Below are 60948 nucleotides of genomic sequence, written 5' to 3' on the forward strand. Positions count from 1 at the left end.
ATTATACTTATAATATACCAATACTTTATATCCGGGGTACTTGCCAGCAGCAGAGCATGGCATCCTAGTGAGTATACCTATTAGTCAGCTACACCATATCCACATAGTCATTAGTTTTCAAAAAGGTCAAAATTTTCTTTTATATAGCTAATCTTAAAAGCTATCTTCTAAGTACAATAGTAGAATTGTTGCAAAATGACTATGTTGACAAATGGTGACTGGATTTGCAAGAGTCCCACATGTCATAAACACAGGAGTTATCAACATGGCCATTCTGCCTATTTTGATGTCTCTGCTCACAGTACTACTCATCCTGCTCATATTTCCTCCCAGTGTTTAGTCTATAGGGCTGTTGGGGGGGGGGGGATTTCTCCTCCTCCACCTAAAACTGAGTAACTAATGGTTTACTATACTGTATACAGTACTTGTTTTCAAATTGTGCATGCATTGCAGCTATAAATAAAAATACATGTCTCGGGTAAAAGTGACGTCGAACAATGAAGAAATCAAGCCCATATCTTTAACCAGTCAAGTTATGCTACATCAGGCAGTCACCTTGTATAAAATTCAAGTTAAACAAAAAAAATGTAAAATTTAGCTAATATAAACTTGTTGGGATGGTTTGGGGTTGCTCTGAAGGCATTTTTAGTCCTAACCAATACTACCTAGTTGGCATGAAGAAAAAAGTGAAGCTAGTGCTATTTTTGGAATTAAACCCCAAACGTCCATCATCTGCACTGTACAGCACTACCATACCATATGAATATTAAAATTTCACCAGTAAAATATCCAGGTTTGTCAGTCAGATAGTTAGTTCAATCAGTTACTAAATAGAGACTACTTCTGTTAAACATACGTATTTTTACTTTGTTGAAAGTGTTATGGGTCACTATGCATAGGGGATTGATTAATTATACCCATACAGCCAACGCTGTCAAGTAATTATGAAAAGGCACATTAGTTTTTGTTGGCAGGAAACACAACAATACCATTAATTGATCCCTAATATTCAGTACAACTGTACATATTAATAATAAACTTAGGCTTTATCTTGTTACATAAAATCCTCCATAAGTTTGTATGTCAAAATGTGCATGTCACTATACACACTATCCTTCTAAAACTAGTAGTTGATCAACCGTAACTTCTTCTATGAGCTTTAATACCAATATGAGCCACCTTGGCATCAACAAGCAACTCCTTTGCACAAGGTGAGATTGTCTTACATAATTTCAGTGTTGACATCAGTGTTGGAAATATACTCTCCAATATAATGTGATACCTGTGCCAGAACCATTAGGTATATTGACATCATTATATATTCTTTGAGGTGTTCATTTATCACATCACGGTACTTCTGTACAACCGAATAACTTTGGTATGATTTAATCTTTTTGCTTGCTTGGTCACATAGTGCAATCATTTCAGAAAGGGACAACAGGTATTGAACCTTAAGGACAGTTGTGGACATCTGTTCAAAACTTATAGATAATTTAATGATGTCTTCCCAATTCTTAGCAACTTTTTCGGTATCTTCTGATTATTTCTGCCACATCAAGTACATATCAAGATCTGTTGAAGTGTCTAAACACCCACAAATAAATCGTAGAATGCTATTGTTGTCTCAATAGCTAAAAGGGCCAAGTGATGATGGCAATAGTAAATAAAATATATACACATATGACATTAATTGTTTCATGTGTGGTTTAGACAAGTAGAAATAGACTAATTTGTTGTTAACCTACAGGGTAAAACACTTATGTATGGTTTTGAAAATTTGCACGTGCATGGATGGTCTAACAAACCATCTCAGTATGGTTTGAAAGATATTGCGGTGTCATGTAGTTGAGACAGGAATATGATTAAGATTCATAAACCATTATAATTTTGTTGTCTAACCTCTCAAGGTAATATGCTAATTAAGTTTTTGTGGTTGCACATGAATTGGACAAACACTGATTGAGTTATAACACAAAAACCGAGCATGTATTTTAACAAATATGATCCAATAAAACAGTTGGAAGAAAAAGTCACACAATCTGATTTATTGTTGCTTGTCAATTCGTTGTAACAACAACGAATTTACAAGCAACAATAAATCAAATGGGTGCCTCTGCTGAAAAGTAATGTGGCATTCTGCTTTGTTTCAACTCTGTTTGGACGTTACAGACAATTCTCATGATACAATATAAGCCACTGACAAATCCACACCTAGTGCTTGTTAGTGGATAATTATAAACAAGACACAAACGTAAGTCCATAAAAGAAACAGTGATGACCTTGCCCAGAAATTCATGGATACGTTGCAGCTGTTGCGGTTAGTGAAAAGGGAAGAAGCAATATTGCAAAGTGAAGAAATCAAGGCAAATCAACCCCTCACACATCATAGATGGGATACAAAGCAAGACAAAGTAAGTCATGTATTGTATGTACTGTGTTGCAGTATGCTGAATAAGGCACTTGTCGAGCTGGAGGGACATCCAACAGGAAAATAGCTTGTAGCCTTAGCTGTTTTCAAGTTAAGCTTGTCTGAAGGAATCTACATAAGTTAATCAGTTGAAAATCACTGAATATATGTATATATTTAAATTTGCAGCCAGTAAATGGAAATATCTTATAGGCAGATATGATCTGTTGTTTGAGTGGATAATTTATGCCCATATCTTCAGTTTTTATGTGCTTTTGCATGTTGTCACAATTTATTTTTTGAAGCCAAAAGACTATAGATGAACACTGTGCCATACTGCGATGTATAGAGTCACAGTATGTGTTTTAATGCCTGTTTGTGGTAGACCTGACAATTAAGTTGTGTGAACTGTCAGGTCTGCAGTGTTATAATTATAAGGGCTTCCTCTACTGATTATAAATACTAGTAGATGCAACCGATGCGTCAGTTCAGAGTGTGTTTCAGTACTACATAGCAGTGTGGTTTTTAAGAGCATTGTTTATTGAAAGTGTTCACAGGTGCAGACATGACTGGAATGGCTTACTCTGGATCAGGAACCAATCAGGAGATCGATGATCAAAGTTCTCTCCTTCCAGGATATATCCCTTACCTATGCTTGGTGTTCAGACTGGTTGCTGCTGTTGTCTACCTTCTTATGGCCAGTCTGGTAGTCTTCACTATCAAAACAACAAGAAGTTTACACAAGCCTCATAATATATATCTAGCTAACATAGTGATATCTAAAATGATATTTACAATATCAGGCACTTTTATTGCTGGCATCATGATGATCAGTTACCAGTTAGGATTGGAGTCTCCCATTCCTTGCTACCTCTTAAGCCATCAAGTGCTACCCTTTTATGTTAGCATCTTGTCATTTGTGATAATAGCGACTGACAAAGTTATAGTTGTGACTTCTCCTTTCAGACTTATTTAAAGGGGAGTTCCACTCTGGAATAGGCATGGTAATTGCAAATTCAGTCTAGTTACTTAGTAGTAATGTTTCATAGCAAATAACCACTCTCTAGCAATGTCTCACTGTATATCTTGTCATTAGCCATTTAGAAGAGAAGTCTTTATAAGAAACTGCAATAGCTTTAAAACTATCAAAACGATAGAGGTGACTATTTTGTATAAAGATTCTGAGATGACAAATCAAGTGATTTTGCAGTGAAGGAAGGTAAAATTAGTGTTCGTCACTAATAGTGCTTTGAAATGAGTACTTATTTAACTGATAAACTGATTTTAATGTACTGAACAGAGAGAAACTTGGCAGTAGCTATATATCTAATCCAAAACAGCCAAGCTGTAAAAAAGTGTGCGGCCCTCAAAAAGGCTATGGTGAAAAAAGATGTGAAATCCAAGGTGGCGGCCAAGAAATGGCTGTGATGGTAGTTTAATGGTAAAAAATTTAATAATGACAATTCAGGTGAATTTTGTGCCAATTGACCAAGCGGCACCAAATTCACCTGAATTGTCATTATTAAAATTTTTACCATTAACCTACCATCACAGCCATTTCTTGGCCGCCACCTTGGATTTCACATCTTTTTTCACCATAGCCTTTTTGAGGGCCGCACACTTTTTTACAGCTTGGCTGTTTTGGATTAGATTTCACTTCTTTTTGTATTTGTATACCCCAAAGCCGGCCTATGGCCTGCTTTTATTTTTGTATAATTACTGCATTGATCGGGTATGCAGGCTGTGCCTTTACCCGTATTTAATCATAATCATAATCATAATGGTGGTTTCTTTGTAACTGAACACTCTTCAAGGTACCTTCTTCTAGCTGTTCTCTCTACAGGGTGATTTATTTGTAGCTGGATTCTGTACAGGTGATTTTTTTGGTGCTGTGCTCTTTACAGAATGGTTTCTTTGTAGCTGAACTCTCTACAAGGTAACTTCTTCTAACTAATCTCTCTACAGGGAGATTTGTTTGTAGCTGAACTCTCTACAGGTGATTTGTTTGCAGCTGAACTATCTAGACGATGGTTTCTTTGTAGCTGAACTCTCTACAAGGTAATTTCTTCTAGCTGAACTCTCTACATGGTGGTTTCTTTGTAGCTGAACTCTCTACAAGATAACTTCTTCTAACTGATCTTTCTACAGGGCAATTTGTTTGTGGCAGAATTTTCTACAGGGTGATTTCTTTGCAGCTGAACTCTCTATATGGTGGTTTCTTTTTACTGTAGCTGAACTCTCTACAAGGTAATTTCTTCTAGCTGATCTCTCTACGGGGTGATTTGTTTGTAGCTGAATTCTATACAGGTGATTTGTTTGCAGCTGAGCTCTTTACAGAATGGTTTCTTTGTAGCTGAACTCTCTACAAGGTAACTTCTTCTAACTGAACTCTCTACAGGGAGATTTGTTTGTAGTGGAATCCTGTACAGGTGATTTTTTTTGCAGCTGAGCTCTTTACAGAGTGATTTCTTTGTAGCTGAACTCTTTACAAGGTAACTTCTTCTAGCTGATGTCTCTACAGGGTCACTATAGTTTGTAAATAAATTCTCTACATGGTGGTTTCTTTGTAACTGAACACTCTTCAAGGTAACTACTTCTAGCTGTTCTCTCTACAGGGTGATTTATTTGTAGCTGGATTCTGTACAGGTGATTTTTTTGGTGCTGTGCTCTTTACAGAATGGTTTCTTTGTAGCTGAACTCTCTACAAGGTAACTTCTTCTAACTGATCTCTCTACAGGGAGATTTGTTTGTAGCTGGATTCTGTACAGGTGATTTTTTTGGTGCTGTGCTCTTTACAGAATGGTTTCTTTGTAGCTGAACTCTCTACAAGGTAACTTCTTCTAGCTGAACTCCCTACATGGTGGTTTCTTTGTAGCTGAACTCTCTACAGGGTGACTTCTTCTAGCTGAACTCCCTACATGGTGGTTTCTTTGTAGCTGAACTTTCTACAAGGTGACTTCTTCTAGCTGATCTATCTACAGGGTGATTTGTTTGTAGCTGATTTTTCTACAGGGTGATTTGTTTGCAGCTGAATTCTCTATATGGTGGTTTCTTTGTAGCTGAACTCTTTACAAGGTAACTTCTTCTAGCTGATGTCTCTACAGGGTCACTATAGTTTGTAAATAAATTCTCTACATGGTGGTTTCTTTGTAACTGAACACTCTTCAAGGTAACTACTTCTAGCTGTTCTCTCTACAGGGTGATTTATTTGTAGCTGGATTCTGTACAGGTGATTTTTTTGGTGCTGTGCTCTTTACAGAATGGTTTCTTTGTAGCTGAACTCTCTACAAGGTAACTTCTTCTAACTAATCTCTCTACAGGGAGATTTGTTTGTAGCTGGATTCTGTACAGGTGATTTTTTTGGTGCTGTGCTCTTTACAGAATGGTTTCTTTGTAGCTGAACTCTCTACAAGGTAACTTCTTCTAGCTGAACTCCCTACATGGTGGTTTCTTTGTAGCTGAACTCTCTACAGGGTGACTTCTTCTAGCTGAACTCCCTACATGGTGGTTTCTTTGTAGCTGAACTTTCTACAAGGTGACTTCTTCTAGCTGATCTATCTACAGGGTGATTTGTTTGTAGCTGATTTTTCTACAGGGTGATTTGTTTGCAGCTGAATTCTCTATATGGTGGTTTCTTTGTAGCTGAACTCTTTACAAGGTAACTTCTTCTAGCTGAACTCCCTACATTGTGGTTTCTTTGTAGCTGAACTCTCTACAGGTGATTTGTTTGCAGCTGAACTCTCCACATGATGGTTTCTTTAAATTTGTAGCTGAACTCTCTACAAGGTAACTTCTTCTAGCTGATCTCTCTACAGGGTGATTTGTTTGTAGCTGAACTCTCTTCATGATGGTTTCTTTGTAGCTGAACTCTCTACAAGGTAACTTCTTCTAGCTGAACTCCCTACATGGTGGTTTCTTTGTAGCTGAACTCTCTACAGGTGATTTGTTTGCAGCTGAACTCTCCACATGATGGTTTCTTTAAATTTGTAGCTGAACTCTCTACAAGGTAACTTCTTCTAGCTGATCTCTCTACAGGGTAATTTGTTTGTAGCTGAACTATCTACAAGATAATTTCTTCTAGCTAATCTCTCCACAGGGTGATTTGTTTGTAGCTGAATTCTGTACAGGTGATTTGTTTGCAGCTGAGCTCTTTACAGAATGCTTTCTTTGTAGATGAACTCTCTACAAGGTAACTTCTTCTAACTAAACTCTCTACAGGGAGATTTGTTTGCAGCTGAACTCTCTTCATGATGGTTTCTTTGTAGCTGAACTCTCTACAAGGTAACTTCTTCTAGCTGAACTCCCTACATGGTGGTTTCTTTGTAGCTGAACTGTCTACAAGGTGACTTCTTCTAGCTGATCTTTCTACAGGGTGATTTGTTTGTAGCTGAACTCTCTACAGGTGATTTGTTTGCAGCTGAACTCTCTTCATGATGCTTTCTTTGTAGCTGAACTCTCTACAAGGTAACTTCTTCTAACTAAACTCTCTACAGGGGGACTTGCTTCTAGCTGAACTCTCTACAGGTGATTTGTTTGCAGCTGAACTCTCCACATGATGGTTTCTTTGTAGCTGAACTCTCTACAAGGCAACTTCTTCTAGCTGATCTCTCTACAGGGTGATTTGTTTGTAGCTGAATTCTGTACAGGTGATTTGTTTGCAGCTGAACTCTTTACAGAATGGTTTCTATGTAGCTGAACTCTTTACAAGGTAATTTCTTCTAACTGATGTCTCTACAGGGTCACTAGTTTGTAAATGAATTCTCTACATGGTGGTTTCTTTGTAACTGAACTCTCTACGAGGTAACTTCTTCTAGCTGATCTTTCTATAGGGTGATTTGTTTGTAGTGGAATTCTGTACAGGTGATTTTTTTTGCAGCTGAGCTCTTTACAGAATGGTTTCTTTGTAGCTGAACTCTTTACAAGGTAATTTCTTCTAGCTGATGTCTCTACAGGGTCACTAGTTTGTAAACGAATTCTCTACATGGTGGTTTCTTTGTAACTGAACTCTCTACAAGGAAACTTCTCCTAGCTGATCTCTCTACAGGGAGATTTGTTTGTAGCTGAACTCTCTACAGGTGATTTGTTTGCAGCTGAACTCTCCACATGATGGTTTCTTTGTAGCTGAACTCTGTACAAGGTAACTTCTTCTAGCTGATCTCTCTGCAGGGTGATTTGCTTGTAGTTGAACTATCAACAAGGTAACTTCTTCTAGCTGATCTCTCTACAGCTAGGGTGATTTGTTTGTAGCTGAATTCTGTACAGGTGATTTGTTTGCAGCTGAGCTCTTTACAGAATGGTTTCTATGTAACTGAACTCTTTACAAGGTAATTTCTTCTAGCTGATGTCTCTACAGGGTCACTAGTTTGTAAATGAATTCTCTACATGGTGGTTTCTTTGTAACTGAACTCTCTACGAGGTAACTTCTTCTAGCTGATCTTTCTATAGGGTGATTTGTTTGTAGTGGAATTCTGTACAGGTGATTTTTTTGCAGCTGAGATCTTTACAGAATGGTTTCTTTGTAGCTGAACTCTTTACAAGGTAACTTCTTCTAGCTGATGTCTCTACAGGGTTACTAGTTTGTAAACGAATTCTCTACATGGTGGTTTCTTTGTAACTGAACTCTCTACAAGGAAACTTCTCCTAGCTGATCTCTCTACAGGGAGATTTGTTTGTAGCTGAACTCTCTACAGGTGATTTGTTTGCAGCTGAACTCTCTACATGATGGTTTCTTTGTAGCTGAACTCTCTACAAGTTAACTTCTTCTAGCTGATCTCTCTACAGGGTGATTTGTTTGTAGCTGAACTCTCTACATTGTGGTTTCTTTGTAGCTGAACTCTACAAGGTGATTTCTTCTAGCTGAATTATCTCTTTCTATAGTTGCATGAATCCCTACAAGATAACTTCTTCTAGCTGATCTCTCTACAGGGTGAATTGTTTGTAGCTGATCTCTATACAGGTTACTTGTTTCTAGCTGATCTCTTCAATTCTCTTCGGGTGACTGCTCTATTAGGATGACTGCTCTATTAGAATGACTGCTCTATTAGAGTATCTCGATCTCGCACTTGCTACACCAAGTTGGATTTCGTGTTATAACTCCGTGGCTTTAAGTCTGATTCTTCTACACCATTGAACAGCCTTTCTAAGATGATAACTCCATCTGTACAGCGATTTTCAAAGCATTACCCCAAGAAGCGGTTTATCTGGTAGGCGTGGCAAGCAGTCGTTTTTTATTAGCTAATCTCGATTGCGTAATTGTTACACACTGTTGGATTTTTCGTTGTATCTTCCTGTTTTTTAGCTAGATTTCTTTCAAACCACAAAAAGTTTGAGGTTCAATAGTTAACCTATTCACCCACCGATTTTCAGCTTCGTCCCATACGCGGTTTACCCTGTAGGCGTGACAACATATCGGTGTTATTTTTCGTGAATAATCGTTCATAACTCTTTGGCTGTGTATCGTATTCCAGCCAAAGTTGGTACAGAGATGCGCCTTTGTACCCCCCTTCTGTGTGCCAAATTTCAAGGCGATCGGATATGTCGTTCGCGTTTTATAGCAGTTTTTGTAAGTGTGCGAAAAGAGGAAGAAAAATAAGAAGAAAAAAAACGAAGAAACTAAGCCAATTTTTGAAGTCGCATATCTCGGGAACGCTTGAAGCGATTTCGCTCAAATTTGGAATGTGGAGTGCTGAAGGTGGATGGAGTGTCCAAAGCAAAAATCGTCTTGTTTCATCAAGGCAGCACAGAGCTACGGAGGTGCGAAAATTGCGTTTTCTTTCTTCCTGTCAATATACTTACGGGTGTTACGCGCCGGCTTCTTGGGCCGCACGACACACTACCGTGTGTCTTGATAGGTACTATCTGCTGTGAGGAGTCATATACATTTACAATATAAGGTCAGATACAAATATGAGCTATTGCTGTATATATTTTTAACAGTTAGCTATAATACAGAGGGATATGACAAAAATATACACATAAGTACCCACAGGACACTCACGCATATATTTTGTTATATTATTAAATGCTATCCCACTAGGGACCTGGGAGAAGGCTAAAACCTGTGAATACAGGGGGTCATAAACATGTGTATAACTGAAATGTTGAAGAATGCAGAAAAAAGTCCTAGACCCAGTATTGATCCCCCACACATATCCTGAGTAATTGTGTTATAATTGTTCATATTCTACACCCCAGTAGATGAAATGATTATAGATAGCAATGTATAGTGAAACAGCACCTGTTGAAGATCGAAATTAGTAGAAACCCTTGATGGATCAGACTTTTTATACTCTTTAGCAGTGCCACGTTCATCTACTCGCAATTAGTGAGTTATGCATGAGTTATCCATGAAGGAGACAAAAGCTCATGGAAAATTCTTCTTGCTCAGGTGGGTATTTCTTGGCTGATTTAAGTGCTTGTTGTTAGAGACTTGTTTACAGGTTAGATAGGGATTTTGCGGAATGTGTGAAGTTACACCATATAATATTATGGTAAGTGTAGCTATAAAGCATGGTATGCCACAGTTTGCCGTGGTATATATACCACAGTGCAGTGCTTTTGATCTCAACCACAGGTGTGCACATGGTATATAATAGTTTTGGAAAGGAATAAGGATCAATAACCACTCAATTTGTGCAATATTATAAAACTATTCACATACTTGTCAGCTGAACATCTAGATGTTTGGCTAGCAATACTTTTTTGATATTGTATAAATTCTTTCAAATATTTACTCATGTAAAAATTGCTACCAATTTTGTGCAAGTAAATATTTGAAAGAATTCTACATGAATGTTTTATCTAGCTAGCTAGCAAACTATATTAAAATAATGCCACCATGATTTACTTGGTTAAACACCACATGCAGCATTTAGCTATCATCATAACTTAGTTCTAAAAATTGATGGGGTGACTATTCAAATTTGATCTAGCACCATTCAAATTTGATCCAGCACCATTCAATGCTTGAAATGATGTTGAAGTTCAATTATTGCAGCTAGGGAATTGAAAGAGTGGAAATGGAAACTGGAAACAAATGGAAAATGAAAATGGTCAAAATTATTATATAATATTATACAAGTATTCTAGAGTAAAACTTAGTGGCCGTCCCACCTTTAACAATGACCACCCCTGTACAAAGAATAAGTTCCAAACATGCATGTATCTCATGGGAGTTGATATGTCATCTCCCATGCACACTTAACTCAAGTCATCTATCCATATAAATATAGAATGTGTCATACAAAAATAGTCCATGCAAGTGAAGTGTATATATAGCTACATAGCTAGTACTATACACTGTTACCGTATCATTATGAGGTCTCACACTGTGAAAAAAGTGGGATATAATATGGTATTTCCAGTGGCTTATTGAATACAAATAAGCCTTAATATAAACCCTGTATTATACTCATGTTATACTTTAGTATAATGCATACTATACTATTACATATATGGTTTCAGTTTATTTACCACATTACCTAAAATAGCTTATATCAAATATAATGCACACACTATACCATCACATATATGGTTTCAGTATGTTTAACACATTAACTAAAGCCTTACATGTGATTGTTAGTATACTACAGGTTATATCAAGCTTTTTTGTATTCAATAAGCCACTGGAAATACCATCTTATATCCCTCATTTTTCACAGTGTCAGTATGATTATGATTAAGGTACAGTCCAGAGTATAGGCACAGCCTATATACCGGATCAATTACATAATTACAGCAATAACAGTATCTAAACAAAAATAAATCTAGAATCAATAAGAAAATTGTCAGAGATTTAAAGCTATTTATAGATCTAGCATTTACAACATCTGAGCTATAGGGTAAACTGTTCCAATCATTATTAATCCTGTTGAAGTACAAATCTGTCATAAGGAGATGATGACCTTTAGAGCCTAACCTTTTTAGCTTACCAAACTGTTTAGGAAAAGTCATAAAATGTATAGATTTTTGGAACCTATAGCTATCATTGCAATGTGAATAATGGTGGCCTTTGTAAAGAGCTAGAGAAAAACTATCATTATTTGATGTAAAAAACATGAACAATATACTTAACGGATAAATATTTTATTTTATTTATTTTATTTTAACTGCTTTTTAATGCAGGCAAGGCCTGCATTAATGGTCTGTGGGCAACTGGTGTCCACAGCCAGAAAAAGTATACGTACAACTTACAATTACAATTGAATGTATAAAATTACAATCAAATTAAGTTAGCTGGCTAAGGTTATTACATACATTTACATTTGGTATATAGTTGAACTATCCTATAATTTTAAAACTTACATGTGTATTTAATAATAAACTTACTTATATAGCTAAGTACTTATTTTAAGAGAGAGCAAGAAGAAGAAGAAAAAAAAAAAAAGATTAATTACTGCTGAAGTTTGGTGGGCGAGGAGACTTGGAGCAGGTACTACAAGGGCAAACAAAGTGCATACTGTGGGGATTGCACTACATACTACCACTGATGTACACCTACATGTAATGTGATGTGTCCTTGGACTGCAGAAGCAGTGGCGGATCCAGATGGGTTTCTGGGGTTTCGACAGAAACCCCCTTTTAAATTTAGCTTAGTGGCATTCTCATTCCATGAACATTGTTGTATTGACAATTTGTTATAGCAAACAACTGTATACCAGTAGCATGCATGCAGTTGCACTTAACTAACACCATTTATAGCTATTAAACCATCAGCAACACTTCATTTTTCATCTCCCACTGCATTAAAAACGATCGAGATACTCTAATAGAGCAGTCAAGTAACTACTCTAATAGAGCAATCAAAGCCACAGCTTGTACTCACCATATATTTGCCCTACAGTTAGCTATATAATTATTTACAGTGAGTTTATTGCGAACAAAAAAAATAGCCTAAAATCCGATCTCAGAGCTTCTAAAATCTCAGATGCCTTATTTAGCTATACCAATTTTCAGAAACCCCCTTTTAAAATCCTAGATCCGCCACTGAGAAGGTGGTCTTTATAAAAGCAGACAATAAAGTGGTCTTATTAATAGGGGTCATTAAGTATGCATGCCTTTATAGTCTAGTCTCGACCGCTCTGTCTCCGTCACGGCGCTTATCGATTAGAGATTATAAGCGCCTACTCCGAAAAAGGCGCTTATAATCTCTAATCGATAAGCCATGATAAGCCATGATCCTGAGGCATTAGCCATGATCCTGAGGCATAAGCCATGATCCTGAAGCCATGATCTTGAGGCATTAAGCCATGATCCTGAGGCATAAGCCATGATCCTGAGGCATTATGGCTTAGCTATGCCCAGAAGATGGCATAGACTTGTTAAACTAAGTTATTAATTAAGGTTTTTTTGTAGTTAAGGTAGCTAGTTTTTTAGTTAAAGTACTTAGTTTGGTAGTTAAGCTAGTTAGAATTTTGTATAGGATATATGCAGCAGGGGCGGATCCAGGAGCTGGCTAGGGGAGGGGCACAAACAGGGTAAGTTGTAGGTGGTTGCATGCATGGGGAGAACCATATTCTCTATAGTTCAGTGCTGCTTTTTTAAAGCAGCAAATAATCACCTCTTAGTGGTGTCTCACTGTTGATATTTGCCATTTTGGCCTTTTCAGATGGTTGTGAAGTCTTAAAACTGTTTAAAAGGCTCTGAATGTCTTAAATAACAGCAACACGATAATTATTTTTTAGAGGCGCTTAGTACGCACGAAGGTGCTGGGTGACTATTTTACAGTTAGTTTGACTTCCGTTTCGCTTTGGTCTCAGATGAATTTGTAATAAATGCTAGTAAAATGTGCATATTTTTGTAAGTTTTAAACTAATCTTGGTTGGCCTGACATAAAATTTACTAGCTGTTTTAATCAGAAGCTCTGTGATTCTTCGTGTCGCTCGCCTTGTTTGGACTGGTCTTACTTTGTTTTGGTCTTCTAAGGTGTCTAAGAAATCCCGAGGACGCTACCTGGAGTCTACCCTGGGGCTAGTTGGCTGCCCATCGCCCTGACTTGGAGTTCACACGTTTACGCTGTGGTACCGTGGCCAAACTCATTTAACGGTACAAGTAAAGGTCAGACAATTCGTTCTGTTCGTTTTGTCTGTTCTCGTTTTGCTCCTACCAGAATACTGAAGAGCACGAGTTACCATGACAACCACTACTCCTCAGCCACGCTCCAAAAGGAAAAGGCCACTGCAGAGCTCACCTGGTGAAACCTCAATAATATGCCCAGTCTGTTTGGACTGCATAATAGACGCCACTGAAGATTCAGATGGTCAGGAAGCAATTTTCTGTGAAAGTATTTGTAACTCCTGGATCCACCGGCAATGTGCTGGATTATCTCAAGCTCTATTCAAAATACTAGAGGAAAGTGAAGAACCTTTTTACTGTCCCCATTGCCGCCTGATCACACAAGACAAACAGCTGCGGGAGTTGAAGACCATGGTGGAGGACCTATCTAAAGAAGTGGTCTCACTTAAAGCTTCAGTATCTGATCATCAACCAGTTCGATCTTCAACTTCTCAACAGCAACCTCAAAAGGAAATACAAATGGCTTCTAACAATGCTACCTCTACTACAAGCAAACAAACCCAACCACCTACTACCACCAATTTGACCAACAGACCCAGTGATGGAGACCGTAAGTTCAATGTGGTAATATATGGCATAGATGAATGTAGTAAGGGAACACCTAGGCGTGAGCGACTTGATCATGATTTAGATAAAGTTATCACCATAGTCACTGAAGCTGAAAGCAGTATAAACCCACTATCCATACGAGATCTTATAAGACTGGGTAAATATCGCGAGCAATCCAAGAAACCTCGGCCTATACTTATTAGATTTAACCGAGCTATTGACACATCTTATTATTATCCAAAGCCAGTAAGTTACCTAAAGATATAAGGGTCAAACCAGATATGTCTCATGAAGAAAGACATATCGAATCACTTCTCTTAAAAGAAAGATGGCACTTAATTCAAAAGGGAACAGATCGTAAAACCATCAAATTACGTAGCAATAAACTTTTTGTTCAGAATAAGTTGTTTGGAGAAGTCACTAATTCAATATTTGTTCCATCTCAATCGCCACAAGCTAGAGCTGATATGGATACCTCCAACAATTGACTACTTTCCCAATCACCAGATTGCACACACAGTGATCCTTCAACTATTTCTAATGATTATACAACCCTTGGCCTACATGTCTGTCTTTTGAATACCAGAAGTCTGGTACATAAACTATCAAAATTCCAAGGATTTGTCTATTCCTCTACTTACAGTATTCTATGTATCACTGAAACTTGGTTATCTAGTGACATTTTTGATAATGAGATTCTTCCTAATTGTTATAGTATCTATCGTAATGACAGAGATTCTAGAGGTGGGGGTGTTCTCATAGCAATTAAAGATAACATTACTAGCAATAAATTGCCATCACCACCTGATGTAGAAGTTGTCACAGTTTTCATTTCCTCTCACAACCCATTTATCATTTGTGTAGTCTACATTCCACCAAACTCAAATGACACCTATCATGAATTACTATACAACTACCTTACAGACTTGATAAACAACAACACAAACCCAATAATTCTGTTAGGAGATTTCAATTTCCCTGATGTTGATTGGACCACCCTCAGTGGCTCTTCCTCGAGATCCAACAAATTCTGTGACCTGCTGTTTCAACTTAATCTCACCCAGACAGTAAATGAACCCACACATAACCTTGGAAACATACTTGACTTGATAATTACCAACAATGAAGATATCATCGATAATTTGAATGTTCACCCTCAACATTACAAACCTATTCCAACTGACCATTTTGTCATTTCATTCACTATTATGTTTCCAATGGAACATATCAACTTTTCTAACACTTCACAAGTCATTTTTGATTACTCCAAAGCTAATTACCCTGGACTTATTAACTTTTTGTCACACATTGATTTCTCTATTTGTGAACACTTACCAGACATTGATTCCATATGGCATTTTATTAAGAACAGTATCATTAGAGGAATGCATATATTTGTGCCGAAATTCAAATTAAAGTCCTCACAATCTCCTAAATGGTTTACATCCAACATACGGCACCAGATTAAGTGTCTTCGCACTTTAAGAAAGAAGTACAAGTCTCGTCCTACTGAACACAATCTGCTCCGTATCAAAACAGCTGAAGAAACCCTACAGGCTAGCATCCAACAAGCTAAGGCCAACTTTGAAGCAAAACTGGTGAGCAATTTTGCTTTCAGCAATGACTCTAAAATATTCCAGTATGTGAGAAACCTTACCAAATCTGCTTCCATCCCTTCCACAATATTTTATGACAATACTTCTGCCTCTCAAGACCTTGACAAAGCTAATTTATTTAACAAATACTTCTACTCAGTGTTCTCTCGAAGTACTTATTCCCTTCCTAATTTTGAAAATATGCCCCGAGCAAGTGTGTCCCTCGACTCAATTTACATCTCTGAAGAAGACGTTTACGATGTATTATTATCTCTGGATCCTCACAAGGCAACTGGTATCGATGGAATCAGTCCAGCAATTCTAAAACACTGTACATCTGTTCTAGTCAAACCTCTACACTATTTGTTTTCATATGCTATCCACTACTACTCACTACCTTCTGAATGGCAAATTCACTGTATTACTCCTATCTTTAAATCTGGTGACAAAAACAGTGCCACCAACTACAGACCTATATCTCTGCTTTGTGTTGCATCAAAAGTACTTGAACGATTAATATACAACAAAGTTATAGCCTCCATTTCCAATGTCATCTCTATGTGTCAATTCGGATTTATGAAAGGCTGTTCAACTTTACAACAACTTCTCATATTTTTAAACAGTATTCATGAACACTGTAAAATTCAAACAGATGTAATATACTTAGACTTTGCAAAAGCATTTGACAGAGTTCCCCACAATGAATTACTTTTAAAACTCTGGAAAATCGGTATCACTGGTAATCTTTGGTGGTGGTTTAGATCTTACCTAAACAACAGACAGCAATGCGTTTGCCTTAATGGTACATATTCCACTTTCTTACCAGTCCTATCAGGTGTGCCTCAAGGGAGTATTCTAGGACCACTTTTATTTCTTATCTACATCAATGACTTATTTTTATCTGTCCGTTCCTCTAATGCTCTCTCCTTTGCAGACGACACAAAATGCTATAAACAAATTCTTGAACATCTAGACTCCATACAACTTCAACAAGACCTTGATTCAATGGCAAACTGGTCTAGAGATTGGAACCAATTTTTTAATACCAGCAAGTTTATACATCTATCATTTAATACAAAATTCCCTACATCCTACTTCATAGACGACACTATAATCAAAACTAGTAGTACTCACCGTGACCTCGGTGTCATTTTATCAACTGATTTATCTTGGAAAAATCATTATAACCATATATCAGCTAAAGCCTATAGAACCCTTGGACTACTGAGACGTACCTTCAGCCACTCAGTTGACATTCCAACCAAGAAAACTTTATATTTAGCATTAGTTCGATCACAATTACTTTACTGTTCTCCTTTATGGCACCCCTACCTTATTTGCGACATCTCTGCTTTAGAAAGAATCCAACGCCGGGCAACCAAATTTATTCTTAATGACTATATAACCGATTACAAAACACGTCTTATCAAACTTAACATACTACCTCTGATGTACACCTATGATCTTTATGACATACTCTTCTTCGTAAAATCAATCCAGCATCCATCTAATCATTTCAATATCAGTAACTATGTCAACTTTTGCCGCAATCCTACCAGATCCTCCACCAGTAACAAGCTTCAACACAATTTTACATCAACCAACAAACAAAGTAACTTCTACTTTAACAGATTACCAAGAACCTACAACAGTCTACCAGTACTTGACTTAAATCAACATTTTCCCACCATTAAATCACAGTTACTCAAGATCTTCTGGCAGCATTTTATAAACAATTTTAACTCTGACAATCCCCACAGTATGCACTTTGTTTGCCCTTGTAGTACCTGCTCCAAGTCTCCTCGCCCACCAAACTTCAGCAGTAATTAATCTTTTTTTTTTTCTTCTTCTTCTTGCTCTCTCTTAAAATAAGTACTTAGCTATATAAGTAAGTTTATTATTAAATACACATGTAAGTTTTAAAATTATAGGATAGTTCAACTATATACCAAATGTAAATGTATGTAATAACCTTAGCCAGCTAACTTAATTTGATTGTAATTTTATACATTCAATTGTAAGTTGTACGTATACTTTTTCTGGCTGTGGACACCAGTTGCCCACAGACCATTAATGCAGGCCTTGCCTGCATTAAAAAGCAGTTAAAAAAAAAAAAAAAAAGCATGGCTGGCTCCTCCACAAGGAGGAGAGGGGGGGGGGGCATTTGCCCCAAATGCCCCATCCTGGATCCGCCATTGTGCAGTGTATTAATTTAGAAACCTTATAATCTCTAATCGATAAGCGCCGTGACGGAGAAAAGGCGGTCTGGCCACGCGAGACTAGCCTTAGCCTATGGTCATCTTTGAAATCGAATTATGGAGATGCAGCGCATGCATGGTCTTTGTAAGAAATTAGTCTTTACTGATGCTGTATTGGTAGTAATGCACCTATCAATCATGGAGTCTATGAATACTCAAGAAGCATGGGGATTTTTCAAGACAGTACTTCAAGATATTATTGATAAATTTGTACCACTAACAACAGGAGTAAGGAAGAAAAGAAATATTTACATGTCTCCTGAGGCATTCAGAATGAAGAAATTAAAGCGGAAATTGTGGAAAAATTATACCCTGTCTAAAGCTGATCATGACTACAAAGCTTTTAAGGAAGCTAGAAATAAGCTTCGGCGTTTAACAAGAAATTTAAGGATTAATCACGAACAACATCTAGTCTCTAACATTGGAAGAAGCCCTAAAAGTTTTTGGCGTTATGTAAACTCAAATATGAAAACAAGATCTGGTATTGATAGTATCCAACGTCCTAATGGTTCTACAGCTACTTCTGATCCAGAGAAGGCTGAATTATTGAATTCATATTTTGCGAGTGTTTTCACTAATGAAAATTTAACCAATTTTCCAGCCCTAGATCCAGGAGCGTCGGTACCAAAGTTGGAAAACATAACAAAAACTGCTTCATTAGTATTTGATGAATTGAATAGGCTAAAAACAGATAAATCTCCAGGTCCAGAGGGTTGGCCTCCACGTATATTCAAAGAATTTTCTGACCAACTATCAGTTCCACTGTCAATTTTATTTAATAAGTCTTTCCAGTCTGGTGTTCTGCCATCGGAATGGAAAATTGCTTTTGTTACCCCTATTCATAAGAAAGGAAGTAAACATCTTGCATGTAATTATAGACCTGTCAGTCTTACATCTACAGTAGTTAAGGTTATGGAATCCATTATTAAAACTAATATACTAGAACATCTGAACTCCAATAACTTGTTGACATCCCACCAGTTTGGCTTTTTAGAGGGCCATTCATGCACTACCCAATTACTTCATGTTATGGATATTTTAACAAAATCACTTAATCGTGGAGTACCTGTTGATGTTATTTACATGGATCTGCAGAAAGCTTTTGATAGTGTGCCACATAAACGTTTATTGTATAAGATTGAACACTATGGAATTACAGGCAACCTTCTTAGATGGATTGATGGATTTCTATCCAATAGGAGACAGCGTGTTGTTTTAAACGGGGAAAAATCATGTTGGCAAGATGTGAAGAGTGGTGTTCCACAAGGATCAATTCTAGGACCTCTTCTCTTCCTTATTTATGTTAATGATATGTCGAAATCCATCTCAAGTCATGTGTTTTTATTTGCAGATGATACCAAGCTTATACAAACCATTTCTACATTGGCAGACCATGTACAACTCCAAACTGATTTAGATAATCTAGCCAAATGGTGTGATGTGTGGCAACTGAAGTTCAATGTTACTAAATGTAAAGTGATTCACTTTGGTCGAGCCACACACAGCTTTGGAGGCTACTATCTTAATGGTGTCTCATTGGACTCAGTTAATTGTCATAAGGACTTGGGTATTATATTTGATGCGAATTTAAAGTTCCACCAACATGCTTCTGAAGTAGCTATGAAAGCGAACAGGGTATTGGCTTGTATGAAAAGAAGCTTTATCGATTTGAATTAATTTGTACTATCACGGTTGTACAAATCAATGGTTCGACCAATATTAGAATACGGAAATGTAATTTGGGGACCCCATTATGTATTAGATCAACGTAAACTTGAGGGTGTGCAACGGCGTGCTACAAAACTAGTACCATCTTTAAGAGACAAGTCTTACATAGATCGACTGACATCAATGAATTTACCATCTCTTTTGTACAGGCACAGACGTGGTGACTTAATATTTCTTTTCAAGATGTTGAACGATTACTTCAATCTGGATCACTCCAAATTTTTTTTACTTTCTCCCACAATACACAAACTAGAGGTCACGCATATAAATTACTTAAGCCCCCTGCCCACCTTTCATGTCGAGTCAACTATTTTGGTACTAGAGTAATTAATGATTGGAACAATCTTACGAGTGATGTTGTAGGAAATTCTTTATTAAATAATTTTAAATCAGCTATAGATAATTACTTTTATGACTATAGATTTATGTTAATGTAATAATTATATTCATAGTTAATTTTTGTTCATTGCATCTAATTTATGTATGTGTATGTATGTAATTGAATGGGTGTACAGGCTTCTAAGCCTCAACCCAAATCACATCATAATCATAATCATAATGTATTGCCCCACCGCCCCCTCCTCGGGCGTGGGTGGGGCTTTACAGGGGGAATTGACACGAAACTGCTGCCCCACTATGGGGCATTTGACGATCGCTCATTAAGCGCCCAAATATTTTTGTTGTAACTTTCCTCGCTATGTCAAATCCCGAGTAAATCCTGCGTTGCAGCTGGGGCCAACGGTGGGGATTTGACACGACAGGTTTGCCCTACTATGGGGTATTTGACATTCGGATCCCCACTATGGCCCCATATATGCCCGAGGGGGGGGGGGGGGGGGGGGTGGTGGGGCAATACATTGATAGGTGCATAAACTTTGTGGTAATCAATTGTGTGTATAGGGGACCTGTCATTGATGTGGGGGAGGATTATTCTAAGAACAGAAAGACTTATAAGATGTAACTACTAAGCAAGGGCTTCACTCTATGATACATTTAGCTAGCTATACTATAATAGTATGACGATTTGATCATTTCCGTTTCCGGTTTCCATTTCCACTGTTTCCAATTGCCCATGTAATATAATTATTATATCATTGTTTTCAAAATCGATCGCTGCTCCACTCTATTTCGGCTAATATTGATTGTGGGTATCACTCTTTTCACCCTATTTCATAACCCTACAGAACTTAGACAAAAAACGGTGAACCAAAAAGGCTTAAAAAAAGTGCAGTCTTGAAAGGGATCGAACCCAGGATCCCAGTGTGATGGTCCAGTGTGCTACCGATTATGCTACCGCTGCTCGCTCCCTTGATTCCTTTCTTTTGTATCTTATAAATGTGACTAACGAAATAAGCTGTATATAGTAAGAAGAACCTAACCCTAAAGGTGAAGAAGAAACCAAAGCTGAACCCTAACCCTAACGCTAACACTACTAGACGCTCCCCCTAAAGTCAACTACTCGACGCTTCCCCTAAAGTCTACTACTCGCGGCAACTACTGGACGCATCCCCTAATTTATGATTACTGAAAACACAGTTACAAACTGATATGTTCAGGTAAGGAAAAACATTACAAATCACATAGATAAGAGTCAGTTATAATTTATCTAAAAATACTTGTAGAGATTGGGATTCTATTGTGTCAGTTGGTAAATTGTTCCAATCGCGGATAGATTTGGGGTAATAGCTGAATTTATAATGATCTGTTCTAGCAAACGGAATCTCAAAATGGAAGGGGTGGTGGTGGTGGGTGGGATATGTGGTGTTAGTGAAATAATTTGGGACTATTAAGACTGATGAGGAGTAAACAATGTTGTAGAAGACTTTTAATCTAGTCACATATCGTCGGTGTTGAAGTGATGGCCATTGTAGATCTGCTAACATAGATGTAACGCTACTGTTATATCGGTAGTCTGACTTGACCCAACGAGCAGCACGTCGTTGTACCATTTCTATACTTTGTATCTCCTTCTGCAAGTAGGGGTCCCATACTGCCGATCCATACTCCAACAGTGGTCTCACTATGCGGGTGTAGGCTAAACATTTAGTTTCTGCAGAGCATCTATAAAGGTTACGTTTAATAAAGGTTACGTTTAACAAAGTTTAACATCCTTGTTGCTTTAGAGATAACTTGATTGATATGAGGTGTAAATGACATTTTTGAGTCTAAGAGAATTCCTAAATAAGGGTGTTGGGTAACTTGCTGCAAAAAATAATTTCTGATAGTATAGTTGAAAGTAGAGGAGAATGTTAGTCTACTACAGGTAAGTACCACACACTTGGAAGTGTTTAATTCCATTAACCAAGTTTCAGTCCACTTTAATGTAATGTTGAGGTCATGTTGTAATAATAATTGATCTTGCTGACTATTGATAGTTCGATATAATATGCAATCATCTGCAAAAAGTTTCAAATGGGATGAGATGCCACACTTGATGTCATTAATGTAGAGCAAAAACATCAATGGGCCAAGAACAGTTCCTTGGGGAACACCTGACTGAACTTGCACAAAATTTGAATCATGTCCATTCACAACAACACGCTGTGTTCGCTGAGTCAGCCAAATCTTTATCCAGTCATAAGTTGTACCTTGAATCCCATAGTGAGAAAGCTTGTTTAAGAGTCTACAATACGGAACTGTATCAAATGCTTTCCTAAAGTCAATGAAAATCATATCTACTTGGGAAGTATTATCCATGGCCAATTGTACATCTTCAACAACAGATATGAGCTGAGCCTCACATGAATGACCTGCTCTAAAACCAAATTGCTCGTCAATTAATATGTTGTTGGTGTTGAGGTGCTCTGCAATATGGTGATACATAATATGTTCTAATATCTTGCAACAAACTGAAATTAGTGAAATTGGCCGGTAATTGTTGGTGTTGCTTCTATCCCCCTTTTTAAACACAGGTGTTATGTTGGCTTTTAGCCAATCATTTGGTATATGTCTAGATGTTAGGGACTGGATAAAGATAACAGTTAGAATTGGAGCAATCTCTTTTGCACAAAATTTTAGAATCCTGGTAGGGATGTTGTCAGGACCAGATGCCTTACTTGGATCTAGAGTTTCGAGGAGGTTTTGTACACCATCACATGAAACTGCAATATCTGGAATTATAGGATGTGGAGTGCTGTCGCAGTTTGGTATGTCAGTGGTATTCTCTTGAGTAAATACAGACTGAAATTTGTTGTTTAGAACAGTAGCTTTTTCTTTAGAGCTGTTGATAGTATTACCATTTTCATTTAAAGGAGGTATACCATGTTGGTCTTTACGAATATTCTTTATGTATTTCCAGAAATTCTTGTGATTTGTCTTTTCATTTTTGTTGAATAGGTTAGTTTGATATTTGGTGTGAGCATTTCTAATACAGTTTGTGATTTTATTTCTTAGAATACGGTAGTCATTCCAAGCCTTTCCCTAAAGTCGACTACTCGCGGAAACTACTAGATGCGTGCCCTAAAGTCGAAGAGAGAGAGCAACAACTACAGTAGGAAGTCTGGATGCTTTTGAGCTTGATATTACGTAGGGGATGCGTGCTTTTGAGCTTGATATTGTGCGACGCTTTGGCGGCGCCCGACGTTTCACGTTAAGGTCGGGCGCCGCCAGTAGAGCAAGTAAATAAACTAACTATGCAAAGAATCACAAAAAATCATGTTATTTTTCCTGGTCTGGCAATGGCTTGCACATTGAAAATGCATATTTGTGGGGTAGTTTCGTTGTTTGCTTTTAGCTACGTATCTACGTACTTTATACTATTCTCTAGCTAGCTAGCCAGTCTGTAGGCGTAGCTTTCGGCGTAGTTACGATGAACCTCTCGAAGGGTTTCATTGTTTTAGTGTTGTTGGGTGCATTTGTGGCTGTGTTTATTCAGTTTAGTAACTTCAGTTTGTTCAGCCTGATCGGATACGATGAACACAAAAGCAATTATCCTGGAGACTACCCTCCTATTTCCTTCACCTGCCCTTCACTACCTCCACTAGAACGGCCAGCAAGAAACGTCTACGAACTACGACCACAAGACATTAAAGTAGCAATGGCCTTGGGAGACAGTATTACTGCAGGTACGTAGCTATAGTCTAATTAGTCTACGTTTGTTACTTTCGTGCTTATTTATACCTATAGCTACGTAATATAGTAGCTAACAGGGGGGGGGGGGGGAGCTAAAACTCCTCCACATTAATAGGGCTTAGCCCCTCCATTTCATGAGATACTCTTGTAGAGCAGTTAGAATTGCAATTTATTTATTTATTGATTAGCAAAACCCATTAGGCCTGCATGAGTTTATAATATTATGCTTATTCCCCCCTCGAGGTGACCCGCACCTCATTCCCCCCTCGAGGTGACCCGCACCTCTTGCCACCATCCCCAGCACCAGATGTCTGTATTATGCCAGCATAATTTGAAGAATAATAGGTGGTGCGGTTAATTTTGCTAGTATAAGTATTCTAGAATAATAGGAAGCTGTTGGGCACAGTTTGTTACAAGAATAATCAACCAACTTGGTTGGAGACGAGGTTGGAGATATCCTTGAGGACTCAAAATGTACAACTTATGATTAAAGTAAAGATTCTGAAACTCAGTATAGCTATACATGTATGTTTACAGCTACGTTGCTAGCTAGCTGTTTCACTGATGCATTTCTTCAATGGCAGTTGAAACATCCTAAAATTTTATCTTTAAATTACTTACTGCAGCTGTATATAAATAAGGTATGGCAGTGGTTACTGAACCAAAAGTTGGTTCAATAAGCTGGACTTGTTATTGAACCGACAGTAAAACTCAGACAAAAAGGGTCACTAAATGAAAAAAAATCCACAAAACTCAGATGGGCCTTGAACCCTGGACTACTGGAACTATATAGGCAGTGTGCTAACCACTGTACTACCGCTGCTAGCTACCCACTACCCATACTATTCTACCTTATAAATGTTACTCACATAGTAGTCTTACTATAATATAGCAAGAAGAACGTAACCTAAAGGTGAAGAAGAAACCAATGCTGAACCCGACCCTAACCCTAATGTTAATGCTACTTTTGCATATAAAGTTGAATGCTTGGGGAAACTACTAGACACGTCCCCTAAAGTCGAATGCTCAGGGAAACTACTAGAGACATCCCCTAAAGTTGAATGCTCAAGACAACTACTAGACGTAAAAATAAAAACTTTTTTCAGTTATATTATTTATTATCATTTATTTTTAATCAGCAGGACCCTCCAGGGGTATAATGCTGATGGTGCAGTACAACTACAATCAAATACAGTTAATAATTATCACATGATTAGTGCTAATTTTTGTTTAAACAATTCTACACAGTTGCAATTGGTTTCAATAGTATCATCACTCAGTTGATTCTGGGTTGGTAAGGTAATTGATTGTGTGAAAAACAGGTCCTCGATACAGATGATCTTGGTTCCGTAACCACTTCCTATAAATAAATACACATAAACAGCAAGAATTATGTAAGAATAATAAGTCTCATGTTTGGGAATAATGGGTAATACACAGTGGTGGATCCAGGATGGGGGATTTGGGGCAAATCTCCCCTTCCCGGCTCTACTTTGAGGTTGAGCAGTGTTGCTAAAAATAAAATTTTCACAGATTTGCAAACATTTCCAAAATGTATTAGACTATGTGGAGGCCTAAATATTTCAAGGCTAAAATTTTCGTTGATAACCCCAAAACCGCAAAATCAGCAAAACTTTTTTTCCCCTTGGAATATTTAGGCTTTTCCAGTTAGGACAATATCAGTTTATTATTCAAGAAATAAATGCTTTTTAGCTTAAAAGGCAGGCATGCTACCTCTCTTTCCTACAGTTACCTGAAATCAAACTCAAATAGTCACTCACAGACTCAGCACCTTCGTACGTACTAAGCGCCTCTATAAATAATTATCGTGTGACAGCCATTCATAGCTTTTACAACATTTTAGTGAAACACTCCTGAGAGATGATTATTTGCTGCTATGTGTATACATCAACTACAAAAGATTGTACTTAATAGCATAGCTAGCTATAATATTATATTACTGTACCTGCTCTGTGTGGATTCCTCTTTTTGATGGCGTGAACCTAAACTTTTTGTGCCCCTCCCCTTGCCAGCTCCTGGATCCACCCAATACAGTAAGAAATTCTGGAAAGAATAATAGGCAAATTTGAAGGCATAATAGGCTCAGGCCTAAAACCCATTAAGGGTTAAATGCTAATGTACAAAATCATGGTGGTAAGAACTGTATAAGTATAACCTTTAAAAGGGAATTAACTGAGTCCTCAGTATCTAAATTTTCCAATCTGTCTTGGTAGAAATGAATAGTTGTAACAATCAGTTTGTTTTTGTGTATAGTTGCATAAGCTTTTAATTGTGGTTCACCCTGGAAACTGTTGGGGGAGGGGGGGATGATGCTGGCAAGTGCCAGGTGCAGGAAATGTGTAGCTATCATCCTGTTTGAAAACTTGAAAAGCAAAATTAAATGTGAGTGTCTTCTAGTATGTTTCTCAAGTGATAGAAAAATTAATGTTTTATAGCATTTCAGTTATACTGTCTTGGTGGTTCCTCCTCCATTGTTTGGCTAGCATAAAGCACGCAGCACGATGCTGTATCATTTCCAACTTTTGTATGGACATTTGTTGGTGTGGATCCCAGATTGAAGAGCAATATTCAGTGAATGATAAGACAATTTTATATGCATGTTCTTAATGTCAGAAAGCTGATCTTCAGCTGTGTACCTTGATATGCCTCAACTCCCTCAATAGAGCATGCTTTGCATGTTGAGTCATTTTCTTGAAAATGATATTATTTGGCCTATGCTTTGCCACAAGTCTATGAAACTAGATTCATTTTAGCTACGTATAGCTATAGTTAATGCTTATATCTGACAAATTAATCAGAGTCTTGGTCATGTTAAACTTAGTGGCATTGATTTGTAGCAGGCAATATACACTGCTTTGTCCCCCTGGTATTAGATTCTGGGGCACTCAGATGCTGTTATAAGGTAGTATATAGCAGAAGTGTAGTCATAATGCTTGCTGTGTTGTGGTCACTTTGAACTTAAAACTAGCCCGAGTAGCTGTGTATTCACCTTACATGATTAATTAAAAGGTATTGAAACACACGTTAGTGTTACCACAGATTACATGCACAGGCAGCGGAAACAGTTGTAGCCTGTAAATGGCCTATATATAGTAAATATCACAGTTGTGACAATTTGCAGTGTAGGTAATTTACCTGTCAGTATAATAGTGTTCACTGTAAATTGTTTGTAATTCATTGTAGCAGTATAACTGACTGTACTTTTTACATGGATTAGTACAGAAATGTAATTATGAAAGCAGTCTAATCCTAGCATGAGTTGCAACAAGGTTGAAACTGGTCAGGTCACAGGTCTATCAGGATTTTGCATTGGATCATGTACATACATAACATGATGGTGGCAGTGGAGACACAATTCTTAAGATGTTTAGAACTGAATTATTGCTGACATACATATTTTGAAGAAGAAGGTAAAATAAGTAGAGTGTGGGAACAGTTTTAAATGGCAAGCTAAGCAACTGCTCTATTATTATTTATTATTATTATTAGCACTTTACAGTGACCAGCACTGAAGGTCTGACAGCAACATGTGTATTAGAGCATCAACTCTTTCAATTGAATTGAAGTGTTTCAAATATTTGCATGGTGCTTGGATAACACACTCCACAATAGTATAGATCAGATATTAATTAGGATAGGGTTAATAATATGCAGCATGAAAAATGTTACAAGCCATCCAGTTGAAGCCACTTCTGGTTTTGCATATGACAGCACTTGTGAATTAAGCTTGTTTATTTTACTGCTCGGATAGCCTTCGTCTACATATTATTACCATTTGCTTTTCAAAACCTCTTTGTTCTGCACCAAATCAATTAACAACACCAAATGTAGGTTTTAGAGCAAGCACCTCTACTTTACCTAAACTGGATCACATCCAGGTCAGGTCATGTCAGATTGGGGTCTAACCCAGATTACTAATCATGTCAGCAGATCATCAGTGATGCTAACCTGGTTTCAACCTTGGATTGCACAGGTGGGTACATGCAGTGATAATTATTTCACGTATTATGTACTAGGATTTGGTATTATGGGATTACATAAAGATCCAATTCTTGATTTATATGAGTACAGGGTGAGTAAAAATAACTGTTGATATGTTTTATCATACACTGTACACAAGGGTACACAATAATAATAAAGATTTTGTATTTGGTACTTTAATGAGAAATTGAACAGGGAGAAGTATATAAATTACTAACTTAATTGCTTTGTTTTACCTCATCTTATTCAGCCATATTTTTGCGAAATTTGTTTTCTTTTGTTTACAAAAAAGCTTATGTTGCATATCCCATGATATCTGCTAGCTACAATCATTGCATGAATTTGCCTGTCCACCAAGTTATGATCTCTATTGTATCTGATGTTTGTGACTACACTGTGTTGTTAGGGCAAGTCATTTTCCATTGGTGGTGATGTTGGTGCTAACACTATTGCTAGTTGGTTGAGGAATTATAACAAGGATTTGGTGGGGATGAGTGTTGGCTCTCATGCCGGTGAGGTTAGTTATTTATAATGAAATAGTATAGCTACAACAAGTAGGTGAAGTACATGGGGAAAAGAGCCTCACCACTACAGGTACGCTATTTGCTAGAATAAAAACTTGCAAACTTAAGTACTTAATTATAGCAACAATTGATAGAACAAAAAACACTCATTGTACAAAAAACAGCTTTAATGTCAACTCCATCTAGCTGCATAATATCAAATACTCATTTTAATGCAACTATTGCTTATTGTTTCACTGTAGACAGTCAAAACAGATTGGCTGACTTCATGCATACATTTTATATTTTCACACTCCATAGGGTGTGGTACAGAGACAATCATTAGCAGTGTAACTATGTAATTACCTATTTATCTCAATTGCAATAAATATTTATAATATTTAATCATACAGTACTATTAGAGATCATGGAGGTTTGGGTTTTTCTGGCCAAACATATCACCCAAAGCCAGCTTCACTATACCATCCTAGTGCCTTGGCAGTATTGGTTAAATATAACAAAGCCCAAAAGTGCCTTCAGTATGATCCTAAATGCTTCTAACAGATTGTTACAAAACGTTTTTATTTAGTAAAATTTTCTACTGCCTGCATGCCTGCCTTCAGGCAAGCATAACTCGATAACCGCTAAGGCTACAGGCTTGATTTTTTCACTGTTCTATGTCGCTTAATCCCGAGATTCCTTTTGACATACTGCAGTACATACAGTACAATGCACACATCATGGACTTACCTTTGTCCTCCTATGTGTCCCATTTCTTTTTGCTGACAGCCCAAGTTGTTGATTCATGGTAGCATGATGCATGGCTTCCCTATCTTTGTAAATGGGAATCATCAGCATTTTCTGTGATGACTGGATTGATTGCGGAGGCGGTTCTTTGTTTGTAACACTCTGTAATGGGCTGGAAATAGGTGAAAGTGAAGCGTAAAATGGCCACTTTACTTTTGAGTCAGTAATTGATAGCTGGGGAGTGTGTTCAGATGAAAACATTAACTTTAGTTCTATCCTTTCATTTGATGCAGTATGTACAGGTTCACCGATCATAATAATTTTACAAAAAATGTAAACAACTATAAAGAAAAATTAAGGATTTTAAGTTCAATTTGGGATCATAAGAAAAGTAGGGAAAAAAGGGAGGTCACCTACACCTGCATATATACTAGTGGACATTTAATCCCCAAATTCAGTCATGGATATAGTGATTAAGTGTCCATAGTATATTTGCAGGTGTAGGCGACCTCCCTTTTTTAATTCAAACTTATAATTCCTAATTTTTCCTTAAACTTGTAGTGTTAGTAACAAATCAAATCAAACAGTGTTGCAGAGATGCATTCTGCTAACGTGCTTTATGTCTACCATTGGACAATATAGTACTTTTCTAAAGTTGGTTGCAAGATGTAGTATTTAGCTCATAAGTGTCTCTAGGTAGCTTCTCAAAATGCCAATTTTTTTCAAATTTCCTTGGGTACATGCCCCCAGATCTAGACTCCTTAGACAAAAGCTGCCTTCAGTTGCAAAATTTGTTACATCCTACATGATGAATTTCTTGACCCTTACCATTTTCATTTCTGTTGTGATGCCATAATTTGCTTTATTTTTATGCAAAAGTTTCATTTTTTGTGATAAAAGGGTTTGGATAAAACTATTTTCATATGAATGAAATTTATTTCATGCAAGTAACTTTACATGACTGCTCTATTAGAGTATCTCATTTTTTAGCAATTATTACTATAGCGTAGAGAACCAATAGTTGTAGTATAAAAAACAGCCAGTCACACAGTTCAGTGGAAGTTTTGGCTCAATATAATTATACGAAAAAGTTAGCATTATTCTTGTATACAAAATTATCTTCTAATAACAATAAAGTAAATATTGGTATACTGATCCATTGCTAGACCATGTATGATATCCTCTCCTCTCATGTGTACAGGTATGCTATGGACCAATTTGTCCTCCTGATCAATATCACCCTGATAAAGATGTACTAAATGCTGCTCAGAGTGGAGCAATGATACCCAACTTGGTGAAACATGAACTGAGATATTTATTAGAGCAGCTAAAAAAGGTATTGGTGTTTGCAGTAACATAATTGTTGTACTATCTATAGAGATGATCACATTTACATACTTAGAACCCCAAAATTGACATGGAAAATGATTGGAAACTTCTTACAGTATTTGCAGGGGCCAATGATGTTTGTCTGGGGTAAATAAATGAGTGACATATAGTTGCATCCATGCCACCTATTTATTATCATATATAGATGTTCAGGTCATGTACCATACTTAACTGCTGATGACTATGAGAAACACATGACAGAATTGATGGAAGAGATACATAATAATATTCCAAAAGTGTTTGTCAACTACATATTGCTGTTCAATGTGTCTCAAGTACGTCTGTCATTAATGAATTCTCATATTACTGCACATACAAGCAAGTATATTGACAGACAGCAATGTTAATAATATCCAGATACATTTTTGTTGCTCTTTTAACTATAGCCTTGCAAGTGTTGCATGTACTTTAAAATTGTGCAGTAGTGTAACATACCTTAAATAATACAACCACTGTAAGACAATTGAACAACTGGTAGTAGTGATCAACACAAAACAGATGATGTGTACATAATAGAGTATTCACTCATTTGCTTGCTGATGTTTTTAATTTGGTTAGCACTACATTATAGCTGCAAGCATGTAAAATAGACTCAATAGAGCACCACTTTCTTATCAACTTTAGTGATTTACACACAATGAGTATAACTTTCAATATTTTCCGTTATCATATATATATTGCATTTGATGTCACAAAACATTTGTTATACATATATGCGCTTACAAATTTTTGGTTAACTTAAATTTTAAACAGTAGGTACTGTTTAGGTATCTTTGATTCGTACAGGTTTATGATGTTAGCATGAAATCAGAATACTGCAGAATTGTTCATAGAGTGCTGGGAATTGAGTGTGTTTGTGTGTTTGAAGGAGGTGAAAAAACAAGGTATTCATGTTATTATTAAAATAGTACTGATGCACTGCATGCTCTCAAGGGTGGAAATTGGTGAATTGACAAGACAATACAATGACAGAGCAGTAGAGGTAAGGATAGAAACTACTTTTATGTGTATGTGTGTGTATGCATGTGTGTGCGTGTGTGTGTGCGTGTGTGTGTGTGTGTGTGTGTGTGTGTGTGTGCGTGTGTGGCGTGTGTGTGTGTGTGTGTGTGCATGCGTGCATATGTGCATGTGTTGAAAATTTAGATCAATCATTAATGTGAGTGAATTTATGTATTAGTCAGAACAGGTTGACAAGGTTTCTATGCTATTTAGAGACCAGAGGACCAACTGTGCATGCTAGCATTGGAATTTATCCTTGAGTTGAGTTGATTATGTCAGTGCCACTGACATTCATAACATTACATGATTTTGCTAGCGTCAAGTACAGGGGCTTCAGGGTAAAAGTGAAAGTGGTAAGACGCTTGTCTTGTCTAGAAAGTAAGAAGCAAACTGTGAGTGCTAGCATCAATATTTATCCTTCGAGTTCAATTACCATGTCAGCACCACACCGTGACATTGGTGTAGCTGAACGCCTAGATCTGAACATTAATGGTGCTTGACTTGTTCAGAGTGTGAGCTAACAGTGATGAAACCATTTTTTTTGGCTTTGCCAATTTTCATTTGATGAATGTATATTATAAATAACCACCGGCAAGACTACAGGTTTACTAGCTATTTAGTAACCCCACCACAGGCTTCTGTTAAACTCAGACATCAAAGGAAATATTACGTAAGTGTGCTTATACAGCTTTGCAAACAGTCACATGTGCAGGAAGTTACTGTGCACATATGTACAAACTATAAGGGGCATAAATTTATAGTCTGTACATTTATAGACTGACTAACTAATGCTTTCAGCCAAGCATAACTTGACTATGGATAATGCATAACTTAACTATGGATAATGCAATAGACAGTGTTGGGACTAGCGCATTACGTAATATCATTACTTTTGTGGTAAGGCCATCACAAATTAATTTTAAGTTTCTCGGATGCGGCTGGTCAACAATTTCACTTTTCTAAAAAAAATAAATACCACGTGATCGGCTCACGTGAACTCACATGGCAGATGAAACTGACACCACAGCTTCACGAATCGTTGAGTATTGTTTTGAAACGAGGTGTAGTCATCGTTAAAACAGAAAAATTGTGAAGTGCTCCTGCGAAGAGACATTTGGGTCGCTGGTTAGAAAACTCGCTCCGGAGTTTCAAGAAGAAAGAGTCAGGTAGCTATTGGGAATATAGCTTACAGTGACTACTTGGCTTTAGTAATCCGACATGCTAAACATACATGTTAATGGAGTTTAAACATAAATTGATAGCTAATAGTGAAAAGGGATATATCAGTGGTCTATCTCTTCAGCTTTGTAGTCACGGCAGGTTTTGCTGATCCAGGTATAGTGTGGCAGCTACTTGCTCCATATGTACATATTCTGGTTGAGCCTACAGCACAAACATGGCATATATACATGCAAAAGATAAGATGCACACTGACCATATAATTTATTGCAGCTATATAATGTTCTGCTGGAAGTCAATATACAGTATTATTATAATTCTACGTATGTATTTTAATATGCATGTGCCATTCTTTTTTTTTTTTTTTCGACCTGCCAGGTCACCCTTGAGGGTAAAATAATCTGAGAAACATAAGATTTATTTGGTATGGCCTAACTAAGTAATATAACGAAATACGCTATAAAAACAGGTAATATAACTTTACTTACAAATAGAACGTTACCTAAGTAATATAGTTACTGTAACGAATCTAATATTACGTAATATTATTACTACAAGTAATAAAGTTACTAGCTAATCTCGTTAGTAATCCACTGAGTAATGCCTAGCCACAACGAAGTAATGAAGCCTACTGAATGAAGCTTATTCATCAGCTTCTTACTTATAACCAAGATTTGCACATTGTCCAACAACACAATCATGTCACGTGATAAGGTGGTAGTTTCACACGTGACAGCTTAAGGCTGTGGACACAAAGTAATTATACAGTACGATAGTATTATACAGTACGATAGTAACTGTATAGTAGGGACCACAAAGGAGTAGGCGTGGCCCACGAAATAACATCACCCAAAAACCAGCCTCAATTTTCCCAGACCATCATAAGGCATTATTGGTTAGGTAAACTAAGCCCAAACAAGTTTTCAGATTGACCCGAAACGATTTCAACAAGTTGATACGGAATTTTTTTAAAACAAAAAATTATTCAACGGAATTTTCTACTGACTGACTGACTGATGCCTTCAGACAACTGTAACTCGATAACCACCAAGGCTACAGGCTTGATTTTTTCACTGTTCTACGTCACTTTGGCCCGATAGGTGCCTTTTGGCATACTGCAGTACATACAATGCATTCTTCATGGACTTACCAGTGTCCTCCTTTGTGTGCCATTCATCTTTGCTGACAGCGAAAGGTGTCGATTTGGCGGTGGCACGTGATGGCTTCTCTTTGAAACAGAAATCGTCTGTATTTTTCATAGTGGCTATTATGAGTGCAGAGGTGCTTTTCAAACAGTTCTTGATTAGTACTGCTATGTAACGGGTTGAACATAGCCGACAGCAAAGCGTAATGGACACTTAATGTTTCAGATGATAATTAGGACGCGCGGCACTATTTCTTTCTTTTGGTATATGTGGATTGTAGAGGTGTTTTTCGAACAGTTTTTGATTCAAAATGCTGTGTAATGGGTTGAACATAGCTGACAATGAAGCGCAATGGATACTTTACTTTTCAGACAATAATTGATATAGCTGGGGCGCACGGCACCCTTTATGCGTGGGTTCACCAGTCATAATAAAATTATTTACAAAAAAAAGTTAACAAACAAGTACACAAAAAAATTGGAATTTTCAACTAGAGTAGGGACCATAGCACATTGATAAAAAATACTAAAACAAGTTGGAGTAGACCATGATATTAAATCACAGTAAAACAATAAGAAGTGTTATATCCCTACTGTGTTCAAGATACCGTAATGGAAATGCACAGTAGGGATATAACACTTCTTATTGTTTTACTGTGATTTAATATCATGGTCTACTCCAACTTGTTTAAGTATTTTTTTATCGATGTGCTATGGTCCCTACTCTAGTTGAAAATTCCAAATTTTTTGTGTTCTTTATAATATGTAATATTATTATAGTTACTTTATTTTATAGGTAATATGTAGCTGTAACTAGTTTAGTTGCAAGTATTATGTAATATGTAACTAGTTATTTTTAAAAAGTAACTGCATGTCCCAACATTGGCAATAGACTTAATTGTTTGACAATGCCTGATTACCTACTACAAAATTAAAGTTTGCATCATGGACTACTTTTCGTCCTATTTTGTGTCCAATACCTTTATGTGTATTGTGGCTTAGTGCTCTTAGTGAGCACTGCCATACTCTGCTCTACATTGGAAGTTCAACTATTTGATTGCCCTCTACCATAGTCCACAGAAGTTTCACCCATTGAACCTTTCTGCATATGGCAGCTGAAAATGTAGTAAACTTGATAGTTGGAGCTTATGTTAAGACATTCAAGTCTCAACATGCGATTGCAAGTAATTTTAGTATGCCTGGTGCCATTCTTTACTTTGATATGGTATGCACAGGTTTCCATAAAATAAGTAAACAAATATAAATTAGGATTTTAAGTTAATTTTATGTTCCCATTCAAATTTAAAATTCTTTGTAGCTAAAAAAGCTACTGTGTAGCAGGTTATTTTCAAAGCATAAAATATTGCAGAAATGTATTTCAAAGTCCAGTCAGCTGCAGATTAGAAAAAAATAAACAGAAATTCATGTCACGAATAAAAAAAGATATGTGCATGCTTATGACTTAGTGATTAAATAATCCCCACCTTTTATGCACTGCAGCTGGAGAGAATACTGGGTGAGTCTCGAGCAGAGTAAATTCTAATCAGCCACTGGCTTGATCGTATCCGAATAGCAGCAGGCGGCATCATTTCCCACCAAAGGCTGTTCTAGATTGGCTGTTTACTGGCTATTGGTGTGCGCAGTACATCATTAATGCTGGGCTAAAACTTGAATTGCCAAAATGTTGGATCATGTGAAGGAAAGTTATTTTTACTTGTGGGAATTTATTTTCAAAGTACTGCATTTGATTCATATTCGAAGACAGGTTAAATATCCAAAATAAAAACCCTTCTTTCCTCTATATGGGGAGGTAGAATATGGTAGATGTATGTAATGATAACTGCTAACAATTGACAGTGTTGGGCAAGTTACTTTTTAAAAGTAACTAGTTACACATTACATATTATTTGCAACTGAACTATTTAGTTACAGTTACATATTACCCATAAAATAAAGTAACTATAATAATATTACATATTATATTACTTTGTGTCCACAGCCTTAAGCTGTCACGTGTGATACCACCACCTTATCACATGACATGATTGCAATGTTGGACAATGTGCAAATCTTGGTCATAAGTAAGAAGCTGGTGAATAAGCTTCATTCAGTAGGCTTCGGTACTTTGTTGTGGCTAGACATTACTCAGTGGATTACTAACGAGATTAGTAACTTCGTAATAATATTGCATAATATTAGATTCGTTACAGTAACTATATTACTTAGGTAACGTTATATTTGTAAGTAAAGTAACTTGAGTTATATTACCTGTTTTTATAGCGTATTTCGTTATATTACTTAGTTGCCACAAAAGTAATAATATTACGTAAAGTAATGCGTTACTCCCAACACTGACAATTGACTATGAGTGTAGGAACTACTATCTACCACTGTGTGTGGTATGGTATAGTGTGTGTGTTTACGTGTGTGACTCGCATCAGATGTGACCACGTGTATGATCAATGCATCTTTAGATTGCTAAGAAATTTGCAGGAAAGTATGATGATTTTGCAGTTGTAATTCAACCTTGCATAGCGGATGGTACAGCTGCCACCCTAACACCTGAAGTAGTATCTAAAGTGAGGATAGTAAATTTTGTTGATTTTTGTATTCAGTTGGTCACACCTTAACTAAAGGTTGATTGTTTCCATCCATCACTTTTGATGCATGAGCTGATGACCAAGGTGATGTGGAATTGTATGTTAACTCCATCAAGTGAGAAGGACTCCACATTCAACTATTCAGCACCCTTGAAATGCCCAACCAATGAAACTCTGCTATACACAAACTGAAGACCCTAACTTTAGTTTGTATGTGTATGTACTGTATATGATTGTCCCTGCATACATGCATATGTGTATTGTTATGCTTTTGTATCTTAGACTAGTTGATTATAATTATGTTGCATGTATATGTCTTACTAATTATTTTTGTTATTGTTATTAAAGTTTTACAGTGACCAGCATTGAAGGTCTGACAGCAACATGTGCTGCAGCCTTTGGATTACCTAACCTAGCAAACTGGAACTGGAAACTTAAGAACAGTAGCTAACAATAAGGTGTAACAGAAAAGGGTCAAAGAAAGGGGAAAAAAAAATCCCTCCTACCCCAAGATTTGAACCGCAGATCATCCAATGTCTAGTCTGGGCCACACTCTGTCTTCATCCAGGAGGGCTGGATTTTCTTCCTTTAACCAATAAAGTATTTATTGTTATTAAAGCTTTTGGCACAGAAATTTCTTTACTGTAAAAACTTAAAATTCTCTTCCTTGTCACAACCTTGCAATTGATTTCACATGTGCTGCAAATGTAAATGCTGTGAAAATATATTGTATTCGGTCTGTCATGTAATTCTATAATGACTCAGTGTTAATTTTAACAGTCTGGTATGGCTATATAGTGTTAGAACAGTCAACATTCCAAATACTTATATCAAAAGTATATATTATGATTTGTACAGGGTGCTAAAATTAACCCTTGCAGTGCTAGTTATATCAAACCATAAACAAAACATTTGCTGTGCAGATAAATAAAATATTGAACTGCTCTAACAGAACTTTGATAGTGGTCAGTGATATTTAATAGCAAATGCATCTAATGAGTTTAGTATCTAATAGCAATTGTAATATAAAAATCTGGTAGCATTATGTGATTGAATTGTCGTTAATATGCTATGTAATTTGCTTTTTGTTGTAATCAAACATTATTTTCTTACATGAAGAATTTTTTTGTACTGCCTAGCTTTCAACTATAGACATCCCTAAAGATATGGTTTTGCATTTATAAATTATGTAATTACTAGAAATAGCTATAGTATTTATATTTCATGACTTTTTCTCAAGAAGGAGCCCAAGAACATGGCTAAATTCTTTTATCACTGTAGCTACTAGTGTTGTAGATACTCTATTAGAGTAGCCCAGTAAAATAATTTCCTTTGGTGGAAAACTTTTATCACGTAATTTTGTTCTGCGTGAAACTAAAGTGAATTATGGTAATTCATTTTAGGGTTCCCTACCATCAATAATTGTAAGCTGTAAACAATGCCATTACTCTACCTGTGATTGTTATTATGGGTTAAAAGTTGATGATATGTTGCCAGCGCTACCCCTGTGCCTGGGTAGAATGGTGAAATGTGTTATGTACTGTCAGTATAACCCTCTTGTTTAAGGAAACCATAGTAGCAGCAACCACAGGCACTACTGGGTGGCTTGGCAGCTTTCACTGAGTTATCAGGCCAATGCTCCAACCACTTGACTGCTGCTGCGGTGCTGCCTCATGGAGTGAAATAACACATATAGGACTATTAATGGTGCATGTAAGAATCAGAAGTGTGTCTTACATATTGATAACAACACAAACTATAGGCACAACTACTTGATATTTAGGAGTCCAGTCATTTCTCGTCCTCATTCTTAGCAATTGAATTTTTCAACTCAGTGCTTATATCATCATTCAAGGATGAGATTTTTTTAGGATCAAAATTGAGTGGCTCATACTCTTTACCATCATCCATAACCACAAGAGAATATGGACCTAATGTAATCTAACATCATTATTCATAGTACATTTAAATCCTCACCAATATATGATAGTACCACTGGTAGGAACACTAGTCCATGAAGTCCTCCAAACACAATCATTAACAAGTACATATCAACATAGTATTTCTGTAGTATCATGTTATATGGTCAACAACTGTATACACAGTGATTAATTATTGCCTCACTCACCACATAAATTTGTGAGTGCGCAAACACCAGTATTGATACACCAAGGAGCATAGTGAAGGTCATTCCACTGAGAACCTACAGTATAGTATACATTAAAATGTGAGGTAGAATGTGTAGTTAGTATATTACTGAAGTTCCCATGAATGTAATAGCATCTTTAGCTTTCTCTACTCTACTGTGGCAGTGTGAGTGAGTAAACCATCGAACTATGTGAGAACAAAACTCAACCAATACACCAACAGCCTGGAAAAGAATAGTGCATCATTAACCTGCAGCTGCTGTATTTCAAAAATATTCACCATGATGATGTTGACAAGTGAAACAGCATTAAGAGGTATCCCCATCCACACCATCATCCCAATCATATCCACAACAACAATGGCTACTGTACCAGTCACAATTAATGCTGATAGAAAACTGAACCCCATCAGTAAGAATGACATCACAAATACACCACCTGAGGAGTAAAATTAGTAGGCATTACCAAGTTCATTATCAGTTAATTATACATACTTAGTGAGATGGAAAGACTGAGTACTGCATCTGATTTGATGGTAAGGTACTGCTCGTAGAATATATATAGAACACTGCGAACACACGCATACATGGAATTGATTTATAGAATAAGTCTACTAACTTGTATGCAAAAACTTCATGGCCAAGTGTGAGAGAGAAATTACTGGCATACTCTCTGGCTATTCTCAGTGTTTCAGGGATATCAAGGAATGCCAAAACAGTGTGGTAGGTCATCAGATAGGATGCTAAAATTCAATACAATTTCACACAACTCATAACATATTGCATTGCCATACAATAAAGTTACTGTATATTGGGGATCATGGAGGTTTCACAAAAAAGATTGACCAGAAACCAGCCTCACAATATTTTCATGATGCCTTGGCAGTATTGGTTAAGTAGAATCATGTCTAAAGTTTCTTCAGAGTGTCTTCCAATTAATTACTACAGAATTAAAAAAAATTCCACTGACTGACTGACTGACTGACTGATTTACTTGCTTACTTACTGATTCCTTCAGACAAGCATAACTCAACAACGGCCAATGCTACGAGCTTGAGTTTTCACTGTTAAACGTCACTTTAACCTGACAGGTATGCCAATATATATAATGCATGCATGCATTATGGACTTTCCTTTGCCCTGTTTCCCATTTCTTTTTGCTGACAGTGCAAGACATCAATTCATAGTAACTAGTGCACTTTTGATGTTGACTATCGTGTTTATACAGGAATTGTCCACATCTGCGACCGAATTTTGGAAAATCACCCTTATGGGTACATTCAACACATTAAAATTTTCGTAGTGGCTATTCGTCTGATTCGGATCATGTGAATAAAAAACTTGGACAAAAAGGGTCCTCAAATGAAAAAAACAACAACAAAATCAAGGCCTTGTCTGGGAATCGAACCCGGGACCTCCAGTGTGTGAGGGAAGTATCGTAACCACTGTGCTATGTGGCTCCCAGCTACCCACCTCTCTTAGTTTCTACCTTATACACGTCATTCAAGAAGAAACCTATATAAGAAGAATACCCAGTGAAGAAGAAACCAAAGGTAAACCCAACCCTAACCTAGCTTGATGTTTGCCTGTTATAGTTAGGTGGCTTAGAAAAAAATGTGGACACAACTGACAAAAGTACCAATTTTTTTCTGTGAGTTCCTTACCACATAAAATTAAATTTTTTGATAGGATCCACCTCAGGAATGCCTGCTGGGAAACCATTCAAGGCTTGGTAATATGCCTTTTTGCAATTTTGGTGTTTTAAATAGTAATTTGAAACTTTAAAATAATCTATAGTATTTCAAGTGACATTAAATTATAAATTATGTCATTAAATTTAAATATTTATCAACACATGTCTATGTTATTATGTTTTATTCACAATTACTCCATTAGAGCAGTCAGACAGTACTGTTGCCTCCTGTAACACAAAGATAAGCACATCTCCCCCTAGCCTTTTACAATCACTTGAACCACCATCACTTAAAGCATGCAATAATCCACCAGACCACCACCACAAGTATCCCTAGGCTGTGTTGTGCCCTACAGCGAAATCCATGTGCACTCTCCTCAAGCATGTACTGTACGTATTTTGACAGATGGAATCTATAGATTAACTTGCTCTGAAGTATACAATTTCCAGCCTAGGGGCTCAGATCTAGGAGTGTTTACCCCCCCAGAAATGTAACCATGTACTTGCTTAGGAAAAGCTAGTAGAGTACACGTTTGCTTATGATACAACAATCGTATCATATCAGAAAGATAAAAATAGCAAGGAAAAGAACTAAGCTCTTTTGAAAACTGATCATTGCTGCACGGTCACTTATATTTGCAGGAATGATTTATTGAATGTGGGAATTTGAAAGACTAGAACAGTCAACATCTATAAAGTTTTGCTGCACAGTGATAAAATTACCATGACCACTGTGCTAGTTGAACTCTTCTTTGCATGTGATTTCAGCACATGCAGTTATCTTACCCAATTGTGCCAAACATCATAGTTGGAATTCTACACTTTTCAATACCTGATCAATGAAAAATTGCAATTCTGTGTTATTGAAATCCTAACCTAGTATGTTACACTATCTATGTGTAACACTATCTATGTGTAATCTTTGGCTGCTAAGTTTTACAGCAATGGTGAATGTAAACATGCAATACTAAAAGTTATTTTTCACTGCTACAGTTAAGATTGCAATACTTCATCAGATTGCATCATATGTTTGAAGAGTCTTTAAACTATAGCATTTGAAATGTACGTATCTGTGGAGATACCATACCTGTCCAGTCAGCAAAGCAATTATATTTACGTATATGTAGTCATTTATACTCTACTATTGCTTAATAAAAGCTGTCTGAAAATTCATGAAAAAAATCCATGGTGACTGCATACTGTACTTAAACCACACTTTGCTCTCACAAACCCTGGTGAAATCCTATATCCACTACTACAAATACACATTTTTAGCATTAATTCAGCCTTGAGTAAAGGAATTTTAACTTACATGTTATACAGCTGTACTTCTGGAGTAATGGTATGAAGAAACTTACTGTAGTGGTCATGCATGTGATTTCAGCATAAACACCTTTGTCATGCAAGCAGCAATAGAACATGTTTTCTTACTAAATAACAAGAGCTGGTGTAGTATAAGCTGGTAAGTTATCAAGCTATAGCTACTTCGCAAACAAGCACAAAATGAATTCTGTAAGATGCATCCTGTGACATCTGAATGACTACAGTATATGTAAGAGGTGTTTCATTTATATTTTACAAACTATGTAATTAGCTACTGCAAATAATACATTGTATACTCATTTCCATAGTATGCAACTATAGAGAAATTCTTCTATTCAGTTTCTGGATCATAAAAGCTGCATACATCGTAGCCTTTAATATGAATGAAAAAATTACTTGTCTGCATTGAATAATGCTTGTGAGAGTAATATTACTGTTTATCACGTCTTGGTTTAATGTTCAACCCTACATAATGTTCTCTTGCATGAAATAGAGTAACATTAGCACTTATATGGCTTACAGATTTTAAAAATTCTTAACTTACATAACTATAAATGCTTTTATGGAAAGGTCCTTTTAGAATAAGATGGATCCTATCAAAAAATTTAAGTTAAGGTTGTACTATATACATATGTGGAGAAAGTTTGGTGCTTTTGTCACTTGTGTCCACGTTAGTTTTAAATTTGGCTTTAAGCAACCTAACTATTAAGCGCAATGATAACTTTCACTGTCTGTATGAAGGTAAGTTTTTGGGTGAGTTCGAGGTGAGCTAGGGTTGGCCCAGCTTCGCTGGGATGCTTACTTCGCTTGCTCCAACCCTAGCTCACCTTGAACTCACCCAAAAACTTACCTTCATACAACTAGTGTGTTTGACAATTGAGTTATGGGTGACACTGCCGGACGAATAGTACCAGACAAACAGGACCATGTGATCCGAACCGGACGAATAGCCTGGTGAAATCGGCGTCTGGAACCAGACAAATAAATAGCCACTACGCAAATTTTTAGTTCTGAAACACAGCATTATAAGTTAAATTCATAGGGTGGAATAAACCATAATAATTATAATTATATAGATACCTTGAATTACAAGAAAAATTTAGAAAAGTATTTGAAAAGTGTTTTCTGCTATTAACAGCACCATGCTAGTTTCAATTGTTTCAGGCACAACCATAGGGTGAATTTCAAAAATTCATTCACACATTTAGATTTAGCTTGATTTTTCACAGTATGTTAAACATAAGTTGAACCCAATACATGCCTTTTGGTATACCACAGCAGGGGTGGATCCAGACTTTTTAATCAATCTTGACTGTTCTATTAGAGTATCTTGGGTAAGAGAAGCTCTTTCAAAAGGGCATTCCATGGAACCCTTTGAACCCCCTCTGCACAGGACATAACTAACTGCTACAATAAAGTTTAAATTTAATTCCTACATTAGCCATGCTGGTTTGTTAAACATATATTTCACATCAGATGAGTTCCTTGTTTCAGCAATTTCTATTTTCTGCACCTTCTAGATTACAAACTTCCTCGTACTCCTTAAAATAAAGATACTCTGCACAACAGCTACGCAACCTAATTGCCCTTCATTGCAGTTTCAACAAACAATATGGTAATATGTACACTACCAACATCATTTTACCGTCTATGGTATCAACAGACTGGACTATTACCTTCAATAGTTTTGTTCTGGTCCACATAATCCACTGCACTATGATATACAGTATTATATCTATACAATTAATAAAGACATCTCCACTCTGTAGTTTAATGACATCATTTAGCTCACCCTTGACTGCACTTGGTGATTGTGTTGTCAAGACTTTCATTCAAAAACCATGGAAGATAATGCATGAATTCATTAGCATCAGGTCGATGATAGGTATACAGAGTAGGGTCACTCAAACAAGGCTGGCACACTGAAGAAACATATAATACAGTAGAACCGCTCTATAACGGACATTTTGGGACCCAAAAATTTTGGTCACTTTTTGCTGTAATATAGAGATTTTCCTCTTTCAGAGGTAAAAAAAATGTAGTAACCAGACCTGTTGGAACCAAATTTTTTTGTCCTTATTATGGAGGTTTTTCTATTGTGTCCTTAATTCGAGGAGTTTGTTAAGAGAGATTCCACTGTACTTATCAGAGGAAAATCTAGGATTTTTTGAAAGGGGGGGGGGGCTAAGCTGGACAGGGACATAGGTAACTAGCCAGACATTAGAAGATACCAAGCCTTCTCAAAAGGCCCTAGTGGTAAGATTCATGTAGTATCTATGGCCAAATTGTTTGGAATAATGACTACAATAGTGTGCAAAGCACACTAACATGAGAGGCATGCCAATGTAGGGTGTCTGGAGGAATGCCCCCAGGGAGTTATTGAAAATTAGGCCCTCTAAAAGTGAATTTGAGTGTTATTTTGCAGCTTTTCAGTGGAAAATAATGGAATTTAAGTTTATATCATTAAATTTTAATTTTCCATTAAATAAAAACTGATTGCAATATGCATTGAGTAGCTATCATGCATGCATGATAATTTTTTCATTTGTAGTTACCAAGCATTTAGATGTAGCTAGCTACATACCATAATGCATCAGCTTTTCTAATCAGTTAAATCTGTGAGGCAGAAACATGTATAGCTAAGTAGTAGTGGTGTTGAACGTAAATGAGATCACAATTATTAGTATGTATAATAGCCTAGTGACACTTTGTCAGCTTTAACACCAAATAAAGAGTGTACTGAAAAGCAGAAGAATGCAGTGAAGCACAAAGCAGGGTACTGTAGCTATTAGCTAGTCCACTGGCAATCCTTAGCAAAGTGCAACTATATTTGCATTTCAGGGGTTTATGAATTTGCTGTTGTAATAGTCAACTTATTCCAAGATCTGCCAGGTTATGAAGACTGATCTATAGCTAGCTAGAAATGTCCGCACCATAACTCACAGTATGGGGTCATATCAGAAGGTAACCGATACAGATTTAACATTGCTATAGCTGCCTTATGAGACTATAAATTACCATAAGAATTTGCTAAATTGCTGAGTTGGTAGCTACATATTATACTGAAGCTGATAACTCTAACCAATTAAACCAACTAACACTTTTGAATCATATAATTCATTTTAAAATATAAAAAACCACACTAATCACCTCATATATATAGCCACAGTGGAAAACACTGCTGCATAAAACAAAACCCACAATTAAAACTTTTGTAACTAGAGATGCAGCTCGCAATCGAAACCTGTTTTTGGAAGAACTCTTGAGGAAAAGGAAGCTATACTCTCCTGGAACAGTGTTGAACAATATGTATAGTTACAAATACATTATTTGTGTTGGTAGTGATGCATGCATAGTTCCTGAAATAAGTCTGCTTTGATACACATAGAAGATTTAGGATTATTGGCCAAGTACTGACTTAGAAAAGGGGGCTATAGCTCCCTTAGCCCCACCCCCTTCTAAATCCGCCTTTGCTTATGTACATTAATGTCTTATTGTGAGACAAATCATCTGGTACTATTTGACTTTTCTATAAATAAATGCTTGTAAGTCTGCAATGGAAGTGGATATCTATCATGTTTAGTTCAAGATACAGTGCTCCCTCGATTATCCAAACCTCGATTATCCGAACACTTGGTTATCCGAACAGTGAAAATGACTGCTCTATTAGAGTATTTTGTCTCAGATGTATGTTCTATTAGAGTATTTGAACAGAGCTCTGTATATAAATGAATGGGATTTGACTATCTGAACTTTTTGATTATCTGATGGTCCCAGGGAGTCAGATAATCAAGGGAGCACTGTACTCCTAAATGTTATAAACCTGGAGTAACAGCTAGGTAGTCAGCATGAAAAAGTTGCAGTTTCACAATTTTATCTATATTTGGGTATACTTTGATAACAATTTGCAATGTAGTTAAGGAACCTGGAATGATAGTAGCTAATAATACAATACTAGCTATGTTTAGTATCAAAACACCTATAGTTATACACTTACTTGGATCAGATTGATTACTACATCTTGTATTATTAAATACTTTCCTATCAAGCACCATACAACAACCACTCAAGGGATTGATCCATTCAAAATATGAATCCAGCCAATTGAGAGCAGGTTTAGCAATCTTTGAACTACAATGGGACAGAAGTGTTAATGTGCACTCGGCTGTGTATCATCACTCACTGTTCTGGTATTTGTGATGCTCTAAATATCTGCATTGTAACTGAATTGCAGGGACCACACCAAGCAGCTTCAAAACATATCTAGCAATTGTAAGTACCACAGTCAGGTCAGTATGGCTGCAATACATTACACCAAACCTTGTTCTGGTTGTCTTCATTGGAATAATCTAAGCCATCCTTTATCACAAAATAGACTGGCAGGCCAACCTTTGAGTATTTGATCACATCTTTGATGTAGTCATCAGAAGAAGACTGCTTTATTGACACATTAGAGCCACTATCTTTATTGGATACCACAAGTAGCATACCAAAGAATAGCATACCAAAAGTATACAACTGAAAAGATTGATAACAAACTATTTAAATATACAACTTAGACATACCACTAGTATTCTAATATATTTGTGCAGTAGAAATGGAGCATAATATTTTCTCATGAGCAAGAACAAAATGCTCTCATGGTTGTCTTTCTTTGTCTTAGTCAGTTGGTATCCATTAAAGTTGAAACCAGCCATTCTCTTAGAGTCTAACCCAAGTACAACCACAAACACTGATATCTGTAGATGCACATGTTGAGAATAATGTTGGTAGGATGTTAGTAATGCCACACATGTGATAGTTGTGCTTACCTGAAGTAGAAAGTTGATGAGCACAGCTGACCCAGCAAATAAGGAGAATGTCCTTACAGCTGGCACAGTTGAAATAACACCTTAAAATAAAAGAACAATTACAATATTGGTTTACACATCTTCAAAATCAGACAACTTATACTTGTGGCTGATTATATAACAATCAGATTAATAATTGTAATGTTTCTTTACCTTTTGTTCATATCTTTATTGGTAAGAAGTTTCTTTTATACTCTGCAGCATTTTACCACTTATAAATATGCATATTATACTGTACACAGCTTTCTATTATGCCTGAACTTTTGATGATACAAACAGATTATTTAATAAGTTTGCACCATTACTTCGTACAGTTTTAAAAAAAATTCTGTTGATTTTCAACAGTTAGCTAGTACATATTGTACAGCTATACATATAGTATAGCGGCGTAGCCCCCAAAATTGGCGATATTGTGCACTTTTTCATAAAACCACAAAACTTTCCACATAAATAGTACTCCTCATGACATGTAATTTTAGATATAGTGCCATCGCTGAGTTGACCCTTGGTGACCTTTATGGCCATTTTTGTACAGAAAATTGATCATTTTTGTCTTTAACTTCCTGAGGCAGTAATTCTGATAGCAACAACTTGGTTTTTATTTGAAGTCAATAGGTGATTTCATTACAAAGTTATGATCATTTTTACTAGCTACAAAATTTGATAAATTTACCTGCCCTCGAGGTGTGAATTACCTGTGGGAAGCTAATTATGCATATATTTATCAAATTTTACAGCTAATACAATTGCTCATACCTTAAGAATGAAATCACCTATTGACTTCAAATAAAAACCAAGTTGTTTCTATCAGCAAGATCTTTTGTTTGGTACCATGTTTTAACAAGTTAATTACTGCCTCGTGATCAGGGAGTTAAAGACAAAATGATCAATTTTCTGTACAAAAATGGCAGTAAAGGTCACCAAAGGTCAAATCAGCGATGGCACTATATCTGAAAATACATATATTGAGGACTACTATTTGTGTGGAAAGTTTCATGGTTTTATGAAAAAGTACACAATTTTTTGGTTGTGTCGCTATACTAATACAGTGCATGTGTGGTTGTTCCATTTTTTAAACCCAACATATATTAAATTACATACTTCAATAAAATTACTGTTAGTTTTTATTTTTCACATATCAGTCTTCTTTTTGTCACACAAAAATTTAATTTGCTTGTGTATGTCGACAGATGGTCATATTATTACACTGTACCTATCAGATAAGTATGTACAACAAATTTTATATATACTTACATTTGGGATGAAGGCTACAAAATTTACCAAGAATGAAAAACAGTGGAAAAGATTCTGTGCTTAACCCATGCACTCACTGCCATAATTGCCATATGGCCAAATCGATTGTAAACAACCGTAGCATCACTTTGTAAGCATGCTGTAACTGCTGTCAAAGGTTTTAGTAACATCTGTGTTTATTAATTTTATCAAACGGTATGGTTGTACCGTTTAAGTAGGGATCCAGGTGAAATTTTCTTGCACTGCCCAAAATTCTGCCATTAAAAGTCATCCTAGAGATATCTTACGAGACGAAATCACCTTTACGGAATAGTACTAGTCCATATAATACAGCAAAATACATACAGGTGGCTGGATACAGAATTTTAAAATATCACCAAAACTTGAATTTTAGACTGACTGCCTGACTGACCACAGTTACAAGCCTAGAGGCCAAATGAAGCAGTGCACGGCCACCATTTTAGAGTCGATTTCAGGTTGCTTGTGAATGCAATTGAACAATTCGCACGCGTGATTGCTTGGACACGTGAGCTGTTTCCTTTCAACCAAGCTTCTTTTTACAATGCAACTACACTATTTGCCTTCTTGGATCGTTAAATAATCCTAGAGGTAGTTATTCAACACATTAAAGCACTGGCACGTAAGTATTCACATGATCATGTTTGAAAATCACGTGTGCGAATTGTTCAACACTGCATTTGCAAGCAACCTGAAATCGACTGTACGCCACAATATCAAACTCACCAGTGCGATGTGCCTTTTGGAATTCTGACGAATGTGTGCCCTCTGTACTTTGTCTTTTCTTTTATCTTCCATCAGGCTGCTTGCCTTCTTCTTTATCCAACGAAACCATATTGAGGCGTTGCTATCAACACTTTCTTTAAGCAGCATAACAGACGCCACAAGATTATTTAAGGTGCTTAGACTACGCTACTGTATGGAGATACTGGTACTAGATAGCTTTCACGATAGGTCACAAGATCATGCCCATTCTTCATTCTACGCATTGTTGATCTATTGATTGAAACCACGATTACACACCCCTTTTACACTAGCTGTATTTCAGTGACCACACACCTTCAAGTTGGAAGGCTGAATCGAGATACTCAAATAATCGATCAAAACCACACCCCTTTTTGGGCAATCGTACATCTTTTCAGGCTGACTAGAGATACTCTAATACAGCAGTTACCCTGACAGAACAGTCACATGTTTATAGCTAGCTGTATGCCTTAACAAAAACTAAACAAACTAATATACTAAAAATTATATATTTAAAATGAAGTAGGGATCCAAGCGATAAAAATTAGTGAAACAAGAGATGAATGATGGTGGCTATTACAGCATAGCTCAGTGGGAAATCCCTACTTTGGCATTAAATGCAAAATAATTGCTATACCATGCCAAAGTAGGGATTTCCCACCGAGCTATGCTGTAATAATTGCCATCATTCATCTCTTGTTCCACTACTTTTTATCACTTGGGTCCCTACTTCATTTATAAATTTTAAATTTTTAATATACTAGTTTTATTAAGGCGATCTGTAGGACACCTGGTCCTACAACCTGTTTATAGTTGTTACATAAGTGTGTTTGGAAAGGTAGAGAAAGGAGAAAAATTCCACGACTGGACCTGGGTGGCCTTGAACCTGCAGCCATCTCATTAACACTCCAATGCTTACTCCTTGTCAATTAACTCTAGATAGTGACTTGTTATCTCAAAGTACCCCGTGTGGAACCAAATGGATATTAGTTTATTTATTAAGGCTTTATAGAACAAGTGCTGAAGGTCTGTAGGACACCTGGTCCTATAGCCTGTTTAAAGTTGTTACATACATGTAAGTGTGTTTAAAAAGGTGGAGAAAGAAGAAAAAAATCCATAACTTATTTATCCTGTAGATGCAGTCATGCCCTGAAGTGAATGGGAGCATGTCCTTCATGCACTATTGTGGGCAAGATGACATCATCACATACTTTTGAATGGTTGATAATAAGCACTGTAGACAATTCTTTGCAGTGATAATGGTACTACTAACCAAGGGAAACAGTAAGGTGATGGATTATACAGGTTAGAGTGGCATGTTGCTACTTTTGTATGTATCAAATCAGTGGCCTCATGCATATATGCGCATCCATACGTGTTCAAATGTTTGAAAACCAAACTTGGAGATAATTGATTCAACTGTTTATTGTATTATTATAAACAATGCTAAACTGTTAAGCTGTGAGCAGTACATGTGATTTCACTTGGACTGCCTTTTGACCTTTAAAATTATACATAATGGCTTGGTGATTATGCGAATAATTTAAATATACATAATATTTCATATATTTTAGCAGTTTAGAAGTAGTAGGCTGGAGGTTCTATAAACTTGGCAGTGAGAGGGATAATTAATAATTATATTAAAGAATTCGAAGTTAGGTCTTAGATTTGAAATCAAAGATGGTGGCCAAGAAATGATAGCAATGATGTTTAATTGATAATGAAATGATTAAATGTCACATTACTAAACAACTACACACAACTACTACTACTACATACCTAAGAGAATGGTTACAGTCTCAGTCAATGAAGTCAACAGAATACTGGGACCTACTTCACCCAGTGCATCACTCATTATTTGACTAACAGGTGCACCTGGTGTAAACCGTTGCTTTCTCTATAAACAAGAAAATATTAATTTATGATATACCACTGCACTTTTTATTTAAAGTGCTTTGTTAGACAATAACACACCTCATAAGCATGGGTAAGGATAAACAGGTTATTAGTACCCACAGCCAACACAAAAAATGGCACAACCTCAGCAATAATCAGTGTGGTTTTGATTCTGAAGTAACTGAGCAGTCCAATAGAAGCAGCCACTGACAGCACTATCAGTATGACACCCAGTACTCCTAGTACAATTCTGGAACTCACCAATATTATGCTACTGTGCTGTAAGACATGCACATACATAACACAGTATTCCATTAGTGCAGTGATAATTTTATCTATGCATTTTCAAAGCAATTGGGACACGGCAAATGTGTTCTACGTATCTATATACCAGGTGAAACCAGGTCAGCTTCACTAACCTGCACGACCCACTAATCTGGATAGCATTCTGGGTCCCAGATCTGACCTGCATGGCTTAAAAAGGAGCGTGCAAAAACCTACATACATTTCAGATACTTTAATTGGTTCTGTGTTACAACAAAATTAATGAGATTGTTATACAAGAGCAAAAATAAAATAGGCTAACGAACCAAACAATAACACAGGCAAGGTATACGTAACTATATTACTCTTATACTCAAAATTAACCATGGATCCAACAGGATGACAATAGGTAATTATTGAGTAGTAAGAATAGATGATGCTAAAATGGTTATTTGTTTCATACTTTCAAGGTGTGCATTATCCAAGCACGAATGATCTAAATACTCCATGGTCACTGCTCCAACAGAGAATCTTGATTTGAAATTCCTCCAACAGTACAACATAGAGTATGAGTATATAATAGTCCCACACTCTATACTTTCTTTCTGCTTCTTGTTCAGAATAATATTATACTCACCAGCAATGTTCCATTTTTTGCGGATTTACATTATCACTGTAGGCAAGCGCTATTGTAAATAACACCAATAGTTGCCAATGGACATATTTTACAAGTACGTAGAAGGAAAAATTAGGGGATTAGGGATCAAAGAAAAAAGCAGAGAAACAAAGGAATAGCTAATAATAGTAGAACAAGAGAGGTTTCCTGCACCTCAGATATACTAATGCACATTTAATCCCTATACTTCAGTTTATAACCATAACCATGAGCAGTACTGCATGCATGGTCTAATTTTGTCCACCATTACTTCATCAGACATTCTTATTTTATTTATACAAGCTATAATAAATGAATGAGGAAGCAGTATGTAATTTTTGAAATAACCCTTGAAGTGATCCAAGAAAGTCATGTGGAACTTGTAAAAGTCTTACCTTAGCCTTAATAATTGTGTTTTCAATCTTTTCTCTGACAATGTCCTATACATTTCCCACCCATCTTTCTCAATCTCCATCTCTATGTTAGTGATTATTCAAGTGAAAAGATTTCTCAAGTTAGTTTTTTCATCACTGAAAGTATTGTAAAAAACAAGCATCTGCATGTAGCTGCATGCAGCCATGTCAAGTTAAAAAGCAGCAATCAAAATTTTGCAATTTCTACAAGTGATGCCAAGTGGAAACTATGGAGGCTTTCATTGAAAAGGTCACATATGATTTTGTATATTATGCATTGACAGAAGTGCATTTTTTACATAATTATGATATCTATGTGTCATTTAAGTTTGGCTTGCATACAGCAGGGATTTCAGACCCCAGTTTTGTGGCTACTTGTTGTCAGAGCATTATACAGGGCTGTAATTTTTTCAGCATTTGTCTTTAACATTCCAGTGTGATAGCAATTATAATATATTGCACAATTATAATGTCCATGTACCTGCTGACATACATACGTATAGATGGATACACACAGATAAATACCACTATACTGTACCTTGGCCTTGTTATCCCAAAGTCCATACACAGCGTGTCTAACTATGCCACCCATGAATAACACAATGTACAAGAACATCAAACTGTAGCTGGTGGCAACAATTTGGACATCTGCTAGATCTCCATGGTCAAATTCAGTCAAAGGAATAAAGTTCTACACAAACATCAGCCATAGCTGAACCATGCAATACATGTACAGTTCCATTACTTACTGCTGGGGTGAAGGAAAACTCTAGTGAACTGTTTTTTACTCTGTTTTTATAATTCTTCAAGTAGTTGACAAAACTAAAATGTTAATAACATAAGTTCGAAGTCAATAGAAACAGGAATTGTGGATTGGATTTGCAGACTGAGCTGGAAACGGCCTCAGACTTAGCAATAATTCAGACATTATCTAGTTCTTGTAGTGCTGGAGACTACAACTGCTGCTATACTGCCCTTCCTCATAATTATAGTCATGAAGGTCATGCACTAGGTCATGCATGCCCTAAATTATACAAAACAGATGACACTAGCTGAGCTCAGAGGAGGTATGACACACTCACATGAGCTCATAGTGCTTGTATAGAACAATCAAGTTATTTTAAGAGAGTTACATTGAAAATTAGGTGTTAATCAAAAGTTTTTATGTGTAATTTAATGGTGCAGTGAACCATATTTGTTTGACATTAGTACACAGGGTGATTGGAGACATCATTACATGATGAAGAGCTTATATTGCACAAAATTGAGAGCAAACGGCAACAATGGAAGAGAATTAGTAGCATTGGAAATTGTATTCATAATCCTGATTAAACATAAGTTAGAAGTCAAAATATGTAATTAAATTCCTATTGATAGTGCTTACCTCCTCTGAGTTGAGCTATATAGCTTTTTAGGCAGGTACAAAATAGCCATATTTTGTAGTGAATGCACACTTGCAGATGGTATAACTTACTATTAAGTAGGTAGGCAATATGAGATTACATGGCTATGCAACTACAAATATTTTCTAGCTGCCTAACCACTAGTGCTAAGTACTGGAGCAACAAAGGAATACATATATGTGGCAACAAATTATGCGTATGCACAAATGCATGTGTTTTGTAAATGTTAATGTATGTGCAACCTTCGTGACTTGTAAGGAAGAGGAGTTTCAGCAGTTTTAGTTTGATATTGGTGTCACTAGCATTGTAAGAGCTAGATGACATCTGGATTATTGGCAAGATGCTGTTTTCAGCTTAGTCTGCAAGTTCAGTCCATGAGTCCAGTCAGCAAAATAAATTCCGCCCTCTCACATGGTCTAACAGTGTCAAATAATAAAAGACAACTTACGCTGCTTCCCACTGTTCAGCAGGATTATTTTGTTCTTCATCAATGTAATTATTAATGTAAAATGTGATGATAATGGCCTTTGATAAATCGTATTGAGCACTACCATTCACCATACCTGTAATAATACATGCATAACACAACTCATGTGTGCATTTATAATTATATTATTTTTATTATCACTTTGGTTTGCAGTGAAACCTCTATGTATTTAGTAAGAAAGTTTAGTCCACATTGTAGTTGGAGTTTCAGATCTAAAAGTAAATTGGGAGACAGAACTCTTTGGATTATAAATGTGACTGTATCTGATTGATAGCAGATTTGATTTTTTTACCACGAACACACTATTAAATTTCACTGACAAAGTCAGCCTTGCTGGTTGCTTTTCCAAGCCTATAGTGGCGAGCTGTATGAGCATTTTTAGGGCCTTAATGGAGTTCTGGCCAACCTGAAGATGACTATATATGGCTGTAAAGCTCTGTGGTATTTAATAAATGCCTGTGCTGCAATTTTGAGACCTGAACGGCCCATAATCTTGGCTTCCCTATGTGTTCCTCTTTCATTTTGTAAACAACCGCTTGTCTTCCTTGTCACCCCCTCCCACCACCCTTTGCCTGATATGGTCAACCTCAAGTTTAAAACTATCTAAAATGGCAGGAAACTTAGCTGTTGGCTACTTGTGGAGTAGATGACAGCTTATCGTTTAGCAAAACCCTACTGTATGTATCCATAGTATTACACACTTTAGTGATCAATTGTAGTAGCACACAATCGGAATACGTGAGTATGACAACACAAGGAGGCATGCTAAGAAAATAATACAGCATGATCCAAAGCTGAGTGCCATAGATAGTTTTCCGAATGGTGTATTTCATATACACAAACATAGGCAGTGCTTGTAGCAATAATTATATTAATTTTGTACTTGCAAGTACATATAGAGTGCTCAAGTTCTGGGCCATTGGTGAGTGTCCATACAATCCATTTCTAGTCACAAAACATACAGCTAGTAGTAGTTTCAGTGATAGAAAACCTGTGGCGCACATGATCAAGCTAGCTATTTGCCTGTGAATAAAGTAATGGTATATACTTTCTATAGCTGTGCTGCTTACCAATAAACAGATTAGCATACTTTACATATAAATGTATGCATGACTGTTCATTATGAACCTTAACCGCATGACTAATAAAGCATTCATTGCCACATCTAAGAGTAGAAATCTAAACTAGTCATACTAAGTCATGAGAGGGACAAATATTTTGGGTTCAGAGTGGTTCATGTCTACCCACATGTTGTACCTACTCTAATCACCACAATTAGCAAAATTACAATTAATAATTATAATTAAACAGTACCAGGAAATGGGTTTATTTAAAATAAAAAAGTATTTTACCAAGGGATAATTTTATTACATTACTACATAAAGCCCTCCAAGTATAATTTATTTAGACCACTTGAACAACTTCTTAGTGTTTTAGCATCTTCTTTACACACTTACAGTCATGCTGTATTTGCATACAGCACAATTATGTGACCAGATTTGCAAATATATATATTTTAATTCCATAAACATTCAGCTAGGCTACTACACCAATGATTTCCACTTCTGGATCTGCTTTCTCATCTGTGCCTGTGTTTCTAGAGCACTATAAATCCACAGGTGACATTCTTAAGCCCTGATTCAGAACAGTCTGCGTAGATTTAACCAGATGGAAACAGTTGGCTGGATGCCATAACAAGTGCACTCAGTGGACTAGATCAAAAAAAACAACAAAAAAAAACAACAACAACAACAACAGCAACAAACTCTTCCAATAGCTGTAGTGATGATGAAAATTATATATTGGCAAGCTATGAACAATTGACTCATTCAACAGTATTTCAAATGTATGAAAAAAATTAAATATTGCATGCAGCAATATAACTCACTGTATCCTCCCAAGGCAATGGTGGGGTCTATAGGCCCCCCATACTCTGCCAAACAAGGAATTTTCAAATGAACTGAATCATTCAAAGAATACGGATCCCTGCATGGAAGATATACTAACACATAATTCATTATGTAACTCAAAATTACTTGTTGCAGTAATGAATGTGATATGATGAGTTAGCAATATCTTCAAATAATGGTTTAATGTGCTTGTTAAGAAGTTGGTAGTCATTTTGAAAGTAGTTCAACACACTAGAAACTTTACATTTCTTGTTACGTGGATATAGTGGTTTATAACAGATGTCATTCAGAGTGATGTTGTATTCTGTGCCATTTGCTGCTTTCACAGGTACACGCAGTCTCATGATCTCACTTTGCATGAACCAAATCTGTAATACATAAGGACAAATTAATTACACAATTGAAACTACAAACCTCATTCAAGACAACTTGCTGAAATATTCCTCCAAAGTGATAATACCTTTCATAATATTGAGGGTCAGTAAAGCTGAAATTTGAACTGTTTGGAGCTGTAATGATTATTTGTGATGTACGATGCACAGGCCCAAAATGTTTCTCAAAATATTCCTTCTCTTTACTTGCACGGCTGTCTGGTCCAGACCACAACTCAATAGGATCAGTTGCTTCATCAAGAAACATCAATCCAGCACAACAAACACTTTGTAATATCAAAGCTATGGACACTACCAAGACCCAGTGGGTTTCTGCAATGCAGCCCCACTTTGAAAATAACCTGCTGGTCAAGAGCTCAAATCTGTAGCCAACGTCATTTTTTAAAATGAGTGATCTTGAGATCACATTTATTTGTATAGAACCTTTAGTGCTGGAGCCAGTAAAACATAGATACACTATTATGAGAATTGTGAACACAACATTATACATGACAAAGCTGACAAATATTCCAAGGAGAATTGAAGTTACTTTCACTGATCCTGTACTGCGCCGTATGTCAGGAGGAACTGGACAAGTAGCTGGACAGTTACTGAAAGAACATGCTACCCCATCAATTGGCTGGTCACAGTTTACTATGGTACCATTATGGGCTGACATATTCTTGGGAATAACTCCACCAGAGGTATAATCAGTGAATGTAAAATTCAATCCAGAACCATACATTGCATTTAAGCCAATTAACCATACCAATCCTTGACCACTGCTATAGCAAAAGGGACTGCAATCGTAAAAGTCACAACAATAACGGTCAATTGCTTTCCCCCTTCCTTGTGAAAATACAGTGTCTTTGCAAGAGTTAAAAAACTTGTTTATATAGTCATTTGTGAAATAAACGTCTGCTAGTTCAATTGCAGGTATTCCACTAGTAGTGTGATTGTCAATCCAAAAATTCCTCACATTCATAAACAAAGAATTACTTGGATCACAAGCAACAGCACAAAGCATATTCATGAAATTCCTAAAACACGAGGGGCAGTGTCCAAAATACTGTGGTAGTTGCTTCACAGCAGATCTCAGTGTGTTCATCTGACTTACACTACAACACACTCTTGTCGAATTTGGTTTAGCATTGATATACCAGGGGCACACTTCTGAGAGAACATCATATGCATAGCTATTGTCTGCTATAAGCACACTAGGTTTATTGCTGAGGCAATTATACCAAAATTTAATATTGCCTGCTTCCACCTTTTTGCACTGATCATACCATATGCACACGTTTTCCTCGTGAATTACATGAATTGGTGACACCTGTAACACAGTTTCGTACTGTAAGTCTGAGACCTATTTAAAAGCGAAGATCACCTACCGTGTTAAAGATGAAGGCCAATAGAGCCACAAAAGTGTATCTCCACATCCGGCTCAAGATAGATCGTGACAATTCAGAGCTTGACGAGATATCGTAGGTAAATATTTAGCTCGAAGATTTATACTGACAACTCCCGTTGAAAATCAGTGGAGCACGTGCTTTAATACCATACAGGGATAGGATGTTATTTGAATGATGTCACGTTGCGTCAGAGCGTACGTCTCAGCCATTAGGCGAATAGATGTAGAAGTCAACCTATCCATTTACAAATTGGAATTTAAGCTACGTACTCAACAACAGTTAGCTAGCCTAATATTTTTCGCATGCAGGTAGCTATGCCTACGGGATGTAGCTATAGCTATGTATGCTTCTGTAAGCATGATTCAAAGGCCCGGGCTCCACGGTAGTTATTTTGTTTGTAAACGGCAATGGTCATAATGTCATTGGAAAATAAATGTGTCACAGTGTGTCTGTGTCAGCACTAGCATTGCATCAAAAGGCACGCTTAACCTATTTTACAAATAAAATGCACATTGTCTTGTGTATATTATATGCCATTTTGTAGGTTCATTATACCTATAGGCATAGATATACAGTGGAACCTCAGTTATCCGGATTCTCGAATTACGGAAATGACTGCTCTATTAGAGTAGTGACTGTTCTATTAGGGTAGTTGAAATACTAATATTTTGATTATGATGTTATTTATACCAATTCCAGAGATATGGACTTTTCAGACTTATGAACCACCTCTGGTACCAAGGGGTTCGGATAACTGAGGTTCCATTGTAGTTGCTGCTCATTAATAGACTATCCTTATGCAACTCTTGATCAATGTAGCTCACTTAGAAAGCAGTATAATTTAGAAATCTTGTACATAAAACCAAAATGTTTAATCCTGAAACATATAAAATAGCTTTAGCTTCTGGACAGCTGGGTCCCCCTGCTCCATATACCTGCTACCCTGGTGCATCCCCCTGCCTAACCCTGGCCCCGCCCCTGGTGTGTGCTAGTAGGCATGTAAGCTAAGGGATCCAATACTTAAGAGTAACTTAGTGAAATGCATGGGTCAGAGGTGGATCCAGGGTTTGGAAAAGGGGTGTGTGCCAGAATGGTAGGCATATGGAGCAGGAGGTTAAAGCTTTAAGGACTGAAAAGTTTTGATGTAAGGCAGTTTTATGATGCACAAATATACTCTCTTTCTAAGTGGTCTACATTGATCATTAGTTGTAGGTATCAGTGACAGTAAAATCATAAGTAGTTCAGTTATCATAATGTCCAATCTGCAACTTTATTAGAGGCTAAATGTGCCCATGGGATGGTGCTGCAGATGCCAGTTTTTATATATATTTATATACTCAGAGGATTCTTAAGTGTTACATGTAGCAGCTAGTCTATTAGAGTATTTGATTGACTACTTTATTAGAGTATTTCAATCTTGTTTAAAGTTTTTTTTTCTTGTTGTTTTTTGGGAGGGATGGGGGATTTGCCACTGTGGGTTATGTCTATTAAACAATTGAAATTAGTGTGCTGTGTCACTACCAACTGACCTCTATTCAGAACATCAAGAGTTTCACTGATTTCATACAACCTGGGTAAACACCGCGAACAGGCTCTGCCTTCTGTGTACACCCTCCAGTGCCTAACTGGTACTTCTTACATGTTGTAGTTTATAGCTAGAACTTAATCGTGTGTTTCCTGAAGTAAATTTAACATAGTCAATGGTATTAAATGCATCAGTAGGGGCTTTTAGGCTTATGATTAAAAAAAATTATGTCACAGATGTCCAAAATGTACATTAAAGGCAAAATTTGAGCTCAAGTAATTAAGAGTTATAGTTGCTGGTATAGTCATTCAATATGTACTTGGTTGCGCGACACTGGAGCTGTTCTAGTTGTCTAATATCTTCTAAATAGGTATGGTTTCCATAGTGTTGAGCAAAACATTAATTGGGATCTAACAAGTGATATAATTATATAGTTGTTTCTTGGATATAGTAGTTATGTTTGTTTAAAAGGAATGCTGTAATATGCCTAACATCTGATAAGCCTTTGATATTATGTGTTGGTGGTGGGGTTCCCAGTCTAAATCTGATGAAATAATGACACCCAGATCTCTATATATGACTAGAAACTTTGGATATAACATTGTTGCCTATAGAGTAGGATGTTTGAGGTGGGGTTTAAGGACATGAATAAAATTTTAGAAAGATTGAACAGTAGACCAGAGTTGATACTCCATCTATCTAGAATATCTACATCCTTTTGCAGATCAAGACTGTCATTTATATCAGTTATAGTCGTGAAGCACTTCGTGTCATCTGCAAACAGTAATAATATTGAAGTCAATACATGGTCTGGTAGATCGATAGTGCAAACAAGAAATAGCAGAAGGCCCAAAATGTTGCCCTGAGGAATCCCTGATAAGACTGGTAGGAAATCAGAAAATTGATTATTTATCTTTACGCACTGTTGACGGTGTAGAAGGTAGAATTTAAACCATAGCCATAGGTTACAAGATATACCAAGTCAATTTATTTAGCAATAGCTGATCATGATTATGAGGCACACTGTCAAATGCTTTACGGAATTAAGTCCAGATAAATAATGTCAGTTTGATGATTAATATTTATCACTTTGTCGAGAAGAATAAGCAGTTGTTGAATATTTTTGAAGAATCCAAATTGTGCAGGTGAAATAAATTTGTTGAGATGGTTAATAATTTTATCACAGATCAATTTTTTAAGTACTTTTGAGGTGTTACATAACAATGATATAGGACGGTAATTTGTAACTGATTCTCTGTCACCAGACTTAAATATGGGAATTACAGTGTGAGTGCACCATCCTAATGGGATAACATGTTTGCAAAGTGAAAGGTTGAATAAATAGTGCAGTGGTCTATAGAGAAACGAAGCACAGTTTTTCAGAAATTTTGGCCAAATTCCATCAATACCATGCAACTAAATTTTGGCCAATTCCATCAATACCATGCAACTGCCTTGTGTGGGTCTAATGAATTAAGAGCGCTGAAAGAATCTTCTTCAGAAATATCAATTGAGTGAGACTAAATCTTGTTGGGTGTTAGCTCGCTACTGGTTAATATTAGTAATAGTAAACACAGAATAAAAGTAATTATTAAACAATGATGCCTTTTGTTTATCATTGGTTGCACTGTTATCATTGTAATACAGTGTGTGGAGATTTAGTCAAACTTCTGATGTAGCTAAATATCTTGGGTTGATTGGTAGTAACAAAGTCATTGATAAGCATAGATTCATATGCAGATCAAGCAGCTGAGGCTTCTTCTGCAACTTCAAACTCAGCAGCCTGCAATTGATCTTTACTATGAGGTGTGGGAGATTTTGAGTACCGCTGTCTAAGTGAACAAAGACAATTGATTTTATGCTTTAGGCTTGGGGTAAGCCATTTGGGAAAATCATTAAGTTTTATCTTGATTTGTGGAACAAACTGTTGAATTGCATCAAATAGAATTTCTCCCATATAAATTCTACGTCAGAGGAATTAAAGCAGGATGAAAAATCAACATGTGAAAGGCATTCATTTATTGAATCAAAGTCTGCCTTAGAGTAATCATATAAATTAATAGATTCACTTATAGTTCTGACAATATGGTTATGAGGCAGGTTAAGATTAAAGTAACAGGGTAGTGGTCTGATTTAAGCAATGGGTTAGCTATCTTTGTGAATTTGGGGAGTGGAAATATTTTTGTCGCAGTTAGTGATTATGAGATCCAATATATTTCCTTGGATGTGAGTAGAATATTCAACAATCTGGGTATAGTTATGCTGAAATATTAGATCACAGATTATAGAAGAAAATCAGGAGCTTGCACTTAGTGTGAGTGGACAACTGACAGCCTAACA

General features: G+C 36.5%; 2 protein-coding genes across 7 annotated transcripts; one reads left to right on the top strand and one right to left on the bottom strand.

The window, feature by feature from the left end:
* The first annotated feature begins 13272 nt into the window (after positions 1-13272).
* LOC136264341 (phospholipase B1, membrane-associated-like) lies at positions 13273-36520 on the top strand. 2 transcript variants are annotated; one of them, XM_066059053.1, is made up of 10 exons: positions 13273-14030; positions 27719-27774; positions 28090-28200; positions 30135-30269; positions 30336-30409; positions 30468-30597; positions 31109-31206; positions 31256-31304; positions 36119-36223; positions 36281-36520. In XM_066059053.1, exons 1-10 carry the CDS (start codon positions 13538-13540, stop codon positions 36434-36436), a joined length of 1407 nt encoding a protein of 468 aa, XP_065915125.1. In that variant the 5' UTR covers positions 13273-13537; the 3' UTR covers positions 36437-36520. The 2 variants fall into 2 exon arrangements, with proteins under 2 accessions (XP_065915125.1, XP_065915126.1); XM_066059054.1 differs by lacking the exon at positions 13273-14030 and adding an exon at positions 23326-23674.
* A 1408-nt stretch (positions 36521-37928) lies between these two features.
* Positions 37929-57201, bottom strand: LOC136263026 (NPC intracellular cholesterol transporter 1-like). 5 transcript variants are annotated; one of them, XM_066057464.1, is made up of 23 exons: positions 57063-57201; positions 55715-57004; positions 55427-55668; positions 55279-55376; positions 53352-53466; positions 52250-52322; positions 52039-52191; positions 50247-50447; positions 50052-50169; positions 46218-46297; positions 45972-46145; positions 45727-45924; positions 45590-45669; positions 45404-45537; positions 43199-43328; positions 43083-43141; positions 39010-39133; positions 38886-38959; positions 38672-38829; positions 38502-38615; positions 38373-38447; positions 38222-38309; positions 37929-38175 (listed from the first exon to the last, which is right to left on the bottom strand). In XM_066057464.1, the coding sequence occupies exons 1-23, from the start codon at positions 57108-57110 to the stop codon at positions 38036-38038; spliced, it is 3966 nt and encodes a 1321-aa protein (XP_065913536.1). In that variant the 5' UTR covers positions 57111-57201; the 3' UTR covers positions 37929-38035. The 5 variants fall into 5 exon arrangements, with proteins under 5 accessions (XP_065913536.1, XP_065913537.1, XP_065913540.1 ...); XM_066057465.1 differs by lacking the exons at positions 43083-43141; positions 43199-43328; XM_066057468.1 differs by lacking the exons at positions 55715-57004; positions 57063-57201 and having other exon boundaries at positions 54848-55376; positions 55427-55478.
* Positions 57202-60948: the final 3747 nt, after the last annotated feature.

The sequence above is a fragment of the Dysidea avara genome, chromosome 8 (assembly GCF_963678975.1).
Source record: "Dysidea avara chromosome 8, odDysAvar1.4, whole genome shotgun sequence".
In the NCBI taxonomy this organism is placed as follows: domain Eukaryota; kingdom Metazoa; phylum Porifera; class Demospongiae; order Dictyoceratida; family Dysideidae; genus Dysidea; species Dysidea avara.

Excerpts from the sequence above, each read along its gene's own strand:
- LOC136263026 (XM_066057464.1), bottom strand. The coding sequence starts at position 57,110 with ATGTGGAGATACACTTTTGTGGCTCTATTGGCCTTCATCTTTAACACG. Across the intron at positions 38,448-38,501 it reads TTACATTCATGGGAACTTCA|GTTCTCAGTGGAATGACCTT; the intron begins GTAATATACTAA and ends ACTATACTGTAG. Across the intron at positions 38,176-38,221 it reads AGTGGTACTATCATATATTG|GTCCATATTCTCTTGTGGTT; the intron begins GTGAGGATTTAA and ends AGATTACATTAG.
- LOC136264341 (XM_066059053.1), top strand. The coding sequence starts at position 13,538 with ATGACAACCACTACTCCTCAGCCACGCTCCAAAAGGAAAAGGCCACTG. Across the intron at positions 28,201-30,134 it reads TTGGCTCTCATGCCGGTGAG|GTATGCTATGGACCAATTTG; the intron begins GTTAGTTATTTA and ends TCATGTGTACAG. Across the intron at positions 36,224-36,280 it reads CACCTGAAGTAGTATCTAAA|GTTGATTGTTTCCATCCATC; the intron begins GTGAGGATAGTA and ends CCTTAACTAAAG.